This window comes from Ipomoea nil, unplaced genomic scaffold, assembly GCF_001879475.1.
Source record: "Ipomoea nil cultivar Tokyo-kokei standard unplaced genomic scaffold, Asagao_1.1 scaffold0480, whole genome shotgun sequence".
In the NCBI taxonomy this organism is placed as follows: domain Eukaryota; kingdom Viridiplantae; phylum Streptophyta; class Magnoliopsida; order Solanales; family Convolvulaceae; genus Ipomoea; species Ipomoea nil.
The window spans coordinates 2,475,881-2,547,969 of NW_017616908.1; the positions used below are offsets into that span (position 1 = coordinate 2,475,881).

The window sequence follows — 72,089 nt, forward strand, 5'->3', positions numbered from 1 at the left end:
TATTATCACACAAGATTTCATTAGAGTAACTGTTAATAGATAAACGAATAAGAGCCTGTTTGGTTACTCTAGCTTCTCCTGCATCAGTTAACAATTGCAAACGATAAGGATTCAGGTGATCAAGCAAATGTAACTGAACAAATTTAACCATAGCTGCACTAGCCACATTTGTGAAACTTCTAAAATCTATTACCATAGCACAAACTTTCCCTTTAATTGAACCTTTAGCAAAACATATATTTTCTCTTGGAGACTCATCTTCTTTTAAAGGGTGGACATTCAAAACCTCCTTAACAACAACAATATGACTAGACTCACTATCAGCATCTTTAGAATCAGAATCTAAAGGTATGAATGATTCCCCCTCAACATGTTCATTGGGGGTTTCAAAATGGTTACAAACCTCTTCCTCAGATTTATATTCAAGACAAGAAGTAAATTTTTCAAATTCTGTTGTTATCTTAACTACCCTCTTGATAGGGCAATCACGAGCTATGTGGCCTCTCCCATTACATCTATAACAAATCAATTCTCTATCATGTTGAGGCCTCATTGCCTCACTTACCTTTTCCTTACCTCTGTCTCGTGAATCATCTCTTGGAGGAGGATGTCCATCACGCCTTTGAGGGGTGGAACAAGTGTTGTTCCATCTTGATGCACCATTGTTGGACTTGTACATTTTCATCTCTTTTATTTTTGCCTCAGATTCACGTGCAGCATACAAGGCATCATAAAGGGTATCATATCTCTGAATACTCATTCCACATCGAATTTCTAAGTTCAATCCATGTACGAAACAAGCAACCGTTTTTGTCTCTTCTTCATGTATGTCTCCCTGTTTAAGCAAAATATTTATAGTTTGGTAGTACTCATCAACTGACTTTTTTCCTTGCACCGTTCCCTGCAATTTTCTTTCAAGATCATAGAAAAAAGATTTAGGACGAAAGGTTAGGCGCATATCTTCCCTCACTTGAACCCAAGATTCATAGGGAATAAAATTAGCAACTCTCTCTCTATTTCTTTTTCGCCACCAAGATAAAGCATACCCTTTAAAAGATGTAGCAACTAGCCTAATTTTTGTAAGATCAGAATAGTGCTTTAAATAGAAAAGACTTTCAATTGCATTCTCCCATTCTATGTATTCGGTAGGTCCTTTCTCACCAGTGAAGTTAGGAATTTCATGTTTAATGTTTCCTAACTCCGCATTATGTTGCTGAATCCTTTGAGATCTAGGATCCACTCTTCCTGATGGTGGCAGGTATCACTCATCATTGTGTGGTAGTTGGACTTGCTGTGGGTGTTGCTCCAAATTAGTCACTCGTTTGAGTAACCTGTCTATTTTTTGTTCTAATCTCTTTCGTGTCTTTGGAACCTCTTCAGCCATCTGTAGATGAGAAACAAAATCTAAAAACAAGAAGATATGTGAGTATTCATGTTAGTGAAACCAAAAAGTTGGCTCGCTCCCTCACTATTCTCAGCTCGCAGGTAAGAGGTGGATTATATGGCTCTGGGGTGCACTACACACTCTTACAAACACACACTCCACTCGTGTATCGCTCAAGGTGGCAGATACTGTCACAAGCCTTTTTCCAAAAAGGAAAATTCTAGTCCGGTACTCAAGTTGATATGGATTCAACCTCAAAGTTCAAGAAAACGTACCTTGGAAGACTTCACAAGCCTTTGAGAGTAAGGGTGTATCGCGAGATAGGTAATAAAATTGAGAGCAAGAAACAAAGAAAAAGGAACGAGCAAAGAAACTAAACAAGATTTGAAAGAAAAAGGAAACCAAAGAAGGAAGTATGACAGAAAGATATGCAAGACCAATATCAACAGATAGAGACAAATAGAATGTAAGAGGGGTTCAAGTGTACCACAACCAAATAGGAATCTATCAAGAACTCCTTCCAACCTTATACTTTTCCCCTTCCTTTTCCCTCCAAGATTCTCCTACCAACCTTATTCTTTCCCCAACCTTATTCTTCTTCTTCTTCTTTTGCATTCTCTTTTTTTTTTTTCAACTTTCATGATTTTTTTTTTGATTTTTTTTGATAAGTAACCTCCAAATAACTACTGTAAATATCTAAATAAAATTCGGACCAAGAAGATCCACACAACCCCTTCAAAACAGAATCAAGAATTTCAAGAATCACCCAGAAAAACAGAAACGCTGCCCTGACTTTAAAGATCAATATCTCACTAACCAGAAGGAATTAGACAGTGTATAATATATCAAAAGAACGCCCCAGAAGAGATCTACAACATATCCAAATTTCAGATAAAACTAACCAGTGAATCTCGATATATAGGTAATTCTTTGAAACTGGTCACTGCTCGCGGAAATCTGGACAGGGTGTGATTTAGACGTGATTTCGCGTAAATGCGCTTTGGATATAGGTAAGGGTGAGATGGGGTTGTTTTCTTGACAGAATATGTGGTAATATGGTGCTTAGGAGGTGTGAGGTCTCGTTGATATTAGACGGGAAAAAGGGAAAACACTTTCGGGATTGTTTTTCAAGAAACTGGAGAACATGTATCAAGATTCAAGAACACAATCAAGAATGCAAAAGAAAAATTTTTTGGGGTTTTTTTAAATGAAAGACACGAAAAAAAGTAGTATGCAAGATAAGAATGAAATAAACCTAGGCTCTGAATACCAAATTGATATGAATCTAGTCCAAGATTCAAATAAGATGAGTATTGTCCCAAGAATTGCTCTCAATGTAAAGATAGAGATGTATCGAAATACCTTAAACCTCACGAGAAACCCTTTGTCTCGAATCCTCAAAGACTTGGAAGAATCCCATGTAGCTTCAAGTACCACGATGTTGCAATCTTCAATCAACTAGAGTCGGATCTAGTTTCCTTCGATTCAAGAACGAGCCCACGAACCTAAATCTAAGGTTGAAGAAAGTAAGATTGATTCGAGTCCACGAATCAATTTGCTAGTCGAGTCCACGACTAACCACTAATTGAGTCCACAATTAGCCATAAGGTTTCTTACACAAGTGTAAAGAAAAACTTAAGAATTTTATTGAATTAAAGCCTCTTGAAACTGATATTGTTGTGCCCTATTTATAGGTATAGGGGTAGCATCCTAAATACAATAGGAAAAAGAGTCATAAACCTAATCTAGAAAACAAGTAAATAGAATCCTATTTAGAAAGGGGTTTAAGGAATCCTTTCTAAATACTAACTAGTGTTTTCTCTTTAATTCCAGACAATTTAAAATAATGATGACCACAAATAATAAAGCTGATTTGGGCCTTGGATCTTGTGAGTGGCCCAATTTGTACTCTTAATGGATCTTCATTATGTTGGGCCGCATCATTTTGACTTGGGCCTTGTGATTGGCCCAATTGGTACTCTTGATGGATCTTCATTATGTTGGGCTGCATCAGAGTCCGAGGGCTAGGACGGTCGATCGACTAGCGGTCGGACTAGGTGGAAAGCTTATTCCTTTAAAAGGAAACGCAGAGGGAACGCGTGTATAGCCCCCCAAGTCCGAGCGACTATGACGGTTGGTCGATTGTCGGTCGGACTTGGTAGAAAGCTGGTTCTTTTGAGAGGAAACACGAAGGAAATGCGTGTATAGCCCCCCGAGTCCGAGCGACTATGACGGTCAGTCGATTGTCGGTCGGAATAGGTAAAAAGCTGGTTCGTTTGAGAGGAAACGCATGTATAGCCCCCCGAGTCCGAGCGACTATGACGGTCGGTCGATTGTCAGTCGGACTTGGTAGAAAGTTGATTCCTTTTGAAAGGAAACGCGTGTATAGCCCCCCGAGTCTGAGCGACTATGACGGTTGGTCGATTGTCGGTCGGACTAGGTAGAAAGCTGGTTCCTTTGAGAGGAAACGCGTGTATAGCCCCCCGAGTCCGAGCGACTATGACGGTCAGTCGATTGTCAGTCGAACTAGGTAGAAAGCTGGTTCCTTTGAGAGGAAATGCCAAGGAAATGCGTGTATAGCCCCCCGAGTCTGAGCGACTATGACGGTCGGTCGATTGTCGGTCGGACTAGGTAAAAAGCTGGTTCCTTTGAGAGGAAACACGAAGGAAACGCATGTATAGGCCCCCGGGTCCGAGCGACTATGACGGTCAGTCGATTGTCGGTCGGACTAGGTAGAAAGCTGATTCCTCGGTCGATTAGCTGTAAGGCCGTAAGTTTAAGCGACATTGTGGTCGTTCGGGCAACAAGGCCATAAGTTTATGCGACATTGTGGTCGTTTGGGCAACAAGGCCATAAGTTTAAGAGACATTGTGGTCGTTTGGGCAACAAGGCCATAAGTTTAAGTGACATTGTGGTCGTTCGGGCAACAAGGCCATAAGTTTAAGCGACACTGTGGTCGTTCGGCCGTCCTGAGGCGATTATTCTTTATCGTGTCTGAGTGTAGTCTGTTGAGCGAGATCCTCTGATATGAATCTAGTCCAAGATTCAAATAAGATAGAGTATTGTCCCAAGATTACTCTCAATGTAAAGATAGAGATGGATCGAAATACCTTAAACCTCACGAGAAACCCTTTGTCTCGAATCCTCAAAGACTTGGAAGAATCCCATTGTAGCTTCAAGTACCTCGATGTTGCAATCTTCAATCAACTAGAGTCAGATCTAGTTTCCTTCGATTCAAGAACGAGTCCACGAACCTAAATCTAAGGTTGAAGAAAGTAAGATTGATTCGAGTCCACGAATCAATTTGCTAGTCGAGTCCACGACTAGCCACTAATTGAGTCCACAATTAGCCATAAGGTTTCTTACACAAGTGTAAAGAAAAACTTAAGAATTTTATTGAATTAAAGCCTCCTGAAAATTGATATGGATGTGCCCTATTTATAGGTATAGGGCAGCATTGTAATCTAAATACAATGGGAAAAAGAATCCTAAACCTAATCTAGAAAACAAGTAGATAGAGTTTTATTTAGAAAAGGATTTAAGGAATCCTTTCTAAATACAACTAGTGTTTTCTCTTTTATGCCAAACAATTTAAATTAATGATGACCAAAAATAATAGGGCTGATTTGGGCCTAATTTAATCACCAAAATCAGCACTTAAACAATTATAAAATGCCTTGAAATCTTCTTCATCTTTTGCAAATGGGCTTGACTTGGATTTCCACTATCTTTGAATATCACCAATGAAGAGTTGTCTTAATCGTTTGGACTTGGGCCTTGTGATTGGCCCAATTGGTAGTCTTGATGGATCTTCATTATGTTGGGCCGCATCATCCTCACCTTCTTGAAAATGATTCGACCTCGAATCTTGAAAGCATTGTCTTCGATCCATGATATCACTTGAAATGGGCCACTATAATACTTTCCTCTATCGAATGGAATTATTATTGGGCCTTCTTGTTTCTTCCACCAATGATTCTATAAGGATGTAGTTGTGGGCCTTGTGATGAGCCCACTATAGACCCTTATTGGATTCCATGTGTACTGGTTCTTATTATTAGATTCAAATAAGATGAGTATTGTCCCACGAATTGCTCTCAATGTAAAGATAGAGATGGATCGAAATACCTTAAACCTCACGAGAAACCCTTTGTCTCGAATCCTCAAAGACTTGGAAGAATCCCATTGTAGCTTCAAGTACCTCGATGTTGCAATCTTCAATCAACTAGAGTCAGATCTAGTTTCCTTCGATTCAAGAACGAGTCCACGAACCTAAATCTAAGGTTGAAGAAAGTAAGATTGATTCGAGTCCACGAATCAATTTGCTAGTCGAGTCCACGACTAGCCACTAATTGAGTCCACAATTAGCCATAAGGTTTCTTACACAAGTGTAAAGAAAAACTTAAGAATTTTATTGAATTAAAGCCTCCTGAAAATTGATATGGATGTGCCCTATTTATAGGTATAGGGCAGCATTGTAATCTAAATACAATGGGAAAAAGAATCCTAAACCTAATCTAGAAAACAAGTAGATAGAGTTTTATTTAGAAAAGGATTTAAGGAATCCTTTCTAAATACAACTAGTGTTTTCTCTTTTATGCCAAACAATTTAAATTAATGATGACCAAAAATAATAGGGCTGATTTGGGCCTAATTTAATCACCAAAATCAGCACTTAAACAATTATAAAATGCCTTGAAATCTTCTTCATCTTTTGCAAATGGGCTTGACTTGGATTTCCACTATCTTTGAATATCACCAATGAAGAGTTGTCTTAATCGTTTGGACTTGGGCCTTGTGATTGGCCCAATTGGTAGTCTTGATGGATCTTCATTATGTTGGGCCGCATCATCCTCACCTTCTTGAAAATGATTCGACCTCGAATCTTGTAAGCATTGTCTTCTATCCATGATATCACTTGAAATGGGCCACTATAATACTTTCCTCTATCGAATGGAATTATTATTGGGCCTTCTTGTTTCTTCCACCAATGATTCTATAAGGATGTAGTTGTGGGCCTTGTGATGAGCCCACTATAGACCCTTATTGGATTCCATGTGTACTGGTTCTTATTATTAGATTCAAATAAGATGAGTATTGTCCCACGAATTGCTCTCAATGTAAATATAGAGATGGATCGAAATACCTTAAACCTCACGAGAAACCCTTTGTCTCGAATCCTCAAAGACTTGGAAGAATCCCATTGTAGCTTCAAGTACCTCGATGTTGCAATCTTCAATCAACTAGAGTCAGATCTAGTTTCCTTCGATTCAAGAACGAGTCCACGAACCTAAATCTAAGGTTGAAGAAAGTAAGATTGATTCGAGTCCACGAATCAATTTGCTAGTCGAGTCCACGACTAGCCACTAATTGAGTCCACAATTAGACATAAGGTTTCTTACACAAGTGTAAAGAAAAACTTAAGAATTTTATTGAATTAAAGCCTCCTGAAAATTGATATGGATGTGCCCTATTTATAGGTATAGGGCAGCATTGTAATCTAAATACAATGGGAAAAAGAATCCTAAACCTAATCTAGAAAACAAGTAGATAGAGTTTTATTTAGAAAAGGATTTAAGGAATCCTTTCTAAATACAACTAGTGTTTTCTCTTTTATGCCAAACAATTTAAATTAATGATGACCAAAAATAATAGGGCTGATTTGGGCCTAATTTAATCACCAAAATCAGCACTTAAACAATTATAAAAAGCCTTGAAATCTTCTTCATCTTTTGCAAATGGGCTTGACTTGGATTTCCACTATCTTTGAATATCACCAATGAAGAGTTGTCTTAATCGTTTGGACTTGGGCCTTGTGATTGGCCCAATTGGTAGTCTTGATGGATCTTCATTATGTTGGGCCGCATCATCCTCACCTTCTTGAAAATGATTCGACCTCGAATCTTGTAAGCATTGTCTTCGATCCATGATATCACTTGAAATGGGCCACTATAATACTTTCCTCTATCGAATGGAATTATTATTGGGCCTTCTTGTTTCTTCCACCAATGATTCTTTAAGGATGTAGTTGTGGGCCTTGTGATGAGCCCACTATAGACCCTTATTGGATTCCATGTGTACTGGTTCTTATTATTAGATTCAAATAAGATGAGTATTGTCCCACGAATTGCTCTCAATGTAAAGATAGAGATGGATCGAAATACCTTAAACCTCACGAGAAACCCTTTGTCTCGAATCCTCAAAGACTTGGAAGAATCCCATTGTAGCTTCAAGTACCTCGATGTTGCAATCTTCAATCAACTAGAGTCAGATCTAGTTTCCTTCGATTCAAGAACGAGTCCACGAACCTAAATCTAAGGTTGAAGAAAGTAAGATTGATTCGAGTCCACGAATCAATTTGCTAGTCGAGTCCACGACTAGCCACTAATTGAGTCCACAATTAGCCATAAGGTTTCTTACACAAGTGTAAAGAAAAACTTAAGAATTTTATTGAATTAAAGCCTCCTGAAAATTGATATGGATGTGCCCTATTTATAGGTATAGGGCAGCATTGTAATCTAAATACAATGGGAAAAAGAATCCTAAACCTAATCTAGAAAACAAGTAGATAGAGTTTTATTTAGAAAAGGATTTAAGGAATCCTTTCTAAATACAACTAGTGTTTTCTCTTTTATGCCAAACAATTTAAATTAATGATGACCAAAAATAATAGGGCTGATTTGGGCCTAATTTAATCACCAAAATCAGCACTTAAACAATTATAAAAAGCCTTGAAATCTTCTTCATCTTTTGCAAATGGGCTTGACTTGGATTTCCACTATCTTTGAATATCACCAATGAAGAGTTGTCTTAATCGTTTGGACTTGGGCCTTGTGATTGGCCCAATTGGTAGTCTTGATGGATCTTCATTATGTTGGGCCGCATCATCTTCACTGTTATGGAAAGGAATTCCCATTTAAAACATAAATTTTACAAACTTACCGGTCGGGTACGTACAATGTCAAGGTAGAAAATTATGTCCCAATCGGTCACCATAACGCTAAATGAAAAGTACAACCAGAATAGACGTATGAAAAGAAAGAAAGGGGAAATTACAACTCTGCCGATTAACTCTACTATCGGAATAGTACCAAGTTCTCTGAGTTCTAATTCTAGTCGACCGGGCGTCTAGTGGTTGTTTCGAGCTTGTAGGTACCAAGGTGTATCACGGCCGACACCACGTAAGGGCCCTCCCAGTTTTGAGCTAATTTTCCCCCCTCTTGAGGTTGGCTGGCTTCGCGTCGTCTCAGAACATAGTCTCCGACTTGGAAGTAACGCGGGCGTACCCGAACGTCACGACTTGCCTTCACTTTTTTCTGGTACTCAGCGACTCTTCAGGCAACCAACTCTCTTTTTTTCTTCCACGCAGTCGAGGTCCAACGTTCGGGCTATGTCATTCTCTTCCTCTTGATATTCTTTTCTCTCGAGGTTGGGATCGAAGCTTCGATCGGTAACCGGGCTTCAACTCCGTAGGCCAAGGCGAAAGGCGTTTCATCCGTCGCTTCTTTGGGGATGGTTCGGTACGTCCACAAAACGAACGGGAGCTCGTCTGCCCATGATCGGCCTGTTGAATGGAGCTTTTTCTTGAGGCCGTCCAAGATGGTTCGGTTAGCGTTTTCGACCTGACCGTTCCTCTGGGGGTAGGCCACCGACGAGCGGATGGACTTTGTTCCGATCGTGGCCAGGAAGTCTTGAAAATAGCGCCCTTCGAATTGTTTCCCATTGTCCGTAATGAGTTTGACCGGTACCCTGAACCTTGATATTACATTTTGCCAAAGGAACCGGGCGCACTGCTGGGATGTGATTATTGCTAGGGGTTCTGCCTCCACCCACTTGGAGAAATAGTCTATGGCGACTATGATGAATTTTCGTCGGCCCGAGAGCTGAGGAAACGGTCCGATGATGTCCACTCCCCACCTTGTAAAGGGAATGGCTGTTTTAACCGGTTGGTAAAAGGTGGCCGGACGACCGGGCATTCTAGCGAATACTTGGCAGGTTTCGTATTATTCGTCGAGCGAGCTATCGTCCTCCCTGATGTGATGAACAAATTCCGAAGTGCAATTCGTCCATAACGATTTTTGCTTCGAAATCGAACAAGCATCACATGAGTGGTCCCCCGTACGACCGTCTGTACAGGCGGCCTTCTTTCATCTGGAACCTTGGGGCTCGGAGCTTTGCTTTTCGTGCTCCCATTTCGTCTTGCGGCAATCTGCTGTCCTCTAGGTATCCCATTATGTCGGTGATCCAGATCTCCTCGATTGGTTTGACCGGCATGACCCGATGGTGGTCGATGGATGGAAACGGTACGACGAGGACGCGGGCAACCTTGGAGATGTGCTCTGGTGCTTCCAAGCTTAGCTTTGAGAGGATGTCCGCGTCGGCATTATCCAGCCGGGAACATGTCTCACCGCCTACGCTCTGAAGGTACTCAGTCGTTCAAGTGCTAAATCCCGATAACGCCCTAGGCGTTCGCCGTTGACTTCAAATTCTCCCAAGACATTGTCCTACAACCAAGGACAAGTCTGTCCGCGCCAGGATATATTCCGCTCCCAGGTCCTTTGCGTATTCTAACCCTGCAACGAACACTTCATACTCCGCTTCATTATTGGTCGGGGAGAACTGATAGATTAAAGCATAGTACACCTTAAATCCCTCGGGGCTTGTGACCACGACTCCTCCACTCGAACCTTTCCTGCTGCTCGACCAGTCTGTAGCGACTTCCCACCATGACGCGTCTCTAACCGTTTGGTCCGCGATCGGGGATTCACTCAACAACGAAGTTTGCCAACTCTTGTCATTTAATAGTCGGTCGGGGCCTGTATTCGATTGCAAACTGTGTTATCATCATCGCCCATTTAATGAGGCGCCCGGAGGAGGAAGTTGTGCGGAGGACGGCTCTAATCGGCTGGTTTGTTAATACGCGGATAACCCGCCCCTGAAAATAAGGAGTAAGCTTCTGGGCCTTGGAGAGCTTGGCTAACATAATAGACCGATCGTTGCACGCCCTCCTGGTCTAGGTCCTCCCTTGGCTCGGGTTTGCAGAGGACGATCGGGGACATTAAATATTCTTTTAGCTCTTTGAATGCCGCTTGACAATCTTCGTCCCACGTGAATCCGTTGATCTTCTTTAAAGTTTTGAAGAAAGGCAATGCCTTTTCGGCCATCTTGGATAGGAATCGGCTGAGGGCCGCCAATCTTCCAGTGAGCTGTTGGACTTCCCAGACGGTGGCGGGCGGTTGCATCTCCAGGATGGCTTTCACCATGGCCAGGTTAGGCTCGATTCCCCGCTTTGTCATCATAAAACCTAAGAATTTCCCGGCTTGTACTGCGAACGTACACTTTGCTGGGTTTAGACATAGACGGTATGTGTGCATCACCTCAAAGCATGCTTGGAGATCATGGGTGTGGTCTGACCGGTCCGTACTTTTGACGAGCATGTCGTCAACATATGCTTCCATCGTCCAACCTAACTGTCCTTCGAACAGGGTGTTAATCATCCTCTGGTACGTCGCCCCGGCGTTCCGAAGTCTGAATGGCATGACGCGGTAACAGAAAATGCCATCTGGGGTGACAAAGGACATCTTGGTTTCGTCCTCTTCGGCCATCATGATCTGATAGTAACCTCTGAAGGCGTCCATGAAGCTCATGAGGTCGGCTCCCGCAGTGTCGTCGACCATCTAATGTATGCTCGGGAGAGGATATGGGTCCAACAGGCAGGCCTTATTTAGGTCTGTTTAATGGATGCACATTCGCCAGGTTGGCGGTTTGGGCACCAGGACCACGTTCGCGAGCTAGTCGGGGTATGTGACCGGGCAGATGTGTCCAATTCCGGCGAGGGTTTTGACCTCACTTTTGACGAATTCTCGACAGTCATTGGAGAGGTGTCTTGTTTTCTGTTTTACCGATCCAACTGTCGGACTAACGGCTAATCGGTGGCATATCACTGACCGGTGTATCCCCGGCATGTCTTCTGGGCCCCAGGCGAAGATATCCGAACACTCTCTCAAGACTGTCATGATAGCGTCCTTGAGTGTTGGGGCGAGCTTACAGCCGACTCTGACCATTCTATCCGGTCGACTGGCCTCTATTGGAATTTCCTCCACCTCATCTGAGGTTCCGGCTGCTCCTTCCTTTCAGCTTCTGCTCTCTTGGAGATAGAGTTCACTGGAGAGTTCCATGCTTCCTTTCGGTCCACTGCCTTGCGATAACACTTCCTTGCCGATCGGACGTCACCTCGAACCACACCAACTCCCTCTGGGGTTGGAAACTTCATGCACATGTGGGGCATGGAGATGAACCCTCCGATCGAGACGATCGCTGGCTGCCCTAAGATGGCGTTATGGACGCATTGTAAGTTGACGACGATGAACTCCTGTGACACCCCAAAAATCCATACTCCAATCCATGAATTAATTGAGTAATTAATTCTATTTCTTTTGAGGAATTGATTCCTAAAATCCTGAATTTTGATACTCAAGGACTAGTAATTGACTAGTCAATCTTTAAGTTGTGGTATACCTTGTGCTTTGAGAGGAGTTCCCTTGTTCCTTACACTTTCTAAGAGTTAGTAAGGGTATCCTTGTCTTTTCACCAAGAGCTAGTTTTGTAACCTAAACCTAGAAGACTTCTTCATTTCATCCCTTACATTTCCTAGAAAATATCTCTACCTTCTCTCTAGAATAGAACAGTAGCTTGTTCTTCAAGCCAAAAGAAGGCTTTGTCAAGATTCCAAGTTTTTCTTCCAAGATTAAATCTTTCATCTATTTTGGCATCTAGAAGGGTAAGATCTAAGCTTGTCTAGTCTTTTTGGTTCCATCTTAGTTGTCTTTTTCTTAAAGGTTGGATCTTTATGATCTTTTGGTTTGATCTTGAAGTGGGTTTGGCTAGTGAGCTTAGTGGAGAGCTTGTTGTGGTGTAAGAAGAGTCTTTTGGTCTTCAAGAGGTAACCCATGCTCTACAAAACCTATTTTGCTTACCTATATATGATTTCTTGGCTTCTACTTGCTTTTTGCTATGAAATGTGAGAGTTTATGCATTTATCTTGTGATATTGCATATCTAGAGCTTGTGTTTAGGATTCCTTTGTGCCATTGCTTGGCATGTTCCTTGGTTCAAGTCATTTTGTTGTGTTTGGTGATATTTGGCATGTTTTGGACTTCAATTTGTGTTTGGAGGAGAAAATCCCCGAAGGGATTTGTTGTGGTACAGGGACGTACCCGCGGGCGGAACGGCGGGCGGGGCACCACCCGCCGGCCTACCCGCGGGGAACGTGTCACCCTATGGGTAGTGTACCCGCGGGCGGGACCACGGGTGGGGCACTACCCGTGGGTCCACCCGCGGGGAACACGATGGTGTTGATATGGGATTTGTTCCCCGTGATTTGTTTGTCTTGGTATTTGATCTTTTGGCCTCCCGATGTTTTTTTGTGGAACTATTTGAGCGTCTTCTTGATGTTTCGTAGGTCTAGAGCTATATGATAGGTATCCATGTAAGATCTTTGGTGTTGTGTATCGTGTTAAGATCTTTGGTTCGTTGAACCGTGTGGTGTCTTGTGTGTTCCTCGGAACAATCTTGAGTTTCCCCGTTGTTGAGCTTGCTAGTTATTATCTTAATGATAGCGTCGTTGTTGTTGTTGGGTGGTGACCCTTCTCTTGATTGAGTGTGTTTCATACCTCTCTTGCAATCCGTTGATTGATTCGTGTAAGTGGTGGTGCGTGTGTGGCTCTACCTGGATTGCACAATTAGTGGTATGGGACACTAGTCACCAAGGTATTGCAGCTGTCCTCGTGGTGGCCGTGACGTGATTATGGAGTTGTGGCTGAGTCCCCGTGATTGGGGGATAACATTGTGTTATCCGGGCATGTGTTGCCGTTATTGGTGGGTTTTCGTTGGTAGTCTGTAGGTGGGGGACGACGGTCCCGGTGGAATAAGGTTGGACTTGGCTGTACAAGGGTTTTCCGGAGGTAATGGATGGCTTTGAAGGTACAAGGTTGGGGGTAGCCATAAGGTTGGAACAGGGCATAAGGAAGGCATATCAACTCGTGATGGGTGATGTCACGAGGGCTTGTGAAGCCGTTGTTGTGTGATCTTCTCTCGTGACGTGTGTAGTCATGGAGTCTTGTGGTGTTTTGGCATGTGTTGCCGTTGGGTGAGTCTTTATCCTTGTGTGTGGTTAACCTTTATGGTTGGGATGTGTTCCCGGTGTTATCCTTGTGAGTGGTGAGTCTTGTGTTGTCTTTCAATCTTGGCTTTTGACTTATATATACGTATTCCGTTTCGAAAATGGTTTTTATATTATATATCTACCTATTTATGATACTTAACGGTATTGGTGGGTTGCCAGCATTATTCGCTGACCGGGCGTCGCCCCGATGTTTATCTTTGTATCTTTCAGGTGATGCGTAGTCGAGCGCGATGTCTAGAGCCGGTAGCTTAGCACCTGTATCTTTAGACAGTGTTTTTGAGGCCTGTGTGCCAATGTCATTAGATTGTTCTAGTTTGTTGTTTTTGGGATAGTAGTTACACTTGCAGATTGTCGTCGTAGTGTATACCAAGTGTGGTATACGTGGCATAACACCCCGTTTTGGATTTCCTTTATCCAGTTATCCTTTTTATATTCCGCTGTGCTAGTTTTGTGCTTGATCTGCAGGTGTTAAGACTTGTTTTTAAGTCGTGTTTTTGGGGGGTGTTACAACTCCATCATGGTTTTTACAACCCGAGGGTGACTGCCAATCTCCACTGGTAGCGCTATCTTCCCCTCAGGATGAATGGTATCACCTATGAATCCGGACAAAGGGGTTCCAATCGGGATTAGCTCAATCGGGTCAAGTTTGAGTTTCTGGAAGACATCCATATAGAAGACGTTCACACTACTGCCCGTGTCTACCATGACCCTGTGCACGTCTGTTCCCATGATGTCAATGGTGACCACTAACGCCTCTGTGTTGCAATCCTCACCCTCGGGCATATCGTTCGGCGTAAACGTGATCGATTCCAACTTTTGCCTTTTATCTCCAGTTTCCGACCCTATGAGTCCAACCGGGAGGCGTTCTCTGCAACCCGGACCCTCGTCAGGACCGCCGAATATGACATGAATAACTTGCTTCCCGGTTGGCTGGCGGGAATCGGGACCCCGGTCGTGATCCTTATCCTTTTTACTCTTATTAGATTTCTTAAAGGGGTTCTTCCAAGAAGATTCTTTTCATCCTTCTTCGTAGTGAACTCGGTGAGTTTGCCTGACTGTAGTAACACTTCTATCATTTGTCTCAAAGTTGTGCAATCCTCCGTTTCATGTCCTTTGCTGCGATGGTACGCACAGTACTTCGTCTTGTCGAGACCTTTTATCTTAGGCTCCGGGAGTTGAACCATGTTGCAGGATTGTGCGAACCGGAGGACGTCGACCGCTAGTCTGTTCAAGGGCGTGAAATCTTGCAGCCTTCCTCGGCCTGTGCCGGATCTCTCACTCTGCCGACTACCTTCTTGACGGCCTTGCGGCTTTCTACTGCCCCTGGCTTCCTGCTGTCGTTTAGCTAAATTCACTACACCAGCGTGACCCGACGGATGGCCTCGTCATAGGTGGTCGGCGGGTGCAGAATGAATTCCTGGTATAGGGCTCCTGCTCGTAAGTTGGAGAGGAGTACATTGATCGCTGTTCGATCGTCCAACGGCTCAACTTCACCGATCGTGGCCTTCCACTTGACTAAGAAATCAGTCAGAGACTCGCCCTCCAGCTGCATAGCCTTCTCGAGGTACGTGAAGTGCTTTCGCACCTCTTTAGACGTTGAAAATTTGTGCACGAACTTCTTCGCTAACTCGGCGAAACAGGCGATCGATCCAGGTTCTAATATTTTAAACCAGTCGGTCGCCCTCCCGGTCAAGGTAGAATAAAAGGCCCGACAAATCACTGCGTCGGTCACTCCCATCATCAGCATGTTACCGTAGTAGGAGTTGATGTGGGCTTCCGGGTCGCTCTTCCGGTCGTAACCTTTGTTTCCTGGGATGTGTAAGTCATGGGGGTATGGCAGGCTCATGATATCAGCCGTAAATGGGTTGCACAGCAACGGTGCCTCGGGTTCAGACGATCGGTGGCCATGCTCTCGTTTCCACTTACTGAATTCTTCCCGGACCTGCTCGCCTCATTCTGCGCATCATCGCGGTCGGAAGCCCGTCTGGCCAGCCTCCTGGATTGGCAACTGCTAGCCTCGTCGGACCCCTCTATGTGGCTGGAAACAGGGGCGTTCACGGATTTTTTCGTCTCCTGTCGGGCTCCGACCCGCTGGTGTATGGATGGTTGAGGCGTAAAAAAACACTAGTTCTCGCAGGGACTTCTTCAGACCTCTGTTCTGGTGCTCCCCCTGGTCCGAGTCTTGAACGGGTGGGTCGGCGCTCGGATTGCGCGCGGCGGAGCTCAGGAGCCACCGCCGATGCTGATGCTACTGATTGGTCTTGTTCGGGCAGATTCGGCACATTTGGTACCGGCATCGGCATGTACGGCTGATAGATGCCTGGTGCTGGGGGGCACTGATATTGAGCTTCGAAGAAACGCTGGGGGCTTTGCCAATAAGGGTAAGCGGGATCGAGCATCCCAGTGTGTACATCGGGTACTGGAACGGCATTTGTCCTGCCATGGCCGGGAACGCTAACCCCGGTTGGATGAAGTTGACAAGATTCGGGGTCAGTCCTCTTCCCGGTGGTGTATTGAGCTCCACTCGTGGATTCATTTGTGAGCGGAGGTCGGAAGTGCTCTCTTCAGCTTCCGCATCATTGTTGAAATCCATGAATGGGAACATTTTAAGGGATCGGTTTCACTGTGCCGGGTGACTTTCAGTTCGATACCCACAGACGGTGCCAAAATGATACTATTTATACAGGGTAGTGTACGTATCCAGACGTGAGCAAGGTTCGGGTTCCCAGTGACGGGTCGGGAAGCTCTGGTCTTGCCTCGTGAGGTTTATGTGCTTAATGTGCGTGTGTTGTGTACTTTAAGTGCGTCAGATTAATGCTTAACGTGCGTCCACCCGCACAAACACACAGGAAGTCTCAAATGCACATGATCTCTTCCCTATATATATATATATATATATATATATATATATATATATATATATATATATATATATATATATATATATATAGGGTCAAGTTCTTGTGAGGTCAGGTCTTCTCTTGCGGTCAGTGCGGCATACACCATTAGGTATGCATAAATTCACCACAGAGTGTTCATAAATACACCATTCTGTGTGGTATATTTATTATTATTTTTGTGTGGTGTATTTTTTGGCATTTCATTCTGGTGTATTTTCGAACACTGTATGGTGCATTTATGTATACCTAATGGTCTATGCCGCACTGACCGCACAGGAAGACATGACCTCATAGGAACCAAAATCGGGGATCAGGTGTATTTGAGGCTTTCCGTGAGTTTGTGCGGGTGAACGCACGTTAAGCATTAATCTGACGCACTTAAAGAAAAGAACACATGCACATTAAGAACACAAACAAATCACCTTCAGAACACAATCTCATGCATGTTAAGCACAAGTCTCATGCATGTTAAGTACAAGTCTCACGCGTGTTAAGCACAAGTCTCACGCATGTTGAGCACAAGCCTAACGCATGTTAAGCACAAAAACACACGCACCTTAAGTTTTAAAAACAACTCACATTAAGTACACACTCACGCACATTAAGTACAAAACTCACGCACTTTAAGCACACAACTCACGCACATTAAGCACAAAACTCACGCGCCTTAAGCACACGACTCACGCACATTAAGCACAAAACCCACGCACATTAAGCATAAAACTCATGCACTTTAAAGTTTCAACAACAACTCACACAACAATTCACATTAAGTATACACTCATGCACATTAAGCACAAAACTCACGCAGAAGACTTACGCACATTAAGCACAAGACTCACTCATATTACGTACAAAACTCGTGCACATTAATCACCCGCACAACCGCACGAGAAACACTAAAATGCACCTGAACCTGAACATATATATATATATATATATATATATATATATATATATATATATATATATATAGAGAGAGAGAGAGAGAGAGAGAGAGAGAGAGAGAGAGAGAGAGAGAGGTGCTTATATATGGAGTTTAATTAATTTGGAATTTGGGCCTATTTCGTAGAGCAATTTGAGGGATCTAACCATTCTCCAAAATATTATTTGAAACACATACAATTTGAGCAATTAGACCACTCCATTTGCTAAATTTCAAAGGGAAGGATTAAGTCAAAATGGGACCGGTGTGATTAGAGTTTTAAATAATTTCGTGATTATTATTGTTTAATATTTTTTAAAATTTACTGTAGGATGAATAAGTCGATAATTTTTTTATTTTTTTTTTATATATGATGGATTTATTTAACTCGGGGTGGCCCGAATTATTAAACCCGGATGAGAACGCAATACGGGAAATATATAAACGGGACAAAACGATGTTGTAAGGCCGCAGGGACCGTAGGTCGTGAGGACCGTATATTATATCAAATGCCGTAAATAGGCTATTACAATGGTCTTGCTAGTACAAAGTACGTAAGTAAGATAGAATGTGTCTTGTTAGGACAGGCAGAGGGGGCTTTTATACAAGCTAAACCCCCAAACCGCCGCCCCTCAAAACGTAGGTAGTTGGATCTCACGTTGACCGTGCCCGGTCTCGCGACCGGGCCGCGCTGTGGTGGTCGGACCGAGCCTATCTGGGGCTCGGACCGAGCCCATCTGGAGGTCGGTCCGACCTCCAGTCGTTGCTCGCGCAGGGGCCACGTGCCGAAGCCTCGTGCCGGGGAGGGTACGCGGCACCACCTTGGGACCCGTTCTTGCTCCACGCCCTACGGTCCCTGTGGCCTTACGACATCGTTTTGTCCCGTTTATAAATTTCCCGTATTACGTTCTCATCCGGGTTTAATAATTTGGGTTACCCTGGGTTAATTAAATCCATCAATATATATAAATAAACAAATAATAAAACGGGATCTAAATTTAGAAAAAAAAAAAAAACAGTTCCAACAAAAACAGAAGAACGAAAAGGATGGAAAATTCAAGTAGTGGGTAACACACCCTTCTTAAAATCAATTCGCTAATTCCAGAGGGTGCTAGGAGCATTATTGTATGTAGTGTTAGTCTCTCAGAATAAAATAAATTACATTAATATAATTGAGTACTCAAGCTATATTACTCTCGGCAAACTAGAACACAATGAGAGAACTTTAAAATTTTATCGAAAGTTTCTGCCAACACCAAGATTTTTATAGGAGAGGGTGAAATAATTAGCAATTAACAATGACATTAATTAACATCTTAGTTATATAATATTTGCAACCCTCATAATTGGTCATTGAAATTGAAAATAACACATGTGGTTACATAGTTAATTCTCATAAAATAAATTAAAATTAAGTCCTAAACTAATAAGAATTAACAACTTTGACCTAGAGGTAAAATCACAAAATGTACCTGAAAGGTACATCCACCCGAAAAGTTAGAATGAAGGAAGAGAGTTTTTATATTATACGATTTAATTTATTTATAAAATGGATTTGTATCTAGTGCAAAATCACTTCCTATTCCAACGTGGGACACATGCGACTTCCAAGCCTTTCTCATCTCCATTTTCAATCAAATAGGTCTACTATAAGAATTAATTTCAATCTCATTCATCTATTATTCGTTTTGAGCGTATAATATATCAATTTATTCGTCTAACCTTAAAGAGCTCGAATTTACTTTGTCTCGACCAAAATTAGAAGTAGACATCACATATATTTATACCACAAAATACCACTTAAAATGTTATTTCTGTTAAAATTTACAACATTGCCCTCATTGACCCGTTACTAAAAGCAATCAAATAAACAAAGTAAATAAGTAATCTCTAAGTTTATTTAAATTTGTTAATCTCTACGAGATGGAGCATCTAATTAATAATTTTTCTACAAATGTCCATTTTTCGATGTTGACATTTGGAATACAAAATTGAATTAGGCAAGAGGGCATGATTTGTACATATTATGGGCTAGGCCAACTGGTAATTACTTAATTAGTGTCTTGTTAACTAAGATTAATTAAGAATGAAAACCCCCCATTTGCATATATATATATGGTCAAACATTGTACATGAAAACTAAAGGATTCGATCATGCTCCCTGTATTTTTATCAAATAACATTATAGTCAATTTCCACATGTTTGGTTGAAACAAAGTTTAAAGTCATTTCTCCCAATGCGACTTTGTCCCGGACAAAGTGATAGTCAATTTCCACATGTTTGGTTCTGGCGTGAAAAACAGGGTTGGCACAAAGATAAGTTGCCCCGAGTTTATCACACCACAGAGTCGATCGATGGCTCGCCATTATGAAGTCCCAGCTCACGGAGCAGCGACCACGTGACCTCGGCCGAGACATCTGCTAAAGCCTTGTATTCAGCTTCAGTGGAGGAGCGAGCTACAGTGCGTTGCTTCCTGGATAGCCATGAAATTAGATTTGCTCTGAGAAACACAGCATATCCGCTAGTACTCTTCCTGTCAATCGAGCAACCGGCGCAGTCAGAATCTGAAAAGGCGTGAATGGAAGACGAGGTGGAGACCGACAACCGGAGACCGTAGGTTAGCGTCCCCTTAATATACCTCAGCACTCACTTTAATAAACCTCAATGATCAACGGTAGGAGAGTGCATGAATTGACACAACCGGTTGACAGCGTAAGACAAGTCTGGCCGTGTAATTGTCAATTACTGAAGTGCCCCAACTATACGACGATATTGAGTTGGGTTGTCGAAGGACTCCTGAGTGGGCGAGACAGCCTGGGTGACTGCAGCGGGTGTAGCAAGTGACTTGCAGTCGGTCATGCCGACACGAGTCAGTATATCATTCATGTAACGACGTTGCGAGAGCATCATACCAGAGTCAAGCTTGACGGTCTCGATGCCAAGGAAGAACCCGGGGGTTCCAAGATCCCGAATTTTGAAGGTGTCTGATAAACGGCTAAGAAGGGTAGCAATCAACGGTGCGTCATTGCCCATCATGATAATATCATCTACATACACCAGTAGGTAGACCCGAGATGTGCCCGATGAGTAATGGAAAAGCGAGACATCTGTTTTAGACGGAAGAAAACCTGGAGAGAGTAAATAATCATGCAGCCTTTTGAACCACGCCATAGGGGCCTGTTTCAGGCCATATAAAGAGCGCTGAAGATGGCACACATGATCCAGATGTGTTGGATCTTCATAGCCTGGGGGCTGCTTCATGTAAACAGTCTTAGCTAAGTGCCCATTGAGAAAGGCATTATGGACATCCAGCTATCGCAATGTTCACTGATGAGAAACAGCAAGAGAAAATAACAAGCGCACAGTAGTCAGTTTGACTACCGGGCTAAAAGTGTCGAAAAAGTCCTTGCCGGCCACCTGATTAAAGCCTTTGGCCACGAGCCAGGCTTTATGGCATTCAACTGAACCATTCGCATTGCATTTGGTCCTGAACACCCATTTACACCCAATCACATTAATGTGAGGTTTAGCCGGTACTAACAACCAAGTGTTGTTGTGAAGAAGAGCATTGAACTCTTGATCCATGGCTTCACGCCACAGTGGGTGTCCAATGGCTTGTGAATAGCATGTCGGATCAGTGGTCGTGTGTAAGGCATGAAATTCTTCACCCGTGCCTCGAGTCATACGGCGCAGCCGCATTACATGATCTCGAGTCTGAGCCGGAGCTTTGTGAACCCTGACTGCTCGGGTCCTGACAGGCCCTTCAATAGCCAAGGGCGGTGGTGGTTCTTGAGCCAAGGGTACCGGACTGGCTGGTGACTCCAGGACCAGCGTGGTTGACACAGTCTGAGTTAAAACAGGACTGGTCGCCCATGGTAGTGCCGATGGTGATTCTGAGATGGTGGCCTGTTTCTCAATGTCTGCAAAAGGAAAAACGTGTTCATCAAAGCGCACATGGAAACAGATATAGACTTTTCCAAATGTTAAGTCAACGCATCTATAACCCCTATAGGACAACGGGTAACCTAAGAACACACAGGGTGCCGAACGATACTCTATCTTGTGCCGATTGTAAGGCCGTAGATAAGGGTAACAATGGCACCCGAATACTCGGAGAAATGTGTATGGGGGTGACACTTTATGTAGGAGACTGTATGGACTCTGAAACTGTAGAACAGAGGAGGGTAGATAATTTATTAAGCAAGTTGCAGTTTCAAACGCGTAGTCCCAGTATTGTAATGGGACTGAATCTTCAGCCAGTAGGGCTAATCCGGTTTCAACTATATGTCGATTTTTATGTTCTAGCCGTCCATTCTGTTCGTGCGTGTATGCACATGACTGTCGTTGATTAATACCGAGATTAACAAATGTATTATGAAGTTTGCGGTATTCCCCACCTAGATCCGATTGAATAGACCTTCTAAAATGCGAGAATTGGTGTTCTACCATGACTCGAAACAACTCAAATGTTTTATATATATCTGATTTGACCCGTAAGGGATAAAACCAACGGAAACGTGAGAAGTCATCTACAAAGATTACAAAATATCTAAAGCCACTAGAAGAAATTACAGGAGAAGGTCCCCAAATGTAGGTATATAACAAATCCAGCACATTATTACTACTAAAAGGAACCCTATCTAAAGGAAATCTAGAAGCTTTTCCCATATGACATGACTTGCACGATTCCAACGAATTGGCTTTATTTGACGCAACTGGACATATTTGCAAAACGCGGCTTTGAACATTGGCATGTGGATGGCCAAGTCTTCGATTCCACACATCAGGAGTTGTACGGGAAGTGAGATACGCGAAGTGATATTGTGACACCGGGAGTCTATATAGGCCACCCAGAGTAGGCCCCTTAAGCAGCACTGCCCGAGTTGTGGAATCCGTCAGAAAAAAACAGTTCTTGTAAAATTCAAAAAAGCAGTTATTTTCATTAGTAAACCGTTGTACCGAGAGTAAAGGAACGGACAATTTGGGAACAAACAAGACATTAGATAACTTTAATGATTTAGACGCAGACGGTACAGATGCGCCGTTGGAGCAGCCCCGAAACCTGCGTCTGAACCCGTCGGAAAGTCCTCCGCATGGATAAACTCCTGGGCCTGCAAGTAGTCCAAAATTTGGGAGATGGTCACCGGAGTTCCTGCCGCTGTGAGAGACGACGCCATGGCTCTATACTCCGGTCTCAGTCCTCTGAAGACGAACAGATTCTGTTCATCCAATGAAATTGGCCAGCCGACCAACGCAATGTTTTCCACCAACAACTGAGCACGACTGAGATACTCAGCGGCGGAGCTATTACCTTGGCGAAGCGAATGGAACTGGCCAAGGAGGCTTAGGCAGCGAGCTCGGGTGGAACTGCTGAGAGCCGTAGTGATCGACTCCCACACCTCTCGCGATGTAGTCCGTCCGACCGCTAGATGCATTACCTTATCCGAGAGGGATGAGATAAGAAAGGACAAGATCGACTGATCTTGTTTGATCCATGCCTTATACGCAGGGTTTGGAATCGGAGACGGGGTGGTGGTGGCAGACGTCGACTCGCCGGAGATGGGCGTAGCATCGATTATCGGCGGCGGGCATGGAGTCTCACCATCCACATAGCCTAATAGTTCCTGGCCACGGAGGAACGTCACCAATTGAGTCCTCCAAAATAAAAAAATTACGCATTGTCAGTTTTATAGAAACGAAGTGATGCGCACTCGCCAGGGGGTTGGGGGCGGCGGCCGGCGCAGCGGTGACGGTCCTCTCGGATGAATTGGTGGACATTTTGGTGAGGGACGGCGGGGTACGGTGCTGGTGGAGGTTCAGAGACGGAGAGAGAATCGTTCCTGGTTGTCTGATACCAGATGAGAATAATGATCGTTCATTCAGTTGGAAAAGGATTACAACTGTAATACTAAAGCAGATGAATTAACATAAACTAGTCCTATAAATAGGCTAGCCACTACACTACCTTATTGACTTATTCTACTATAACAGGAAATAACAATATTAATAATAATATTAATAACATGACTAACAACAACTAATAGCTATTTACCAAACACCTCATTCTGATTATAAAATTAGTCAAATCTAAAAAAAGGTTTAGTGAGTTTTGTTGATGTTTCTTAAACGGAGAGAGTCCACATTCAACACCTACTCATTTATCAAGCAAATATTACTATAGTGTACGGAGGAGTTATCTGTCCTTTTCCCAAATCAAGCTTCATCTTAGTGCCAATCCGAAATAAGAATCCTGCAAGAAGCTTTCCAACTGTGTTGAAATGGGCAGATGGAAGCCAGTTGTGCAGAGCCAGACTGAGGTTGATTAGTAGAAGAATCAGTGTCGTCAATAGGATGACCCTCAGGTGTGACACTGCGTCCTCTTGAACGCGTGGATGGCTTCCCCCTTTTTACAGAAGGGGCTGGTACAGAGGCAGATGGTACAGCAGTAGTCCCTTTGGGCTTAACCGATGATCGTAGAGTCTTAAACACCTGTTGAATTGGCGGATCACCTTCAGGCTTAGCAGATTCACTCCGCTTTCTCTTCTTTGTAGGTTGGTCAACATAAGCAGTATCAGCACTAGTTTCAACAACCACTTTTGTCGGGACATTCTACCTTTTGGTTCTTCTAGTTTCTTTGGTCGGAGATGGAATCGGAGTCACCGAGTGGCTTGAATCGGACACATTTGCAGACAGACTGCCCACAACATTCACAATCTCTCGAATCTTGAATTTTGTGGTATCTGGGTGAGCGGTATCCTCAACAGTTGGAGCAGCAGATGAAGGTGCTTGGGATCCATACACCTCGGCTAGAATCTTATCATCTTCACTGGAGGAGTCTGAAGGATGAATGACTCGGTAAGGTTGAGGGATTGAAGAAGTTGGTAACCCAACAAAATATCGTGCATGTTCCAGGTTTTCTTCCATAGTTCTTGCAGCATAAACAGGGATTCCACCTGTTTTCCCAGACTTTTTGGGACTTGGTAGAGTATCAGTCTCAACAGTAGGCAAGGTAGGTGGATCAACGGCAGAGCAGGGTTCTTTAGGGACATTGTCAGTCTCAGACGAAGGCAGAGCAGATTTCTCAGAATCATAAACAACAAGACTTAGAGGATTTGGCTCTTCAGAGGTCGTTGTTTTCTCAACATTCACATGAAACACCTCATATTTTTAACCAGAAATATCAGTCAAAGGTAAAGATGGGGGATCAACATTCACATGGGATTTCATAGAATCCAAAGTCGATAAATTTTTAGGTAAAATAGATACAGAAGATGGAATAGAGAGATCAACAGGTCTATCAGGAGAAATCTCAATAGGGGTTTCAGAGTCATTTACCCGTTGTCGAAGAATTTCCTGTCTATGTGTAGCTTCTCTTTGAGCGGCCTCGAGATACAGAGCTTGGGACTCTTCTCGTCGACGAGCAGCTTCATCGGATTCTAGGGCACGCTGAGCAAAGTATTGCAGGAATGCCACGGCCCGATTTCCATCATCCGGTTCTGGAATAAATACTGGTGAGACCTCATCATTGGCTTCAGCAACCATCACAAGGAGTTCAGTTACGTCGTCTGCCGACCAGTCAGCATAGAACTCTGGGTAGTTAGACATGACAGTCACAAGAATCTCATCTCGCAATAGAGGATCAAGCTTAAGCTTCTTCTTCATAGCGAACTGCATAAGTGTCTGAATATGTTTCAGGGCGGTAGCCGGAGAATGTACCTTCCTTCCGAGTCTGATGATAATATTCCTCACAGGGTCCGCCATGGAAGATTATTTGACGAGAGAAGATTAACTCTTTGAGGGCAGATATGCAAGAGAGAGAGGAGATGAGAGTATGAATGATTTCTTTCTTCTTGACCCGGTAACACACAGCCTTATGAATAATAAGCCCTAGTCAAAGCGGCTTGTCAAATAGCATGCAGAAGTGATTGATTGATGCAATGGTAAAGCTTCTTTTTAGGAACGAAACAAATCCCAAGGAAATTTGAAATTTAAAAAGCCAATAAGATCGTTTAAGATATCTTCGGAGAGGACTAAGCATAAATATACTTCTTAACTTAAACAGAGAGGGGACTTCAAGGAAAGTCAACGTCATAACACTGACCCGTAGTAAACCAACTCCTCTCTGATGGACCTACTGCTTTAGTCAGTCAATCCTGCAAATTCCCAGAGCGGATCTGAGAATTTCAAACCTATTTGCATCCAGTGGCTTAGTTAGAATGTCCGCTAGTTGTTTGTCAGTCTGAATGTATTCCAACTCAATTTCCTTGGATTCAACCAGGTCTCTGATGTAGTGATGCCTGATGTCAATATGCTTCGTTCTGGAATGTTGAACAGGATTCTTGGAGATGTTAATAGCACTGACATTGTCACAAAAGAGTGTTATTGTTCCCTGTGTAAGACCATAGTCCAGAAACATCTGCTGCTATGTATTCTGCCTCTGCAGTGCTTAGGGATATTGAATTATGTTTCTTGTTGAGCCATGACACTAGATTTTTACCAACAAAGAAACATCCCCCAGAAGTACTTTTTCGATCATCAATATTTCCTGCCCAGTCAGCATCACAGTATGCTACCAGATTCAGTTCACTGTCTTTAGAGTACCAGAGACCATACTGTATAGTTCCTTTAACATATTTCAGAATACGCTTTGCAGCTATCAAATGAGATTCCTTTGGATCAGATTCATACCTTGCACAGATTCCAACACTAAACATTATATCTAGTCGACTGGCTTTTAGATACAGCAGACTGCCTATCAGACTGCGATAGACTGTGTTATCCACTGATGCACCAGATTCATCTTTTGAAACTTTTGTAGAGGTGGAAATAGGTGTTCTGGAATATTTGCATGATTCCAGATCAAATTTTTTGACAAGATTCTTAGCGTACTTCTCCTGAGAAATAAAGTATCCTTCCGAACTTTTCCTAACCTGTAGACCTAGGAAGTAAGTCAGTTGACCAACCATGGACATTTCAAACTCCTCTTCCATCACCTTTACCAGCTCATCTGTACATTTTTGCAAGGTTGAACCAAACACAATGTCATCCACATATATTTGGGCTATGGTTACATGACTTCCATTAGTTTTTACAAACAGAGTTTTATCAACATTTCCCCGCTTGTATCCATGTTGGAGCAGATACTGTGTCAGACGCTCATACCATGTCCGTGGGGCTTGTTTAAGACCATAGAGTGCTTTTCGAAGTTTATAAACATACGAAGGATGTTCTGGATCTTTGAAGCCTTTAGGTTGAGCCACATATATGTCTTCGTGGAGATATCCATTCAGAAAGGCTGTCTTGACATCCATCTGAAATAAAGTGAACCCCAGAATACATGCGACAGCCAGCAATATCCTGATTGACTCGAGTCTAGCTACAGGAGCAAAAGTCTCATCATAGTCAATTCCTTCAATCTGAGTATAACCCTGAGCCACTAATCGAGCTTTGTTTCTGGCGATATTTCCAGCTTCATCAGTTTTGTTTTTAAAGATCCACTTCGTTCCAATAACATTGACACCATCAGGTCTTGGGACTAGATTCCAAACATGATTATGCTCAAACTGATGTAGCTCCTCCTGCATTGCCTTAATCCACAGATCATCCTGCAAAGCTTCTTTGACATTTTTGGGTTCTATTTTCGAGGTATAACAGGCAGATCCAGACACCTCTGTCAGATTATTTCTTATTCTGCTCCTGGTCTTCATCCCATCTGATGGATCTCCAATAATGTTATCTGTTGGATGATTCTTCTGAGTCCTGGTAGGTTTATCTTTACCAACATCAATTTTGGGATCTGTCTCCTGTTCTGAGCTTTCTTCATCTTCATCTGACTTTTCTTGTGGCTTGGACTGACTGTTGATATTACTTTCATCTGGATCTTTTGGAGAGGACTCTATAGCTATTGAATCAACTGATTCTTCTGGATTGTCATCAATAACCACATTTACTGACTCCATGACAGACTGATTCTTCTTGTTGTAGACTCTGTAGGCTCGACTGTTTGGAGAGTATCCAAGAAAAATGCTTTCACCGCTCTTGGGTTCGAACTTCCCTCTTTGTTGTATGTCAGCTAACACATAACACTTTGTGCCGAACACATGAAAGTATTTCAGATTTGGTTTCTTTCCATTCCAGATCTCATATGGTGTTTTGTTCGTTCCTGGTCTTAGATAGACCCTATTTATGGTATGGCACGCTGTGTGAACTGCTTCTGCCCAGAACCGTTGTGGTAGATGTGAGGCATGTAGCATCACTCTAGCCATTTCCTGTAAGGTTCAATTCTTTCTTTCCACTACTCCATTCTGTTGAGCTGTTCTGGGAGCTGAAAACTCATGTGATATACCATGCTCGGAGCAGAAGTCTGAATACAGTCAGTTTTCAAATTCCTTTCCATGATCACTCCTTAATCTCTGAACTTTTATGATGGACTCATTCTTTTCCTTCTGAATCCTTATGCACAAAGTCTTGAACGCCTTGAAAGCTTCAGTCTTTGCTCTCAGGAAGTACACCCAGCTGTATCGAGAGAAGTCATCTACACACACAAATATATATTTCTTTCCTCCAATGCTCTATGTCTGTGTTGGTCCCATGAGGTCTATATGGATAAGGTCTAGAGACTTCTTAGTGGTGATACCTCTTACTACATTGTGAGCAGTTCTGATATATTTTCCAATAGCACATGCACCACAGATTTTTTCTGGATCAATTTTGATCTTAGGTACACCTTTTACAGCTTCCAGTTTTATCAGTTTATCCATATCTCTGAAATTTATGTGACCCAGTCATCTATACCAGAGTTTTGATTCATCAGATTTGGATAGATGACAGGCAACTTCATTAGTCAAAACGTAATAGTTGTCTGAGGACCGTGTTCCTTCCATGACCAGTCGTTTCCCTTTATCACTGACTCTGCAGCAGTTACGGTCGAAACATACATTCCAGTTTTGATCACACAGCTGACTGATGCTGATCAAATTTGCTTTCAACCCACTGACTAGCAGGACTTCTTTCAACAAGGGTAAGCCAGGTACATTTAGGGTACCTTTCCCAACAATCTTACCTTTTTGCCCATCTCCATATGTTACAGCTTCACTGCTAGGTTGAACAGTCATCAGACACTTGATGTTTCCTGTCATGTGTCTTGAGCACCAACTGTCGAAGTACCATCTAGCATCAGTTGTTGAAGCAGTCAGAACAATGGTGGGGTAGCAAATGACTTCTGACTTCCTTACCCAGACCTGTCTTGTGAAAGGTGTAATAGTCTTGTTTTGAAATTTTTCCTTCCTTTGATCTCTGTAGAAGAAATAACACTCAGGTCGAGTATGACCTTTTGTTTGACAGTAGTGACAGGTAGGAGTATAGTATTTAACTCTGACCAATTTATTCTTGAACCTCGAATAATGAGACTGATGAGTTGTTCTTCCTGGGTCAGCATTAGTGTTCTGACCATATCTTATTTCCGGGTTTTGTACTGACTGAGATGACTGACCTCGTTCATACCTGTGATTATCTGTGGTCTTAGTCATTCCCTCTTTGATGAACTTTGGTGCATTATTCGAAGATTCTCCTCGTTCAAATCCCAGACCCTTTTTATTGTTAGGATTTCTGCCAGAGTCTAAAATTTTATCCAAGGTAGATGTAGTATCCATCATTTGAATATTTTTCTTCAAGTTCTCCAATTCTTTGATCAATTTTCCCTCTCTGGATCGTATCTGTGTGATGAGATCTTCTTTTATGACCAATTCTACCTTCAAATCCTTTAGACGATCATCTCTTTGTTTCAGTTCGTCATTCAGATTCTTATTCACTTTTACAAGTTGTTCCCAGCTAGCAACAAGTTTTGCAAATTCTGTCTCAAGTTGAGTGTGTCTCTCTTCAAAATCATCAGTCGATATGTATGTGTTAGGAATAATTGTAATAGATTTTGATATGCCAAAATTGTATTTTAGAATCCCCAATTTTATTTGTTAAGTCTAGGCGTGTCATAGACCACAAAAGGAAAATTAACAAATATGAAGAAAGGGAAAAATACAAAGAAGAAGATGTATGCGTATGATATGTATGCAAAATAGCCCACACGCCCAACTCAAGATGAAAGTCATATTGATGAATCTCATATGGAAGAAAACGAGAAGCAACCGCAAATTTCATGAAGTTATCTTGAAGCTCAAGCATCTATGGAAAGAAAGAAGTACATCAAGAGGAATGCAATATTTACCAATAATCCGTACAGCTGAGATGGATGGAAGCTTGATGTAGAAACCGTAAGGTCTCAAGTTCGAAACTCACTCCTTACAATTTTATAAAGAAGCCTTAAATCTCTTCCAAGGAGAGAAGTTTGGAAATCAATTAAATAATAGAAGTGAGAGATGCGGTAAGAGCATAGGTTGGAGCTGAGGTTTCAAGATCGGTTTCGAAACTAAATAAGAGCATAGGTAATAATCAATTAAATAATTGGAGATGAAGTCTTAATCAATTAAATAATTGGAGATGAAGTCTTAATCAATTAAATAATTGGAGATGAAGTCTTCATAAGTCACTTCAATATGAAGTAAGAGAAGAGGTTGGAGCTAAGGTTCCAAAGCCATAAATAGTAAGAGCTAAGGTTCCAAAGCCATAAATAGCCAGAGCTGAAGTTGGAGCTGAGGTTTCAAAAGCTATAAATAGTAAGAGCTGAAGTTGGAGATTAAGTTTCAATTAAGGATTGAAATCTCACCATCAAAATGAGACCCAGACATCTCAGTGGCTGAAATAGCCAACTTACAGAGAAAAATAAAATACACAGAGGTTGGAGCTAAGGTTCCAAAGCCATAAATAGTAAGAGCTAAGGTTCCAAAGCCATAAATAGCAAGAGTTGAAGTTGGAGCTGAGGTTTCAAAAGCTATAAATAGTAAGAGCTGAAGTTGGAGATTAAGTTTCAATCAAGGATTGAAATCTCACCATCAAAATGAGACCCAGACATCTCAGTGGCCGAAATACTTCATCAGTAGCCAACTTACAGAGAAAAATAAAATACACAGAAGATGGAAGTTCAAGAAGGCAAGATCTACATTAGATTATTTTAAAGAGCCTTCACGTGAAGATAAGATCTGCATCAGAAATATTTTAAGTCTCTTCACATGGACTACATACAGAGCAACGGCCGAAATATTAGAGAGATATTATTTTTAATATGATCCTTTGAAAAAGCTACAGATCTTCTGCAAAAGGCTACAAGAATTCAGATCTGAGATTTGGAATTCAAATTTGAAAGATCTACAATTTAAAATTGAGATTGTCTTTTTCCAACGGACAACTTCTCAAAACCAGCTATAAAAGGATGAAGAATGAAGCAGATGAAGAGCACTTCCAATACTACGAACAAGAAGATCATACGAATCCAATCTGCTTGAATAAGCTTACAAGTGAGAATATATTCAAAGTGAAAAAAACACTCAGAGAGCTCAAAGAGAAAATATTCAAGAGTGTTTAATTCTTCATCATTGAGAGACTTGCTGCACATTGAAGATCTATTCAAGAAGTCTCAAAAGTTGGAAGCCAGTGAAACTTGTTTTTCTACAAACAAGTGAGATAGCAGTGTTGGATAACACTGGGCTTGATTAGTGCGGGCTTTGTGATCAAAGCACTAGATCAAGGAAGACGTCGTAGACGGGGGGAAAGTAGCACGGAGTTGTGAAATCCTGGATTGTCACACGGAGCTGTGAGATCCGAAACAGCAGTGTTGGAGAACACTGGGCGTGATTGGTGTGGGCTTGGTGATCAAAGCACCAGATCACGGGATACGTCGACCGGATCGTGGAAGACGGGGGGAAAGTAGCACGGAGCTGTGAAATCCTGGAAAGTAGCACGGAGCTGTGAAATCCGAAGCAGTAGTGTCGGAGGCACTGGGCGTGATTAGTGTGGATCAAAGCACTAGATCACGGAAATTCATTGTATCTTGGAACCAAGAAGTGGTGGATATAGTGAATTAGCTCTTGGAGAAAAGAGCAAGTGGAGTAGGAGGATTACATCACCTCGCGAACCACTATAAATTGCCTTGTGTCATTTACTGCTTTATTTACTTACTGCTTATCACGTTGATATACTTGACACAATCATCACACACACTTTAATTATTCCGCTGCGTACAAGACTCTAACAATCTAGTTAAGAGTTTTGATATCTCTGTCGACTTAGCAATTGTTGCATTCGCGAAAAGTTTAAAAGTCTATTCACCCCCCCCCCCCCCCCCTTTAGACTTTTACCACACCCCTTTTGGGACCAACAATTGGTATCAGAGCAAGTTGTCTATTTGGGTCAACCTTGCTTTTGACTGCTAGACAGATCCATTTTACAATGTGTGATTGGATTATATTATTCTTTTCCCACGTGAAAATGAATAAAGATTTAGCTCAAAATTTATTATTCTCACTTGATAAATTTGATGATTGGAAAGTTCGTATGCAGGTTCATTTATCGGCCTTACACGATGAAATGTGGGAAGTCATTTCTAATGGACCGATAGAAATATTGAAAGTCAACACGGCATTTCTTCTATCATCCGATGCTCAACAATATGTACCAAAGCCAAAACCGGAATGGTCATCAGACGATAGAAAAAGAAATAATCTTGACAACATTGCCAAAGATATTCTATTCAAAACCGTTGATGATACAATATTCCCAAAAATTCGAAAATGCACAACCGCGAAGGAAATTTGGGATACACTCATCAAGATCGGTGAAGGCGATGAACAAGAAAAGGACAACAAGCTGACAATAGCCATGAAGAAGTTTGAAGATTTTAAAATGTTATCAAGTGAAAGCATTGTTGATATGGAAGCAAGAATGATCAAGATTCTTGGAGAGATTAATGATCTTGGCAAAGAGATTAGCCAAAAAGAAATTAATCTCAAAATTCTACGAGGCTTACCATCCGCATGGGACATGAAGGTTACGGCTATGCGAGATCATCGAGATCTAAGAACGTTGTCAACTGACAAATTGTTTAGTGATCTTAAAGCATATGAATTCGAAATGAAGGCCAAAAATGATGAAGATTATGAAGTTCGAAATCCAGCTTTATTGGCCGAACAACCGTCAACCTCCAGGTCAGTAGAAAATAATGATTTTATGACTGATGAACAGTTTGCCTTCTTTGTTAAGAAATTCAGGAAATTCATGCGAAAAGGAGACAACAAGTATTCATCATGAAGAAATCAAAATTTCTCTCGTGGAAATCAAAATGCCGCATGGAAGCCGAATGAAGAAAAAGATGATGAAATGAACGATCTATGCTACAACTGCCGAAAACCCGGACATTTTAAAATAAATTGTCCGCATCCAATCGTTAGCAAATATCAAGGCAAAAACGTTGAATCTACACCGAATAAATTCGATAACAAAGATCGAAGATTCAAACGTGACAAAAGAAAGGCGCTACTAAGCAATGAGCCGAATGAAGATGATGAATCCGATGAATCGTCAAGCGACGAAAGCTCAAGCTCAGATAACGATACGGCGCTAGTATGCAAATCAAATGAGTTGAGTGAAGATTGTCTAATGGCCCTTGGAGCAGAGGAAGAAGAGGTAACATCTAGTTCTTTTACTTCAGTTAGTTCTTCCTTTTCTCGTGAATCTATTGACAATCTAATGTGAGATTGGCAAGAGATCTTAGCCACTCATTCTCAACTCAAGGAGCGCAATAAAATTCTAATTCTTGAAAAAGAAGAGGTGAATAAAAAATTGCAAGATGCTTTACTTGAAGTGAGTAACTTGAAGAGTAAAAATATTTGTCTTCAAGAAGAGTGTAAAGCTAGAGAGGTTAGAGAACATAATCTAAGAGCTACCATAGCCACGTTTACTAATTCGTCCAAAATAATGGATAAAATGGTAAACATGCAAAAGCCATCAGGAGATAAGACCGGAATTGGTTATGACTCCACATGTTCTCAAACCCCTCCAAAACTAACTAATCTTACTGCTACTTTAAATAATAAAGTGCAAGTAGTAAAATTTGTGAAAAGTCAGGATAGCACAATGAAACGAGGACTTGGCTATCAATCAAATGGAAAAATGAATATTGCTAGGCCGAACCACGTTAATATCACGGCTAAGCAACAAAGATTCAATAAGTACAAAAGATATGCCAATGAGTTAAGTGCAAAAAGATTTCATAGAAAAGAGGGAAGCTTTTCTAGAAATAAAGCTGGGAGATTATATCCCACTGAGCAAGATTGGTTGTGTGATTATAAACCATGGACCAAGTCCAGGTTTAATGCTTTTCATAGGCTAAAACAACAATCTACTTCCCAGGTGCCAAAGCATAAAAATAGTTTTCAAAATCGGGCACCAAAAATATTTTCTAGAATTAATTATGATTATCAAGTCTCAAATGGTTACAAACCACCTTATCTTAATTCAATAAGATCTAAGTGGGTTTGGTTACCAAAAATCACTAACAACAAAGGACCCAAACAAGAATGGGTACCTAAAAATAATTAATCTTTTTTGTAGGATGTTTGGTACATCGATAGTGGTTGCTCCCGCCACATGACGAGAAATAAATCATATCTAGTAAATTTGAAGAAAATCGATGGACCAAAAGTGATTTTTGGAGGAAATCAAAATTATGGAATTACAAAAGGAGTTGGTACGATTGAAAGAAATGGAATAAGAATTGAAGATGTATCGTACGTAGAAGGATTGAAGTTCAACTTGCTGAGTACTAGTCAATTTTGTGATAAAGGTTATCTTGTGGAATTTTCCAAAGATAAATGCCTAATCAAAAATGAAGAAACAAAGGAAGTAGTACTCACTGGAGCAAGGAAGAAAAATATGTACGTTGTTGATTGGAGCTCAAGCAAAGAGTCAGTATGCTTAATGGCCAGAAATTCGAATGAAGAAAATTGGGAATGGCACAGGAAGCTCAACCATCTAAACTTCAAGACAATCAATCAACTAGCAAAGAAAAATCTTGTTGAAGGTTTACCAAATATTGTCTTCAAGAAGGACCAAGTGTGCGACGCATGCCAACGTGGAAAACAAATTAAATCGTCGTTCAAATCAAAGACGCAAGAGTCAACATCAAGACCGCTAAGCTAACTACACATGGACTTGTTTGGACCGGTCGATCCAATAAGTGTGAGTGGTAAGAAATATACTCTTGTTGTTGTTGATGATTTTTCCAGGTACACTTGGATCGTGTTTATCAAGAAGAAAAGTGAAGTTGAGCAAGTGCTACCAAAGCTGTTGAAGCAATTACAAAATGAGAAGGATATGAAAATATCAAGAAACCGAACCGATCGTGGAACCGAGTTAGTGAATAGCATGATTCAATCATTTTGCGATGTACAAGGAATTTCTCATAAATTATCTGCTGCAAGGACGCCGCAACAGAATGGCGTAGCCGAAAGAAGAAACCGGACGCTTAAAGAAGCCGCACGAGTGATGATTAGTGCATCCGGTCTCCCGAAAAGATATTGGGCGGAAGCTATCAACACTGCTTGCTACACACAAAATAGAAGCATGATTCACAAGCAGTACAAGAAGACGCCATACGAATTATACAAAGGGAGAAAACCAAATATTAATTATTTTCATATTTTTGGATGTAAATGTTTTATTCATATTAATGATAAATTGCATCTAAAAGCTTTTGATGAGCGTGCAGATGAAGGAATTTTTCTAGGATATTCGACTACCAGCAAAGCATTCAGAATATTAAACAAAAGAACAATGGTGGTTGAAGAATCTATACACGTGGTGTTTGATGAAAAATCACATGTCAATAATGTGACACTGGACGTGGATGACATGCAAAATGGTAACAAGTGTCAAATTGATTTTGGTGATATTAATGATACGTGTGAAGATGTTTTGCAGGGTTTAGATGAGCTGGAAACCAATTCTCTAGAAAATCCCATCTCTCATCCAGAAAGTGAAAGTGGCACAATTAATTATAATATTAATAGAGACGAGGATGGAGATCCAATTAGAGAAGAGGTTGGAGATCCAGTTGGAGAGCCAATTAGAGATGAGGTTGAAAATCAAGTTGGAGATCAAGGAATTAATACTGAAATTCGAACAGTGCACTCCAATTCTCAACCAGCGAACCCATCCAGTATCATGCACCCATTTGAACCAGATTTGAGATGGCTTAAAAATCACCCTCCAGATTTAGTCATTGGAAATGTACGCGATGGCATGAAGACAAGATCCTCAACCATGGAAGCATTGTTCACGTGCTATTTATCTCAAATTGAACCGAAAGAAGTGGACGAAGCTTTAAGTGATCCAAGTTGGATTGACGCCATGCAAGAAGAACTTGATCAATTCAAAAGGAATGACGTTTGGGAACTTGTTCCAAGACCATGTGATCATAATGTTGTAGGAACAAAATGGGTCTTCCGGAACAAAGCCAACGAAGACGGCGTAATTGTTAGGAATAAAGCAAGGCTCGTTGCAAAGGGATATTCGCAAGAAGAAGGAATAGATTTTGATGAAACCTTTGCACCCGTAGCAAGACTTGAAGCAATAAGAATTTTCCTAGCTTATGCTGCACACAAGGACTTCACCGTCTACCAAATGGACGTCAAGAGCGCATTCTTGAATGGATTACTTGAAGAAGAAGTTTATGTCGAACAACCCCCAGGTTTTGAGGTAAAAGGCGAAGGTGACAAAGTCTACAAGCTTAAAAAGGCATTGTATCGGTTAAAGCAAGCACCAAGAGCTTGGTATGATACCTTGTCAATGTTCTTGATAAGCTGTGGATTCACCAAAGGCCAAGTTGACAAAACTTTATTTAGAATTCAAGATGGTGAACATATTTTATTAGTGCAAATATATGTTGATGATATTATATTTGGAAGCACTAACAATTCTTTGTGTGAGAAATTTTCTAAGCTTATGCAGAAAAGATTTGAAATGAGTATGATGGGTGAACTAAATTACTTCTTGGACTTACAAGTCAAACAAATGAAAGAAGGAATTTTCATCAATCAAGCCAAGTACACCCATGACTTGATCAAGAAGTTTAGCCTTGACGGGAAATCATCGATCAAAATTCCTATGAGTACGTCATTGATGCTAGACAAGGACGAAGAAGGAAAAGATGTCGATCAAACAAAATATAGAGGAATGATTGGTTCACTTCTATATCTCACTGCAAGCCGGCCAGACATATCTTATGCTGTGGGAGTGTGTGCGAGATTCCAAGCAAATCCAAAAGAAAGTCACCTCACCGCAACAAAGAAGATCATAAGATATCTAAAAGGAACGATCAATGTAGGATTATGGTATCCTAAAGGTACAGATTTTACTCTAACGGGTTTCTCAGATGCGGATTTTGCAGGTTGTAAAATAGACAGAAAAAGCACCTCCGGGACATGCCAATTCTTGGGAGGAAGGCTTGTTTCTTGGTTTAGCAAAAAGCAAAATTCCATCGCAACTAGTACCGCCGAGGCCGAATACATTGCTGCAGGGAGTTGTTGTGCTCAAATATTGTGGATGAAGCAACAATTGAAGGATTATGGAGTAAATTGTGACGACGTTAGTATTTATTGTGATAATACTAGTGCAATTGCAATTACTCACAATCCGGTGCTTCACTCAAGAACCAAACACATCGACATTCGACATCACTTCATAAGGGATCGTGTTGAAAAGAAAGATCTAAAAATCGAGTATATCCCTACGGAGAACCAAGTTGCAAACATTCTCACGAAGCCTTTATGCGAAACGAGATATGCTACGTTAAGGCACGAATTGGGAATGATCGAAATGAGCTAAGTATCACTGAACTTAATTTCCATAGTTTAAGTTGATACGCATGCTCAATTTAATTTATTTAGTATTGTATGTTCATGTTTTTATTTGAATTTTTACGTGAATAATGTTGTAATATGTCTTATCTATTTGTCTGTATATTTGCATGTGATATTTTACGTGTGTTTATGTGCCATGCAAAATTGTTTGCTAAATATGCAATTTTCGATATTTTTGAGGTTAATCGCATGTTAGTTTAATTTGTTACTTGGAATGCAAGTGAATCTTTCGTACAGGTGTGGTCTTTGTGAATAATTTATTTACATGCCTGTTTGATCTTAAGTTGTTTAAATTATTTTGTGGCATGATAAATAATTGTTACGGTAATTGCATGTGCCATATATGTTTAATTGTTATTTGTGTTGTTTTAGAAATTGCCATACGAAAAAGGTTTTTCAAAAATTGGTATCAAGTTATTTTTGGTTTCTAAAATTTGTTTTTGGGAAAAAGTTACAAAATTAATTATTTTCCAAAATTTGTGTTGTCTATATATGTATTACCGTGTACGTGTATATATATATATATATATATATATATATATATATATATATATATATATATATATATATATATATATATAAAAGTATAAATGTGTTAGTTTCCTAATTATTTTTGGTAACTAAATCCTAAAAGGCATTTGATAACACCAAAGCGTTTTAATTTAATCGTGTGGTTGTTGTTTATTTTAAAGAAAATTCAATTTCTGAAAGATGGAGATATTTGTGATATTATTTATTATTTTGTGAGAAAGCTAACCAGTTTGTTCGAGAATCCTCTTCCTAAACCGATTCTCCAACCTGATCTCCTACCTAATCTCCTTTCAAAATCAAATCCTAAACCTCCTCTCCTACTCAATCTCCACCTTATGTGTCTATTCAGAAATCTCTTACGTGCTTAAAGGATTTCTAAAAACTTGTGAGCATTAAATGCTGCTGTCTAAGCAATGATTGCTTTTTCTCTCTCATAACCCACCCTCACTTAAAAGACACATCGATCCTTAAAGAATCACTTTTTGAACCCTTACACAAAGGACTTAATCGTCCATACCCTCTCTCTCTCTCGAAAAACCTTCTAAAACCCTCCCACATACAAAACTATTCATCTTCTCTACCAAAAGAAAAATCTAAGATCACTCAGAAAGCCTAAATCTCTCTCCCAACCGACTCAATCTGTCCGAATCAATCACAATGACGCAAACAGAACAATCCAAGGATTTGACTGTGCTTGTGAAACAACTCACGGTAGAAATGGTTCTCAATGAAGAATACTTCTTGAATTGAGCACAAGACAAAGTTCTAGCCGGAAAAATCATACAAGCCCTGAAGGACTGTGGACTATACGATTTTCTCTCTTACAAGTATTCTGGAGCATTCGAAGAAGATGTAGTAGAATTCTATCTCCATGCAAACGTGAACAATGGCCGAATTCTATCTACTGTTGGCAGCACGCGAGTTGAAATTTCAGAAGAAGACAGCAGAAGCTGTTTCAACCTTACAAATTCCCAAACTCTTGTGGATACTCATCATTATGATCTTCAAAATTTCTGGGATGAAATCCGAGGCCCAAAAGCACCAGAAATACCAGATTTATGCGATGAGAAGAATCTCTTGAAGCTTTATATGAGATGCTGTTGGACGTGATTTACAAAGCTTTGGACAATAAATTGGGAACGTTGAATAAATTCTCTGCTCCGTATATTTGCTTGATGAACGGAATCATGAGTGGAATTAAGTTCAATTGGGCGAACTACATTTTCACAAAAATCATAGGATTTATTCTCGCCGCAAAGCCAACCGGAAGTTCACTCAAAGGAGATCAATTCCTTCAAGGTGTAGGCTATGGACTTGTCATTGGAGAAATTCTAAGGAAGAAGAAAATACCTTTGAGAAAACACAAGAGTGTTGGAATCTATAGGTATTTGTTCTGGAAATATTCAGCAGATTATGGGAAGAAAAGTCAGAAGAGAAAGGCATCCAAAGGAGGAACTTGTGCAAGCACAAAAACACCTCAATCAAGAGGATCCCAAATCAGAAGCAACAGAGCCGCATCAACTGCAAGTAATTTTATGGGGTCCAATAATCCGAGCATCAGAGAACAAGAAGCCACAAGCACTGCTATGGTAGTTATACCTTTTCAAGGGTTGATCGAGAATGAAGCTCAAAATGTATGTCATCCAGGATTGCCAACCGAACCGATTGATGACACAACACGGATGGAACTAGCAGGAGTTGAAGTGCGAGTTTCCAACGAGCTGCAAAGAAGAATTTCAAGTCAATCTACAGGAGAAGCAAGTGCCGGACCGGTAGTGTTCAACACCATCCGAGATGATCCAGATTTGTTGAATGAGAAGTACAGAGTCCAAGAATGGATAAATTGGAGAACTGAAAAATATCATTCATTCATCCAAAAGACCACTTCGGAATTGATAGGAAGTGAAGAATTTGCTTTGGAATGGTACGGAACAGATTCAATACTTGAGGCACTCAGAATGAACATTGATCAAGTTTACAGATTAAAACTTGATGAAAAAAATGCACGAGGCAAATCTGTTGCAGCTGTGGCCGAAGAAAATGTGACACAAATCTCGCCGGCTCAATTGGAAAAGATAAATGAAGCTCAATTACAGATTGCGCTGCAAAGATCAATTAAGGATACTCATCACAATCCAGGTGAACCTTCTCTTAATATTGCTGATAATCTGCTTGATGCATTAAGAGAAAGGAATGAAGTGGATATTATATCTGTGTGTGCACCCGTGTCTACTGCTGTGATTGGTGAATTAAATTTGGTCAATGTTGATGTCACTGAAGCCGAAAGACAAACTGATAATGACCAAATTTTGAGTAATGTTGAGGGTCCACAAGCTGAATTGAATGACTCTGCCAGAGATGATGTTGACGTAGTAAGAGAAGAAGTTAGAGCAGATGATGGAGATGAGAATAGAGAAGAGATGGGAGAACCAGTAAGAGAAGAAGTTCAGACTGAAAATAGAGAATTAATTGGGGGGAACAATTAATTGAAGTGGCAGTACAAAATGTCTCTGTCAAAGCTACTACAGTCTTCCAATCCCCACTAGAAGACAGGCCATTGTCTGAGCAACCAATTCTTTCAAATCCTAGCTTCTCACAAGACATTGATAATTATCAAGGAGAAGAGGAAGTCAATACTGAAACAGAAGAAGAAACCAGTTGTCGAGAAAATACCATCATGGCCGAATCATCTGAAGGGAGAAGCCTACAAACTCCAGTTCTAGCAGATTCAAGGAGGAAGTTTCTCAGATCTTTACATAATCTGAACTGGACAGCACATCATCGACCTGAAGAAGATGAAGATGATCTTTTGACAACCTTATTTGCCAAAGTATCCGAATCTGGTGATACGATATGCCATAAGATCGGAACCACTTTGAGAGATCAAGGACACTTAGCAATGCAAGAACTTGACAACACAAGGTCAAATTTCACACAGATGTTCGAAAAGCATGTGTCTTTGGAATCCAAGATTGAAAGAACTGAAGATCGTTTGAAGGCTAATATCACTGCAAGTTTGGTTGAAATAATCAAAAACTTGAAGAAAGAGAAGGAAGAAGCCGAGAAGATCAACTATGAAAGACATATCAGGCAACTGAAGGCCATTCAAGAACAAGAACGAAGAATCAACCAGCTTGAAGTTGAGCTATCATCTATGACTCAGAAGTTGGAAACTTTGCAGAATACTTCTGACGTGGCAAATGATGGAATCAAGCATGTGATGGCCAACCAATACCGAGATACCCGTACTCTCAATTTTCTTGTTGATAAAGCCAAAAGGGGGGAAGAATATCTCAGTCATATGGCAGCTCAACAACATGAGTATTTTATTGGGCAAACACAATCTACACCACCAAGTGGCCGAGGCCGAGGCCGTGGACGCCAAACATCTCCAAGTGTGTTAGGTTTTGCTCAATTTTCTAACTCTGGTTTAGGTGCAGGTTCATCCAAAGGAAAATCTGATGATTGGTTCAATTGCTCAAAAACCGATATACCATCTATCGTGTGGACCAAAGAGAACGCACCTTCCATGATTAAGAAGCAATCCCCAGCTGAAGTAGCTCACTGGGTAAGTGAAAAGAATAAAGAAGAACAGAGAAAGAGAAAGAAGATGGATATGTGGTTTGAGTTACAAAAACTCACTAGAACCACAGGAAATTCTCTTGGTCACGGTAGAAGCTTCAATGAGTGCATTGAATGGATTGAAGCTGGAGTCATACCGGGATCAACTCTGAAAGAAGCATATGAGAATTACCTCGCCGGACAATTCAACAAGGAATTCTTCTGTGAACGTATTAAGAATGATGTGTACAAGATGAGGGAACACATCAAAGATGTTTTGAAGAACGGAAGAAGTGATAAGACGCAGAAGAGGTAATCTGATCTTATTCTTTCGAAACTCTCTGTAAAACATGTTTCGAAATTTTTGAAGTATTTTCCCTGATTATGATCGTGCAAGTTAAGTTAATTTCCTAAAGTGGTCTATATCTGTTTTTAATTTCTTAACTTGCAACTAGTATGTGAATTAAAAGATAAGCATGTAAAACGCATAACATAAGAGAAAAATGACTAGAACTAAAAAATGCAATATGCGTATTAGGACCTTGTCTAAAATTAATTCATGAGTAAAATTTAATTTTCCTAGAATATATTTTGTTAAACTCATCATGGCTTTGTCAAATAAAATTGAGCAAAAATATTTTTGAAAAGACTTAAAGCCAATGACTGAGTATAGGATTTTGGCATTATCAAAAGGGGGGAAATTGTTAGGAATAATTGTAATAGATTTTGATATGCCAAAATTGTATTTTAGAATCCCCAATTTTATTTGTTAAGTCTAGGCGTGTCATAGACCACAAAAGGAAAATTAACAAATATGAAGAAAGGGAAAATACAAAGAAGAAGATGTATGCGTATGATATGTATGCAAAATAGCCCACACGCCCAACTCAAGATGAAAGTCATATTGATGAATCTCATATGGAAGAAAACGAGAAGCAACCACAAATTTCATGAAGTTATCTTGAAGCTCAAGCATCTATGGAAAGAAAGAAGTACATCAAGAGGAATGCAATATTTACTAATAATCTGTACAGCTGAGATGGATGGAAGCTTGATGTAGAAATCGTAAGGTCTCAGGTTTGAAACTCACTCCTTACAATTTTATAAAGAAGCCTTAAATCTCTTCCAAAGAGATGAAGTAGGAGCTGAGGTTTGCAAAGAAGTTCGAAACTAAAAGGAGAGAAGTTTGAAAATCAATTAAATAATAAAAGTGAGAGATGCGCTAAGAGCATAGGTTGGAGCTGAGGTTTCAAAAGAGGTTTCGAAACTAGTTAAGAGTAGAGGTTGGAGCAGAGGTTCCAAAATCAGTTTCGAAATGAAGTTTCGAAATAATCAATTAAATAATTGGAGATGAAGTAAGAGATGCGGTTTGCAAAGTCTTCATAAGTCAAGTCAATATGAAGTAAATCAGTTTCGAAATAATCAATTAAATAATTGGAGATGAAGTAAGAGATGCGGTTTGCAAATGAAGTAAGAGATGCGGTTTGCAAAGTCTTCATAAGTCAAGTCAATATGAAGTAAGAGCAGATGTTGGAGCTAAGGTTCCAAAGCCATAAATAGCAAGAGCTGAAGTTGGAGCTGAGGTTTCAAAAGCTATAAATAGTAAGTGCTGAAGTTGGAGATTAAGTTTCAATCAAGGATTAAAATCTCACCATCAAAATGAGACCCAGACATCTCAGTGGCCGAAATACTTCATCAGTAGCCAACTTACAGAGAAAAATAAAATACACAGAAGATGGAAGTTCAAGAAGGCAAGATCTACATTAGATTATTTTAAAGAGCCTTCACGTGAAGATAAGATCTGCATCAGAAATATTTTAAGTATCTTCACATGGACTACATACAGAGCAACGGCCGAAATATTAGAGAGATATTATTTTTAATATGATCCTCTGAAAAAGCTACAGATCTTCTGCAAAAGGCTACAAGAATTCAGATCTGAGATTTGGAATTCAAATTTGAAAGATCTACAATTTAAAATTGAGATTGTCTTTTTCCAACGGACAACTTCTCAAAACCAGTTATAAAAGGATGAAGAATGAAGCAGATGAAGAGCACTTCCAATACTACGAACAAGAAGATCATACGAATCCAATCTGCTTGAATAAGCTTACAAGTGAGAATATATTCAAAGTGAAAAAAACACTCAGAGAGCTCAAAGAGAAAATATTCAAGAGTGTTTAATTCTTCATCATTGAGAGACTTGCTGCACATTGAAGATCTATTCAAGAAGTCTCAAAAGTTGGAAGCAGTGAAACTTGTTTTTCTACAAACAAGTGAGATAGCAGTGTTGGATAACACTGGGCTTGATTAGTGCGGGCTTTGTGATCAAAGCACTAGATCAAGGAAGACGTCGTAGACGGGGGGAAAGTAGCACGGAGTTGTGAAATCCTGGATTGTCACACGGAGCTGTGAGATCCGAAACAGCAGTGTTGGAGAACACTGGGTGTGATTGGTGTGGGCTTGGTGATCAAAGCACCAGATCACGGGATACGTCGACCGGATCGTGGAAGACGGGGGAAAGTAGCACGGAGCTGTGAAATCCTGGAAAGTAGCACGGAGCTGTGAAATCCGAAGCAGCAGTGTCGGAGGCACTGGGCGTGATTAGTGTGGATCAAAGCACTAGATCACGGAAATTCATTGTATCTTGGAACCAAGAAGTGGTGGATATAGTGAATTAGCTCTTGGAGAAAAGAGCAAGTGGAGTAGGAGGATTACATCACCTCGCGAACCACTATAAATTGCCTTGTGTCATTTACTGCTTTATTTACTTACTGCTTATCACGTTGATATACTTGACACAATCATCACACACACTTTAATTATTCCGCTGCGTACAAGACTCTAACAATCTGGTTAAGAGTTTTGATATCTCTGTCGACTTAGCAATTGTTGCATTCGCAAAAAGTTTAAAAGTCTATTCACCCCCCCCCCCTCTAGACTTTTACCACACCCCTTTTGGGACCACCAGTATGATTCTTCATCCGATGGTTCTTCGTCTGACTGATGATCTGTAGCAGTGAAGAAGGCTACAAAGTTTCCCACATTCTCCTCTGATTGATCATTTGATGATTCCTCCTCATCATCACTAAGAGTAGCCACAGACATAGCCTTTTTCCGTTTTAGATATGTCGCACATGCAGCCTGTATGTGACCATACCCTTCACATTCTCTGCACTTTATTGATCGATTGAGAGGTTTTCCTATTTCTGTGGTACTGTTTCTGTTCTGTCTTGTTCGCCCAGTTTGAGTGTGACTGTTTTGTGAGAAAGGAACTGTCTCACCCTTTTGATATGAGGTATTGTTGCCTTTATATTGGGTTCTGGTAGCTTGACCTTGACCTTTTCTGTTGAAACCTTTTAAGATCTTCTTGAAGTTTTTTGTGAGAAGAACTAAGGTTTCATCATCTATATCATCTGTATCAGATTCTCGATCAGCCTCAGCAACAAAAACTACTGACTTTCCTTTCCGGTTGCTACCAATATCATCATCAGCCAGAACTTCCAGTTCATATGTGTGTAAGCTTCCCATGAGTTCTCCAACAGTCTTCTTTTCCCAACCAGTGTGTTCCTGAATAGCAGTTACTTTCATTCGAAATCTTTTAGGTAAAGATCTAAGGATCTTTTTGACTACTCTCTCATCAGTGAATGGTTCCCCAAGAACTGAGGCATGATTCATCAAGTTCTGAACTCTACTGTGGAAGGTCGAAATGGTTTCGTCTTCGATCATCCTGAGTGCTTCGAATTCTGACAACACCATTTGTAACTTTGACTGCTTGACATCACTTGTACCTTCAAACCTGGTTTCAAGAATTTCCCATACTCGTTTAGCATCTTTCACTCATGTTACAAGTGTGAACACAGATTCATGAAGAGATCCAACAATTGAGTTTAATGCTTTGTTGTTTAGATCAGAGGCATTCATTTCTTCGTCAGTCCACGTCTCCATAGGTTTTAATTCTTCGACTCCTTCAGCATTTCGAATAGTAGGGGGACTCCACCTAGTTAGAACAGTGCGATAGACCTTGGTACCTTGAGCTTGAAGATATATCTCCATACGAGCCTTCCAGAAAGAGTAGTTGTGATTATCTAGTTCTGGTGGTTTCATACTCGCGTCCATCCTGAATACCACAACCAGCCAACAGACAAACAGACAGACTTGCACAAAAAGAGAGAATGCAAAACTATAAACAACCCTTTGGATCAAGTCACTATGTAGACTTAAAAGCTCTGATACCACATGTAATTTTGCAATTCCTCATTTTAGATAATCCGATAGAATTAGATGACAGACATATATTACTGATTGATCCAATTAGGTTAATTAGTAAATATGTAATGGGGGAGGAAAATAGCCACACACAAAATCAAAGACACATAGTGTTTTTTACCCAGTTCGATACGGTGTGTATCTACGTCTGGGGGACGATCACATAGGCGTCCAATCCACTAACTCATAATCCAATGTACAAAGGTAGATATACAATAATCTTACCCAAGTGCCCCACACAAGGTACAAACCCAGTCTACAAAGGTTTAGTGGATTGTTGAAGATGGAGAGCCATGCATACAAAAGTCCAATGAAATCCCTTCACTTGGAGAGCCAACTCTGATGCAGTCCACTTCAATGACGCTCTATAAAGTTGTTACCACAACAGTGTGATCTTTACGTCCTTCCGTTTAAGTAGAAGTAGTTCTTCTCAAGTTCATCATCTTAATCACCTTGAACATTCTGATTTGAGAAGATGCATGCCAATCAAATATCTATTCTCATATAGCCGATATGGAGTGTTTCTTCGTATATTCGTCGTAACCATAGTTCTCTCAAAGAACTGGTACTTATAGATCCTTCAATAAACACTCTCCATAGATGTCTTTGATTGTAGAAGGTAGGACTGTAAAAGAGGAATGTAATCTTAGCAGATTAGGTCCATTACCTTCTTTGAAGATACGCTGATCTTCTTTCCATACTGGTTTGATCTTCTTTGAAGTACCGCGTGTGCCTCTTAAGGAAACAACTTTCTTAAATCAGATCTTCAGTGTCAGTCCTTCTGTTGTTGTTTCTGATTGATCAGTCATCTGTAAAACCAGCCAGACAAAACCCTAAACCTATCTTAGAATGCCATAATAATATTGCCAATTATAGTGTGGGGTTTTTGAACATAAACACTAACAATACTCATATTCATATGCAATCTCGTGCAATAATATAATCATACTTTTATGCAATCTAGTGTAATAATATAATCATACTCTTATGCAATCTAGTGCAACAATATACTCATATTCATATGCAATCTAGTGTAATAATACACTCGTACTCTTATGCAATCTAGTGGAACAATATACTTATATTCATATGCAATCTCGTGCAATAATATAATCATACTGATATGCAATCTAGTGCAAAAATATAATCATACACTCATATAGTCTCTCTTGACTCTCTTTCTTTCAATCGAGTCTATATTGACTCTCACAATCGAGTCTCTGTTGACTCTCTTTCTTGAGTCTCTGTTGACTCTTTTTCTTGAGTCTCTGTTGACTCTATTTCTTTCTCTTATACTCGTAGACGGCTTAGGGTTTCACAGAAGTGTGACCTACCCCATCGGGAACGGCAAGATTCCGACCCAATATCTCCTATTGTCTACGAAACCAATCTCGTGGTTCAAACTCTTTGGAATCAGGTATCGAACTATTAGTGTGCACGCCCCCTAACAAGGATTCCAAGCCCGACGGGAAGTTTCCAACCTCGTAACGTGGGAATATGTAGCGTTACATACTCTAGGACCGCAATTTCCATAAATATCTCCCGAGATGAACATAGACCAAACGGTATCCTCCAAAGCCTCACCGATATTGATCATACATAATTATATCTCTCATGCATCAATCTCATGCATGCAACAATTATAGTACTTCTCAATGCATCAAAGAATGATATACCATATGTTTATGGTTTTTTAAAGTATTCTTGGACTCACGTCCTTTATACATTTTTGAAATATGACTCATGTGAAATGTCAAAATGCTCTATAACATGCTTCTAAATCATGTATACATTAACATGAAGTATTCAAGGATATATCATCACGCTCGGTTTGCAAAATAGCAATTTCTATACATTTCACTCAACAAGTATGCTTCTATTCTCATGGAACAAATAATACAATTTAATCACGCTTTCATAATAAATCCTATTCTCAAAGAATCATGCTTCTTTACTCAATAAAAACATCATTTGATTATACAATCAACAATTTCTCAAACACAGAGAATTTAGCAAAATATACACTGTGTAACATTTCTCCACAAAATCCTTCTTAACATACTTGTTTTTAATCCAAATTCAACGAAATCAAAGTCAAAACGTGCGTCAAGATGATCCCGAATAGTCGAGCCACAAGGGCCCATAACACTCGGTCCGAAACGACACGTAGCTGAGCCACAAGGGCCCGCTCGCTGCACAAAAATAATCTCATCAGATCAATACTCAGGGACCTGGGCGGGACTCTTCATGATCCGCCCCTGGAGTCCCGTTACTACGCCGGGACTAGGCTACGGCCCTCTTCTAGGGCCATACCCTAGTCCCGTAGTGGTACGGCTCTAGCCGGCGACCCTTCTGATGGGCCGCGGCTAGGGCTGCCACTCTGGTCTGGTGCACACTGTGTTGTGCACTGGATAGCTTTTCACCTGCAAAAACTTGTCCAAACATGTCCAAAGCAATCTCAACAACTCATAAACATATACCAAAGCATTTCTAAGCATAAACACATCAAAAGCTCATAGTTTCTACTCATTTCTACTCAAAACTAGGCTTCACAGAGCCAAATCTAAAGAGGAATCCATGGGGTTATACCTCTTGTAGTCTAGACTTCTTGCTTAGATCTCTTCTTCCTCTTGGTCTAGCTTGAGCCTCCTTCACCACTAGGTCGATTTTCTCTCCTTTGGTGTTGGTAGACAAATGTGAGGAAGAGGCAATGCAAATGAGATCCTGAAAATGTGATGGAAGGAAGGATTTATATATGGTTCAAAACCCTAGGATGATTCACAATGATTGATTGGTTGAGCTAAAAGATGAATTTATAAGGGTTTTTTGGATGTCTTGTGGTCCACCATGTATTATGAACCATAGGCTAGAAATGATATTTCTTTATTACTTTGGGGTGGAAAATGAATTTTTCCAAAATATATATGGATGATCACATGTTCAAAATTCCCTTTTTAATTCACCCTGTCTCACTCGGGTAAAATTCTCGATTTAAATCGTGGTACGCGAAGTACCCGAAAACTTTGGAATTTTCGAATGAAATTCATTTCTTCGGTGTCGAATTAATTTTTAAAATGGAACAAAATTATTTTATTCAAACACCGGTTGCTCGCAAAAATTTTTAATGGAATGAAAAATCTACTTTGGAATTTCTTAATACTGGATTTATAAAATAAAATTTTGGGTTGTTACACTATTGGTGTTTCTAATAATCGACATGAAGGAAGAATTGCTGGGAATGGTACTCGAGGAGTCAAAGTGAAGACTATGCCTCGTGAAGATGTTGAGGAGGCACACTTGTATATCTTGCATAATACAAGTGAAGTCGAACCGTATTTAGATGAACACAAGGAATTGCTTAGAGAGCAAAATCACAGAAGGACATACATGTGGATTCGTTGGTTCAAAAATAAAGTTATTGAAGAGAATAATGTTTCTGAAACTGTTTCATGGTTAGCACATGGTCCTGGTTTGGATGTCATATGGTATAATGGATATGACATTAATGAGTTTTTTTTTTTTTTTTTTATATACAAAAGCTCAAGATGAAAAGAGCACTATGCAAAACAGTGGAGTTACTTTGGTTGCAAATTCAATGCATTTCAGTAGTTCGAAAGATACAAATCCTGTGTTTGCAGAGTTTTCATATTATGGTGTGATTGAAGGAATATGGGAAGTTGATTATGTTTTCTTTAGGGTGTCGGTGTTCCGATGTAGATGGGTAGATAATAAACATGGTGTAAAAGTTGATGAGTTAGGATTTACACTTGTAGATTTTAATCGTGAAGGGCACAAAAATGAGCAGTTCATAATGGCATCCCAAGCAAAACAAGTATTTTATATTAGTGATCCTTGTGACAAAAAATGGTCAATTGTTCTTCATGGAAAGAGACAAATTACTAGAGATGAGAATGAAGATGTTAGTTTTGATATTGAGGAAATACCACCATTTTCTTCATGGAGCCTATCTACGGGCCAGAAGGCAGTGCATTTAAAAGTTATGTTGCATAAGTGGGACGAATCCATACTCCTATCACAATAGATGAATGGTCGAATGTCCCAGCAACTATTAAGAGTACTATTTGGAAACAAATCCTGGTAACTTTTAATTTTTTTAAGATTTTGATTTAATCATAAAGTTTCTATAATTACATTTCTAACTAATAAATAATTTTGTTTTGCAGAATACTTATGATATTCCCGACACAATTGATATGAGGAAATAATGAATAAAATATGTGAGTGATCGGTGGAAAGATTTTAAAGCGAAATTGGTGAACAAGTTTATATACGGTCGCTTTGCAGGTATGAACCCTTGTAACCAATACGACTTCATTGAACAAGTGACATGGGATGAGTTTGTAAAGTCGCATACAAGTCCAGAATATGAGGTATCAATATTATTCTATTAATATTTCGAACATAAACTCTATCAATATGGAAAGAGTTTGATTAATATTTTGTATTTATATAGGCAAAAATAAAAAAATATCAAGACATACAAGCTAAGAATATTCATCCACATCTTTTAGCTCGAGGAGATTATAAAAGGTTGGAGAAGATGATGATGGACGAGAAGTTGAAAGAAAAACAAGCATGTGCTGATGCAGATCCGTCGTATACAATGAGTCCTCTAAGTCCTCCACGTAGAGCCGAAAAGTTGAAGAAAGCAAGAATTGACAAGTCAGGAAATTATCGCACTGAATCAACAAGATTGGTGGTGGAAAAAATTGTAAGTAAATATGTTTTCATTTACTAAAGTAATAGTAATTATTATTGAATAATTTTTATATATTTTATGATGCTCTTGAGTTCCAAATTTCTCAAGGAGAATTTGTTGAGGATGGAAGACAAGATTCATTGACTGTTGCATTGGGTACTGATGAGCATTCTAGACGTGTTAGAGACATGAGAAGAGGACATGGCATCAAAAGTGTATTTGGCCATGCAAAACGTCGCCAAAAGACTCCTGAAGATGTTCAACGATTGGTTGAAGATGTTCTCCTGAAGACAACTAAGAAAAATATTGCTCAGCATGAGGAATTGAGTCAATGATTAATTGATCAATTTGAGGCATGCATGGCTCAGATGATGCTACAATTTAGTTGTCTGCAGACTCTTGTTCACCAATCTGTACAATCAAAGCAGGGGAATGACGTGGATGCTGAGCTACCATCTCGAAGTGACAAAGCTAGTTCCCCGGACCCTTTTAGTAATTTACCGGCTGTAAGTATTCGTTTATAGTTAATCTTATTATTATTTTTCAATAAAATTTTATATGAATGTTAATTAAAAATTAATGCAGATAGGGGCACGATGTCAATTGTTCTTAGAAGATCCAATTAGACAGCCAGTGGCATATGGGATAGCTTACAGTGGTGGACAGGTTCATGTGGTTGTACTGGATATAAATCATGTGAAGGTGAGCGTAAATGAAGTTAGTGATCCAAGTGTACATGTACCAATCCCCACCAGTGAGGTTCAGCTTGTAGGTGATGCAATTCAACACTTTATTGCTTAGCCAAAGAAGCTGCTAGAGTTATGTACTGAAGCTGATGCGGTATGTACACTGAAAATATTTCTATTTTAAAATAGTAAGTAATTTACTTTTTAAAATAATAATTCTTACTTGTATTATAATTCACAGTCAAAAGAAAAGATCATATTGACTTTTCAATCGGGTGTGCAATCCGTACATCAACAATTCACTATAGCTGATCCAGATTCTTTGACTGATGGATGCAAAAAGGCCTTTTCAATAGCTCACTGTTTTGAACACCATCTTGTGGTCCATGTGGCTCGTGGTATTATGGGCAACATTGACTATGACTTGTACCTTACAAGTGATGAGATAATGCCTTTTCTTAAAAATGGAGACCATCGATGTTTCTCTAGTTCAGTTCTTTATGAGGTAATAAGTTCTTTAGTATTATTTATTCACAATGGTTTTATATTTATATAGTTGGTAATCTATATGTAATTGGTTGTGTTTGTGAATAGGGGTATTTACATTAGTTTTGAGTTGGCATCAAAAGATATGTATGGCTTCCTAGATCCATATTAGATTCAACCACAAATGAATAATATGGAGGACAGGAAATCGTATATAAATGCCACGATGCAGTCTGGGAAGAAATTTGTATACTTAGCCCCATATGTTCTCAAGTAAGTATTAATTACGTTTTAAATAAAAATACTTATATATAATATATTTTTATTATATATTATATTCACTTAAAACTAATAAATATTTATTTGTAGTGAGCATTGGATGTTGATGGCGATTTGTCCTCGACTAAATGAAATTTTTTGGTTTGATTCACTTGGTCATGAGCCGCGTGAAGACATTAAACATATCATGGAAACATATGTAAATTTATATAATTAATTAATAGTTATCATTAAACTAGTGATGTCAAGTATATATATATATATATATATATATATATATATATATATATATATATATATATATATATATATATATATATATTGTCTTATATTAATAGGTGTATGACTGCAACAAACATGATGAGTGGAAAGAAACAAAATCGTTCACCAAAATGGACTATATGTTCGGTAAGTACTTCATTCACTTTGTAAAACATGCAAACTTATTGCTTTTATTAATTTATTTTAATTTTATTGTAATTCAATTATAGTGTGCTATACAAAAATGAACCACCGAATGTGGTTATTATGTGATGAAGTTCATGTTGGAAATTGTTTCCAACAACCTAAGCAAAGGAATAGATAATGCAAGTAATTTAATAATATATTTTTTTTCATCAAATGTTTAAAAATACTTGCTTATTTATTATTTTTATTTCTTTTGAACTTTGTAGGCTTTGGAAAGACAAGGAAGATTGCCCTATAACAAACAAGAGATTGATGAAGTTACAGACAAATTGTCTAAGTTTCTTATTGATGAATGAGTTAATAAAACGCTTCTTAGTTGATACTTTACGTTTAAAATTAGTTTCTGTTAATTGGCTTGATGTTTAGTAGTTTTGTTGAATTGTGTTACTTATATTAGTTTTATGTTTAGTAGCTTGAATTAGTTAATGAATTGTGTTCTTTATATTAGTTTCATGTTTAATAGTTTGAATTAGTTGATGTTGAATGTTAAATTGCTAGCTACGCAGGATCTGAAAATTGATACAGGTTAGGGTAGAAATCATAAAACAATTATAATATTAAAAGAAATGTATATATACGACATCTGATATTTACTAAATATCTGACGTCGTATTATTTAAAAAAATAATAATAACATACGACGTCGGCTTTTAGGGTAAAACCGACGTCGTATAGTTTTTAAAAATTAAATTAATTAACATACGACGGACGTCGTATGTTAATTATTTAAAAATAAATAAATAAATAAATACTATACGACGTCGGCTGTAACCTAAAAGCCTACGTCGTATGTTAATTATTTTAAAAAATAAATAAATAAATACTATACGACGTCGGCTTTACCCTAAAAGCTGACGTCGTAAGTTAACTAATTTAATTTTAGAAAAATATACGATGTCGGTTGTTTAACCGACGTCGTATCATTTACTTACTACGTCTCTAAAGTCGACGTCGAAAGATAACCGACGTTAAATGGGGTATTTTAATCGATGTTAAAGTCGTTTTCTATAGTAGTGTGCCATCCCACCATTTTGCCAAATTTTTTATCTCCAATGTGCAACCTCAAAATGCCATCTCGCCATTTGTTTTGGCGATAATGAACTGTGTCGTATCATATATGGCGCAACACTGTTCATCTGCGGCAAATATAAAAGGGAGGGGAAAGTTACAATTTTGCCCTGGCTTTTTTTGATAATTCCAAATATATCATTTATTTGTTTTATATGTAATTTTTTGTTTTGTAATGCTTATATTTAAAGTTTGTATTATTAAATATAAATTATACCATTTGAAAGATCTCATTGAGACAATCAAAACAAGACTAATATTGAATATATATTACTTTAAATTTCAAATACATTAAACATAACTAAAACATAATAATAAAAATTAAATTTCAAGTACAAAACGACATCATCGTTTTGCACCAGGACGCACAATGCAATGTGCGCCCTGGTGCATGATATAGCGGCACCGTCACGTTTAGTGTTAAACTTTCAATTTATCTACCCTTAGTTCTTCAACTTTCAAATTTATATATTGAATGTTCACAATTTACATATTGAATGTTTATAATTTTATATACTAAATGTTCACAATTTACATACTGAACGTTCACAATTTTATATACTAAATGTTTACAATTTACATATTGAATGTTCACAATTTTATGTATTAAATGTTCACAATTTACATATTAAATGTTCACAATTTTAAGAAATTATTCAAAGTGGAGTTAAGCACAAGCTAAAACTACCCTTTTAAAAGCTAGGCTAATCATTTATAGGTTAGGTTAATATGATGCACTTAAGCAAATAGCAAATTAGAGAATTGAAGTAAAACAAAGGACCAGGACTTAACTAGTATCGAGTGCATGCCAACAAAGAACCGACTACATTGGATATAACTCACACTCTACAACTTGTTAGGACTTAATCATGCGTCATTGCCTACCGTCCACGCCATCTATGCCTTTAATTATTTTCGCTATGCATATTGCTGCTATATACGTCAAAGAAACACTTCCTTGAATTTTAAATGGGAATATACTTATATTATTACTAATTTTTTTACGCGGTTTGCACGAATAGGATAATGCCTACTGATTATTTTTAAATAAATATTTCAAAGTATATCAATGCAATATTATATAGAAGATGTTCGTGCATAGGTAAATAAATGTTGTATTTGTTTATTTAAATCGGTAATTTAAAGCATATACATGCAAGATAATATATGAGAGATTGATTATATATAACTGTCACAAAAACAAATATTTGCAACTTTATAATAACGCTAGTCTAAGTATTTAGTCTAAAAGCGATAGTCTAAATAAATACTAATTTTGGTTTAAATTTCTCTAATTCTCTTTTGGGTAGCATTAATGTTATTGTCTTCATCTTCAGTACATTTCTGATGCATTGTTATTCATTCAATCATTCAAATGTTTTATATTATTTATTTAGGAAATAGGAATATATAATATTAAAAATAAGACTATGGCTAAAGTGTCATCCCACACCATGAACTATAACGCATTATTCATGCCGCACTATGACCTTTCATAACGTATACTGTGATTCACAAACTATTTTTTTTTTTCGCTTAGAATTTTTTACAAGTTCCCCCGTTTCCCTGATGACATGGTGCTGATATTAATCTGACGCGGACATTACTTGTTATATTATAAAAGGCATATGCTAGTCCAGACGAAAGCTAAATCCCTAATCCTCTAAATCGACAATCACGAATGAAGAAAAACGAAGAAGAAAGCTTTGAAGACAACGATTGCGAGTGAAGCGAGGGAGTGGAAGGCGGATGTAGATGTTAGTGGAGAAGAATGGGGGAGGTATATATATATATATATATATATATATATATATATATATATATATATATATTTTGTGTGTAAATCACAATGTGATCTGGGTATTTCTCTGTCCCTTTAACGCTCTAGGTCCACCCGGTTCGCTCGGAGAGGCACAAAAGCTGGCCCAAAGGGAATCGTCACTTGTGGGAATCGAACTTGGATTATCCTGAAATTCGAGGAGCAGTTGCGGACCCCGAAAATCATCTGAGTGGGGGCGAATATTAAATGATGTTAAAAATGTCAATAACAAAATATCAAACAACCATAATAAGGTTAAAATACAAAATACATTATAAATTACAATATATTTATATTTATGAGAAAATATGAAACATAATCAATTAGATAAAATAATTTGAATAACAATATATTCATAAATACTTTTGAATTTTAATTTCTTTTAGTTAGATCGATTTTGCTAAATTAATTCGAATACAATAAAGTATATTATAAACTTGTATACAACATTAATTAAATGACTTATAAAAACTAGACTAAAAGAGCATTTAATTTGTTAATTAAATGATTCATAAAAAATGGACTAAAAATATTTAATTTATCTTGTGAAGAAATAAAAGACAGAAGATAATTAAAAGTGGTGCTAATACCGGTGGCCTGTGGTCCACTGGTATCGGATTGCTCCCCTATGTGGGAGGTCTAGGTTTCGAGCCTCAGTGTAGGCATAGGTTGTATGGGTATCCCCCTTCCTTTGTAATAAAAAGTGGTGCTAATGAGATTTGAACCCATGACAAGCATTTAACATAAAATTTAGAGTTCAACCAACTAAGCTACTCAAACTATTAACATTTTCAACATAAATATTGATTTTATATAATATTTCATGCTATATATGTGTACATATACATACATATATATAAAGGGGTGGGGTGGGGGAGTGGGGGCAACTGCCCCACACTGGGTCCGCCACTATCGGGGAGGTAGAAGTTAGTGCGTTGTTTTTTTTTTTTGTTTTGTTTTTTTTTTTTAAATAAACATTTTTACCCCTCAACTGCACAAGTTTGTAATTCACTTTGAGTTAATTACCACTCTATCACCGCCTCTAGCAGATGAGATTGACAACTAAGACCAGATCTTGACCATAGGTAGGATGGATGAATGAAATTAGTGCGCATTTTCACCTGGAAACACCTATGTGAGAATTTGGTCCTAGCTAGTGGAGGCAAATAATATGATGTGCCAATCTAGGTCATATCTTTGATTTTTGTCCATTTTTTATGAGCTAATAAATGTATACATTTTATTTGACAAAATTATCCATTATGCATTTTTGTTAAACAAAACTATCCTTACACCGTTATAACACTGTTATTATTATTTTATGGAAGAATGGCCATCACAATCATTGATAACAGAACCACTGAGAAGCCTATAGCACACTGATGCATTAGTTCTGGATAGGAGAGAAACAGATTATAAGCAACAATCAGTGCTATAAGAAGATGGATCACAGCATTGCTTGTTGCCAACAGAACTACTATGTAGAAAAGGCGGATTGATCCCATAATGCGCTCTAACTCAGATCCCAATGGAACAAAAGCTAACATATTGAACAGAACATGCACTAGAGAGCCATGGAAAATAATAGATGTAAAAATCCTGTAGTGTCAATTACTTTTCAACCTCATTTCAAAGTCATACACAATATTTCTGGCAAAAGAAAAACAAAAAGAAGAAAAACAAACTTCATTTCTTCATTTTCTTGGACTTTGTGGTTCTTTTGAACACGAATTCAAAACCCTTCCCCAGGATTCTCTCTAACTTCTCCTTGATGCTAGTTGTCACTGATGGATTGACATGCACGGTTTTCTCTATAGCACGATTGTCCAACATCGCAACACCTATCACACCTTGCATAGTGGACTCACCTTTTATGGCTTCTAGAATCGCATCACCTCCCACATCATAGAGTCCGGCATCACGTTTAACCATACTCACCTTGACATCATTTTGCACCTCATGTATGTCAACATCACCCTCCACAGCTTCAACAAGAACATTACCTACTGCAGTATCTACTGAAACATTACCTGCAACATAACCCAGTTTAATATTACCCATGACATGTTTGACTGTAACATCTCCATTAACACATTTGATAGTGATATCCCCAACCACACCATCAATATAGACCTCCCCCTTCACAGCTTCAATCGATATGTCCCCATTTACATTGGACACATCGACTGAGCCCTTCACAGCAACCACAGAAACTTGACCTAACAAAGATGTCACGGTGACATCCCCGGTAACCCCCTCCAAATCGACGTCGGCACAAAAGTATCCCGGAATAACATCATCAGCGTGTAACACTCCCACAGAAACGTCACCTTCCACACCTCGACGTTCAATGTTCTCCTTCACTGCAATTTAAAGCATTAATTCAGAAATAAAGCAATGAATTACTGTCAAAATATCATTTGAAGGCATACCATCTCTAAATAAAGCAATGAATTACTGTCAAAATATCATTCGAAGGCATACCATCTCTACTGGAGCCAACTGCTGTCTTTTTGATACCCTCATTTAGGCGAAAAACAAATTAGGCAATTTGATACAAATCAGGCAGGAAAGGAAAGTTATCAAATCATTCTAGTGACAGAATTCAAGGAAGCATAGAATAAGGGTTTGACTGATTTTATGGAGAGTATAATTAGGGATTGAATAATTATGTAATCAGTAATTGATGCTCCTACCTTATTTTACATATGGTAATAGATTATAAATAGGGACTATCTCTTAGAAGAGGGGGCATCCAATAGAATTGGAACAATTAGCTCTCAGTAGCTGTGGGCAAGAGTTTATTCTTGTTGGAGGGACATTCTTTGAATTCCCTTGTATTTCTTTCATTTGGTTTTACACTTTTACTTTCTAATATCATAATCTCCTAGATTTCTTGATCCTGTCTCTTTACTCTTATCAATTGGTCCGACCTGCCGGATAACATGACACAATTGGACTCGAGAGTTGACGCACAAGATAAGAGTTGGGGAACAGGACAATCTGAATTGTGTCAAGGACTCACCAAGTTGGAGGAATCTGTCGCTAAACTAACCAAGGTGGTTACCTTGTGGCTGCAAAGTAATGGGCATGACGTATCCAGTCTTGTCACCAAGCCTGGCTCCAAGATTGAATCCCCGATAGAAAAATCCCACACCACCAAACCATCTCTCTACCCAGTCACCACAACTGGCCCTCCACTCATTACCATGAGGATTCAAGTTCCTAACTTCAATGGGGTTGATCCTAGTGACTACCTTGCTCAAGAAGAGCATTCCTTTGCTATAAAACAGACTCATGAAGAATTGAAGGGCACAACAGCCTTTGTTAGTAAGGAAGGATCAACATTCCAAGTGTCACAACAACAAACCCCAACACTGAACTTTAAAGTGGATCTCATGGACAAATTCAATAGTGATCTCTCCACCCCTCTGGTTGAATTGTTCTTCATCAAGTCAGCACTATGGATGAATTTGCTAATGACTACCAAGCACATGTCTATGTCATCCATTCACCGAAGCAGCAACACTGGTTCAATCTAGATCACGCTCAACATCGTAGGGACAAGACAGCCCAAGCCAAAAGGTGTGACTTAGTGTTTGCTAAGGGTAATAGTGTGCTGCTTAAGCTCTAGCATCACTGCCACTCTACAGTCCAACGTCGTATTAATGCAATGCTAGCTCCATGGTATTATGGGCCTTTTAGAATTTTGCAAAAATTAAGTGCACTTGCTAACAAACGTGTGCTACCACCCACATTTAGAGCACACCATGTTTTTCATCGGTCACAACTCGGGCATGTTAAACAACACCATGCTTTGCACTCCAGCCTTGAGGACAAGACTGTTTCATTAGCGGTCGGTAATGATACAAATCGGCAGGAAAGGAAAGTTATCAATTCATTCTAGTGACAGAATTTAAGGAAGCATAGAATAAGGGATTGACTGATTTTATGGAGAGTATAATTAGGGATTGAATAATTATGTAACCAGTAATTGATGCACCTACCTTATTTTACATATGGTAATAGATTATAAATAGGGACTCTCTCGGGCATCCAATAGAATTGGAACAATTAGCTCTCTGTAGCGGTGGGCAAGAGTTTATTCTTGTTGGAAGGATATTCTTTGAATTCCCTTGTTTTTCATTCATTTGGTTTTACACCTTTACTTTCTAATATCATAATTTCCTAGATTTCTTGATCCTGTCTCTTTACTCTTATCACAATTTATATAAAGAATTAGGAAAAAAAAAAACCGCATTCAAAAAAGGAAAAAAAAAAACCATAAAGAATGCAAAGAAATGGTACCATTCCAGTTCTGGAATATCATGCAAGTCTACACCTTCCAGGTTCTTCTCCGTAAATTATCAAATGCAACAATTAGTAAGAGTTACTGCCAAACTGTCATGATTCTAGAAGATGAAGCCCAATTGGTGAAGAGTAATAGCAAGGAAAAAGATCAGGAAGGGAAGCAGTTTGCAGAAGAAAGCTCTAATTCAAAAGTCAAGGACCAAAACGATGTCGTTTTGGGTTAGTTTGAATAAACAGGTCACTTATCAAAACGACGGCGTATGAAAGGTTCGTTGAGAGCCGTTGCGGAGAGGAGCTAAACGGTGTCGTTTGAAGCTAGCCGTTGGAAGCAGTTGAGAACCTCCAAAACGACGCCGTTTGGTTACAAACACAGTACAAAATGCTCAGTGAGAAAAGACGAGTTGGTTAGGATATTTTTGAATTGTTTTGCTTGTTTTTGATATTTATTGTAAGTTTTGGATTTTTGGAGATTATTATGCTTTTGGACAATTTCTATCTCAATGAGATAAACCCTAGTTCTTCCTCTTCACCCCGTTTCTTCTACATCTTTACCTCCTTCTTTCCTTTACCCCAATCTCTATTCTGTGTTTTCTGGAACTGATTTGCAGGGTTGTAACAACTGGTATCAGAGCCCGTCATGGTCACCACAGCCTCAGCAGCCATGGAGGAAAGAATATCTAGGTTAGAAGCTATGCTCTTGGAGAACAGCAGTAGCCTCACTGAAACCAGGCAGGAAATGAGAGATAGCAATCAAGAACTTAAGGAGCAAATGCAAACCTGGAAGGATGAGATAGTGGAGCTCCTTAGGCTCAATAGACCACCCCCACCCACTGAACCTTCATCTGTCCATGGTCAAGCTCAGACAACTCATGACAGCCCAGGAGAAGAGGGATCTGGTCTTGGCAGGAGGCCTGGCAAAGAACCTGCAATGGATGGCCTTTCTGAACCACAGGAGCTGACTGATGATGAAGAAGGACTGGGAGAAAATCAGTTTGGGCCGCACATGCCTCCTTTAAGAGCGGAAAGACCTTGGATGCCAAGGAGAGTTCATTTCAATCCCAGACATGGCCTGAACAACCAACAGGGTGAACAAACAGTGAGGTATAAGCATGAATTTCCTGTTTTTGATTATGATAACCCAAGGTTATGGGTGGTGAAGTGTGAGAGGTTTTTTATGCTAGCTATGTAAGACCCCAGATTTTTCACGACTTTTAAAACTTATAATAAAGATAGAATCTTATTAAATCCCAAGATATAAATACAAGCGTACGGGGTGCTATGCCACACCTGGGCTAGAGAACCCAAGTGCACAGGCTAACTAACTAATATCCTCAAAACGTAATTGCATAAACGTGGCACGCAGGCCAAAAGGAAACTATCTACTTCTATACTCCAAGTTCTAGCGTGCTCCAGTGACTTAATCTTCTGTGCCTGAAAGCCAAATATATCTGTTCAGCGAGAGATGCTGGTAACCCACTCCAACGCGTTGAAATACAATACATATAGAGATAAATATAGATATACGAAAACCATTTTGAGCATGAAGATATATCCTACGAACTCTAGCTTTAAAACCGGGAATGACTCGACAGATAAGGCTGGACACGAGTAACAGTTAGAACAGGCATAAGCAGTTCACAACAGATAAGGCAGATAAAGCATAAACAATAATCGTAACCCAACATAAATCCCATAGTCACAACCCCAAGATACTCACAATCATAACTCATCTATATCTCAACACATAACACACTTTGTTGGCGCCACAGGACCAATCGCATGCCCATACATGAGGGTCAGCGCATATAGCTCTGACACGGCCCCGCAGCACCCTGCCCCGTATCGCAACACGGAGGGGTCGATCGCAACCGACCGATGAACCGCAGCTCATCATAGTGTTTGATCGCAACCAAACAGTGGACCACAGCCCAAGAGAATGTCATCTGACCGCAGCCAGGAAAGAGGACGAACCGCAGCTCGTACAGAAACGTTTGATCGCAACCAAACGGTGGACCGCAGCCCAAGAGTATCAATCTGACCGCAGCCAGCTTCTGAACCGCAGCTCAGGATAACCAATCCGATCGCAACCGAATTGGGGTAACACACACACATAACACATAGCAAGCACATACATCCCACATTACACATTGGGAAGGGGGATAAAACGTATAACAAAACCTATGCGTGATTCGACACATACTAGGAATAGTCCTAAGGGGTTCATACTCTTTCCACCTAGGTCAACGGGATACTAATTCAACTAGCATGCAATATAATAAACTCATAAACCTACGAACGGTACCCGAAACATCAAACTAGACATAGATACGATAAACGGAGTCCGTTGGGACACCACGGGGAATGGGGAAACATCAAACGGGGAAGCCCGGGTCCCGGGTGGGACAAATTTCCAGCGAGTAGTCGGTGGGTGCGGGGCCACCCGCCAGCTGCCCGCCGGAATTTACTGTTCCGGGCAGCGGGTCGCCGGCGGGCAGCTGCCCGCCCGCCGACCACCCGCTGTCGGGCGGTGTTTCACGGCCCCGGGTAGGTGGCGGGTCCCCTACCCCCCACTGACTCTTTTTCATTAATTGCGCCCCGGGAACCGTTGTGGAACCCGAAACCATGCTTAGACACTTTACAACGCAATTAACGACAACACGTAGACAATTAACGGATCAAATACGAGAAACGGACGGCACATAACCTATCATGCTTTTCTAAACATAATCATCACCCAAACATGCGATTTCCCCACCCGATAATCCAAGAATCATAGCACCCGATACAACCTAGGGTTCTAAGCATTTTTATATCAACAAGAATATGATTCGCCTTCTAATTGCAAGATTCGGTAATAATAACACATAAGCATCAAGAACATCACACAATTATCAAGAACAACACATAATTATCAAAAATCCCAAATAATCATCAAGAACATCATAATTATCAAGAAACTCCCAATATCAAGATTATCAAGATCCCTCATGGGATCATCACATCAACATCAAAATTCATCCTCAATCTCGCCAATCACAATAACATGGGGGTAAACCCTAAGGGGGAATCATAACTATAAAAATAGGTTTTGTTGAGACATGGGTTACCTCTTAGCCTTAATTGATTCCTTGGCTATGAAGGATCTTTCTTTAAGCTTTCCTGATTTCTTGATTTCTCCTAGGGGAATTCTTGGAGCTCTTTGGGTGGTGAGAGATTATTGTGGTGGGGATTCTAGATGCCTTCTAAGTTCCTTATTTATATGTTATGGGGTCTAATTCTCCTAGGATTAGGTATTGGGCTTAGGGATGGGGGGCCCATGGACCATGGTGGACTTAATGCTAATTAATCATTGTGATTTATTTCTTTTCTTTTTGGGTAGATGATTAATTAGTTAATTGGTTTTAGGACTCGTAACACGGGGTGTTACACTCTCCCCCCCTTAACTGGAAGCTTCGTCCCCGAAGCTTGGCCCTTGGTGAAAGGTTTTCCCTTAGTTACCTGGTGTGAAAAGCTCGGGATACCGCTCCTTCATCGCGTCCTTGAGCTCCCATGTTGCTTCCTCGGTCCCGTGGTTGGTCCAGAGGACCTTCACCATTTCTACCGCTCGGTTCCGGGTGTTTCTCGTCTTGGTGTCCAGGATTCTTACGGGTTTCTCTTCGTATATCAGTGACTCGTCGAGATTCACGACCTCGGGTTGGAGTACGTGGCTTGGGTCGTGTATGTATTTCTTTACCTGTGACACGTGGAACACGTTGTGTACTCGTTCTAGTTCGATGGGTAAAGCGAGGCGGTAGGCCAAGTCCCCGATTTTCTCTATGATTTCGTAAGGGCCGATGAATCGGGGGCTGAGTTTCCCCTTCCTTCCGAACCTCATTACTCCTCGTGTGGGTGAGATTCTTAGCCAGACCTTGTCCCCGTAGTTGAATTCGGCTTGTTTCCTCTTTAGGTCGGCGTAAGACTTCTGGCGGTCTTGGGCGTCCTTCATCCTTTCCTGGATGTGTTTGACCTTAGCTATGGTGTCTTGTAGGTATTGGGGGCCAGTGTTACCGGGTTGACCATTTCTTCCCAACGTAAGGGGGTTCTACATTTCTGACCGTATAATGCTTCGTAGGGTGCCATGCGAATGCTCGCGTGGTAGCTGTTGTTGTATGAGAACTCGATGAGGTCTAGGTGTTCTTCCCATGTCCCTCGAAAGTCTAGCGTGCAGGCTCTTAGCATGTCCTCAAGGGTTTGGATGGTTCTCTCGGTTTGGCCGTCTGTGGTGGGGTGAAAGGCTGTGCTTAGTTTTAGTTGCATACCCAATGCCGATTGTAGCGATTTCCAGAATTGCGAGAGGAACCTGGAATCTCTGTCGGACACGATGTTTCGGGGGACTCCGTGGTATTTCACTACTCGGTTTATGTAGGCTTGGGCTAGTTGCGTCATCGTCCATGTTTCCTTCATGGCAATGAATCGCGCTGTTTTGGTCAGCCGATCCACTATGACCCAGATTTTGTCCTTGCCGGTTTTTGTTGGGGGTAACCCTCCGACGAAGTCCATGGATATGGAATCCCATTTTCCTTGGGGTATTTCAAGGGGTTGCGCGAGCCCCTTGGGCTTGCATCGTTCGGCCTTTACTCTTTGGCAATTCAGGCATTTGGCCACGAAATCTGCGATTTCCTTCTTCATGTTTGGCCACCAAAACGATTTCCTTACGTCTTGGTATAATTTGTCACCGCCTGGGTGAACTGAGTACGGGGAGTTGTGCCCTTCCTCCAAGATCTGTTGTTTCAAGTGGGGGTGCGTTGAGGGTACACACCACCTCCCTTTGTAACGGAGGCTGCCGTCCCGGTGTGCTTCGAAGGGGCCTTCCTTCCCTTGGGTTAGGTCATGGCGGATCTTATCTAGTTCCGGGTCCTGTTGTTGTCCTGTCTTGATTTCTTCGAAGAGGGCGGGTATGGCTTGCGTGTTGAGTAGGTAGGCATTGGGGCGGGTTTGTCCTTGCTCTATTATTTCTAAGTGTAGTTTTTGGAAGTCCCTGTATAGTTGGTCCGGTAGGACCCATGTGTTGTTGAGGGAATGGTTCGTCTTTCGGCTTAGGGCGTCCGCCACTACGTTAGCTTTTCCCTCGTGGTATTGGATGTCTAGGTCGTAGTCTTTTATGAGTTCTAGCCACCTTCGTTGTCTCATGTTTAGGTCCTTTTGGGTAAAGATGTACTTTAGGCTCTTATGGTCGGTGTAGATTTTGCGTTGTACCCCATACAGGTAGTGCCTCCAGATTTTCAGTGCGAACACGATAGCGGCTAGCTCGAGGTCATGGGTGGGGTAATTCTCTTCGTGGGTTTTGAGTTGTCTGGATGCGTATGCTATTACCTTTCCCTTTTGCATCAGTACGCATCCCAACCCTTTCTTGAATGCGTCGCTGTAGACTTCGAATCCTTCCGTCCCGGAGGGTATGGCCAGCACGGGTGCCGTGGTTAGCTTGTCCTTTAATTCTTGGAAGGCCGAGATGCAGTCGTTGTCCCAACGGAAGGGGGTTTCCTTTTTCATGAGCTTAATGAGGGGTTGGGCTATCTTGGTGAAGTCGGGTACAAACCTCCTGTAGTAGCCAGCCAGACCCAGGAAGCTTCGGACTTCCGAGAGTGAGCTCGGCGTGGTCCATTCTCTAACGGCACGAACCTTAGCGGGGTCTACCCTAATCCCCTCTTTGGTTATCACGTGGCCCAAGACGGCTACGCTGTCTTGCCAGAATTTGCACTTGGAGAATTTAGCGTAAAGTTGGTTTTCTCTGAGGGTTTGCAATGATATGCGAAGGTGCTTTTCATGTTCTTCTTCATTTCGGGAGTAGACTAGGATATCGTCAATGAACACAATGACGAAGTCATCCAGGTGGGGTCGGAATACTCGATTCATGAGGTCCATGAATATGGCGGGCGCGTTAGTGAGGCCGAAGGGCATTACGGTAAACTCGTAGTGGCCGTGTCGTGTCCGGAAGGCCGTCTTCTGGATGTCCGGTTTGGCCACTTGGATTTGATGATACCCGGATCTTAGGTCAATCTTTGAGAATACCCCTGCCCCTTTAAGTTGGTCGAATAGGTCGTCTATTCGGGGAAGGGGGTACCTATTCTTTATTGTAACTTGATTGAGTTCTCTGTAGTCGATGCACAGGCGCATGCTCCCATCCTTTTTCTTAACGAATAGTACCGGTTCTCTCCATGGGGAGGTGCTGGGTCGGATGTACCCCTTGTCTAGTAGTTCTTGGAGTTGCGTTTTTAGTTCCTTCATTTCCTTTGGTGCTAGTCTGTAGGGTGGTTTAGAGATCGGGGCGGCGCCCGGTATGAGGTCTATGGTGAACTCGACCTCTCTGGCCGGGGGTGCCCCGGGAATTTCGTCTGGGAAGACGTCGGCGAACTCGTTTACCACTGAGATGGCTCGTGGTTCGAGTACTTTGGCGTTGAGGTCTTCGACTGAGCATAAGAAGGCCTCGTTTCCTTGGCCCAGGTACTTCTTAATTTTCATCATGTTCACCAGCTTGATCCCCGGATCCTGGCGGTTACCGTGGTATGACACCCTCTTACCGTTTGGTCCTCGTAGGACCACTTTCTGCTCCCCGCACAGGATTTGTGCTTGGAATTTCCCTAACCAGTCCATGCCCAAGATTTCTTGCATCCCATCTAGTTGGAACTGAATTAGGTTGCTGGGAAATTCCACTCCTTGAATGGTGATCATTACATGCTCGTACATGCGATCAAATTTTATGATCTCGCCCGAGGCTACCTGGACTTGGAGCCGGACCTTGGTGCTGGCGTTAAGGCCGAGTTGGGCAGCGAACTCGGTTGCGATAAACGAGTTGGTAGCCCTCGAGTCAAATAGTACGGTGGCTGGGGTGGCGTGCACTAGGAAGGTTCCGGAGACTATGTTGCTATCTCCGATCCTGGCTTTGCTTAGGGTAAGGATCCTTCCCCGGGCAGTCGGCGTGATGGCCTGGTCAAGTGGGGCGGTTTTGGGGTTCTTAGGTTCCTTGGTGGGAATTGGATGACTTCTTTCGGGCTTCCTTTTATACCCCAGTTGCGTCCCTTGGGGCGGGTTCGTTACCTGTTGTAGTTGACATGCCTTGGCATAGGCTTCCCCGAGGGTCTTTGTTTCTTGGGTGGCCAAGGCCCTCTGGTGTTCGGGGTTAAGGCCTGCTAGGAATTTCCTGACTTTGATCCCTTCGGTGGATACTAGTTCGGGGGTGAGGCGAGCCAGTCGGCAGAATTGTTGGTAGTATTCTGAGACCGGGGTTGTCCCTTGTCTTAGATTGAGAAATTCCTCGCATGTGGCGGCTTTCAGGTGGTTGGGGTAGAACTGTTCTCGTAACCGTGTTTTTAAGCCTTCCCAGTTGAATCCGGGGTCTTGTTCGTACATAGGTCCCTCGCGAGCCCACCAGATGTCGGCCTCGTGTCTGAAGTAGAAGGAGGCTATCCCGACCTGGTGGCGTTCGGGGCATTGGGTTGCCCTGAATACTTTGTCGAATGTCTCAATCCATTCCTCGAGGGTCGTGGGGTCTTCGTCTCCCGAGAGGGTGGGTGGTTGGTGTGCCGAGACTTGGTGGTGGATTTCCAAGTTCTCGTTTGTTGGTAAAGGTTGGGGAATGACAGTACTTAGTGCCTGGACAATTTGGGTCAGGCGTTGTAGAGTCTGAGTCAAGACTTCTTGAGAAGGGCGTCTCGGTGTTCCTGTCTGTTTCTTCTTGGGTGCCATCCTGGTGGTTAAAGGTTGATATTATTTTGTGTTTCACCTTGATGTAATAAGTGAGGGAGAGTTTCTTAATATTAGAGAGGGATGAAGTGAGGGGGGGGGGGGGGTGACGTGTAGGTTTCACAATCTCACCGCGCGTCCTAAGATTCCTAAGGCCTATGTTCCTAAGTACCTAGAGTTCAAGCCTAATGTCCTAAAGTCTGGTCTTAAGAGTCTTTTCCTAGGGTCAAACTTAGGCTCTGATACCAACTGTAAGACCCCCGATTTTTCACGACTTTTAAAACTTATAATAATGATAGAATCTTATTAAATCCCAAGATATAAATACAAGCGTACGGGGTGCTATGCCACACATGGGCTAGAAAACCCAAGTGCACAAGCTAACTAACTAATATCCTCAAAACGTAATTGCATAAACGTGGCACGCAGGCCAAAAGGAAACTATCTACTTCTATACTCCAAGTTCTAGCGCGCTCCAGTGACTTAATCTTCTGTGCCTGAAAGCCAAATATATCTGTTCAGCGAGAGATGTTGGTAACCCACTCCAACGCATTGAAATACAATACATATAGAGATAAATATAGATATACGAAAACCATTTTGAGCATGAAGATATATCCTACGAACTCTAGCTTTAAAACCGGGAATGACTCGACAGATAAGGCTGGACACGAGTAACAGTTATAACAGGCATAAGCAGTTCACAACAGATAAGGCAGATAAAGCATAAACAATAATCGTAACCCAACATAAATCCCATAGTCACAACCCCAAGATACTCATAATCATAACTCATCCATATCTCCACACATAACACACTAAGTTGGCGCCACAGGAAAGAGGACGAACCGCAGCTCGTATAGAAACGTTTGATCGCAACCAAACAGTGGACCGCAGCCCAAGAGTATCAATATGACCGCAGCCAGCTTCTGAACCGCAGTTCAGGATAACCAATCCGATCGCAACCGAATTGGGGTAACACACACACATAACACATAGCAAGCACATACATCCCACATTACACATTGGGAGGGGGGATAAAACGTATAACAAAACCTATGCGTGATCCGTCACATACTAGGAATAGTCCTAAGGGGTTCATACTCCTTCCACCTAGGTCAACGGGATACCAATTCAACTAGCGTGCAATATAATAGACTCATAAACCTACGAACGGTACCCGAAACATCAAACTAGACATAAGCACGATAAACGGAGTCTGTTGGGACACAACGGGGAACGGGAAAACATCAAACGGGGAAGCCGGGGTCCCGGGTGGAACAAATTTCCAGCGGGTAGCCGGTGGGTGGGGGGCCACCCGCCGGCTTCCCACCGGAATTTACTGTTCCGGGCAGCGGGTCGCCAGCGGGCAGCTGCCCCCCCGCCGGCCACCCGCTGCCGGGCGGTGTTTCACGGCACCGGGTAGGTGGCGGGTCCCCTACCCCCCCACTGACTCTTTTTCATTAATTGCGCCACAGGAACCGTTGTGGAACTCGAAACCATGCTTAGACACTTTACAACGCAATTAACGACAACACGTAGACAATTAACGGATCAAATACGAGAAACGGACGGCACATAACCTATCATGCTTTTCTAAACATAATCATCACCCAAACATGCGATTTCCCCACCCGATAATCCAAGAATCATAACACACGATACAACCTAGGGTTCTAAGCATTTTTATATCAACAAGAATACGATTCGCCTTCTAATTGCAAGATTCGGTAAGAATAACACATAAGCATCAAGAACATCACACAATTATCAAGAACAACACATAATTATCAAGAATCCCAAATAATCATCAAGAACATCATAATTATCAAGAAACTCCCAATATCAAGATTATCAAGATCCCTCATGGGATCATCACATCAACATCAAAATTCATCCTCAATCTCGCCAATCACAATAACATGGGGGTAAACCGTAAGGGGGAATCATAACTATAAAAATAGGTTTTGTTGAGACATGGGTTACCTCTTAGCCTTAATTGATTCCTTGGCTATGAAGGATCTTTCTTTAAGCTTTCTTGATTTCTTGATTTCTCCTAGGGGAATTCTTGGAGCTCTTTGGGTGGTGAGAGATTATTGTGGTGGGGATTCTAGATGCCTTCTAAGTTCCTTATTTATATGGGATTAGGTATTGGGCTTAGGGATGGGGGGCCCATGGACCATGGTGGACTTAATGCTAATTAATCATTGTGATTTATTTCTTTTCTTTTTGGGTAGATGATTAATTAGTTAATTGGTTTTAGGACTCGTAACACAGGGTGTTACAAGCTAGGATACCCAGGGATGAAGTGATGCATGTTTTGTGTGTTAACTTAACTGGAAAGGCCGCTATGTGGTATGAAACTTATTTAAACAGTCTAAGAGGAGGGTTCCAATGGACTTTATTTGCTAGGGCTATTTGCAAAAGATTTTGTGATAATCATGCAGATGTAATGGAAGAGTTCTCCAACTTCAAACAATGGGGTAGTGTGGTGGAGTTTTCTGACAAGTATGAGGAGTTTAAGGGACTTCTATTGCAAAGCTATCCCACCTTGAGTGAAAAATATTTTTTGGATAGTTTTGTGGTGAGATTGAAACAGCAGCTTAGATGTTTTGTTAGAACTTCTAGGCCTGCAAACTTGGAGGATGCAATATGGCTTGCAAGACAGTTTGAAAAGGGACTGAGGTTAAGTGAACAATCTAAAAATACCACCACTAACCCCACTAGATCACCCTACAAACAAAAAACACCATACACTAACCAGAGATCCCAATCTAACCCCAGATCATAATCACCAAACCAAATAAGCCAAACAGATCCTATACACCACAAACACCAGCCAAAACCACATCTTCTAACACCCTGCAGTCCAATGCCAGATCCCCTGAGATCAATAGGTTCAGAGACCAACTGAGAGAACAAAACAGATGTTATAGGTGCTTTGATCCTTGGAGCCCTGGACATAAGTGCAAGAGCCCTACTTTTAATATTTTAGAAGGGGTTGAAAGTCAAGAAACAGAAGAAGACAGTATGGGGGATCAATTGGAGGAGAAGGAAACTGAGGATGTACTTGATAGTGAGGAGGTGGAAGTGACCCTAAATGCAGTGATAGGAAGAGAAGGCATGAATACTATTAAGTTGCTTGGTTTAATTGGCAAACAGAATGTGGTGGTTTTGGTGGATAGTGGGAGTACCCACAGTTTTGTGGACCCCAAGGTATTAAATCAGTTGGGAATCATTGCTGAGAAGGTTGATAACCTTAAGGTCACAGTGGCCAATGGTGAGATCATGGAATGTGATTCAATTTGTAAAGGCTTGGAATGGCATGTGCAGAATGAGCAATTCAAGAAGGACTTGAGGGTTTTGAAATTAGGAGGGTGTGACATTGTACTTGGTATGGACTGGATAGACACATATGCGCCTATTCAATTTCACACAAGACCCCTTGGAATTTCTTTCCATAAGGAAGGTAAAAGAATACTATTGAAGGGTCTAACTAAGAAGATTATGTTGCAGCAGGCTTCTAAAAAAGAGTTGAGGAAATGGAAGAAGGAAGGGGTGCAAGGATATCTTCTGCAAGGCATGATTTATGGCCTTAATCCTTCTGAACCCACAGAACAGGAACACCCTGAGCTTACTATTATATTACAAGAATTTCAGGAGGTCTTTGAAGAGCCTAAAAACCTTCCCCCTGCAAGACTTTTGGATCATGGCATTCCTTTAATTCCAGGAGCTAAACCAGTGCATTCTAAACCCTATAAATACTCACATCTTTAGAAGAATGCAATAGAAAAGATGGTGGATGAAATGATGACTGCTGGTATCATTTCCCATAGTACCTCTTCTTTTGCCTCACCAGTTCTATTAGTTCCTAAGAAGGACAACACATGGAGATTTTGTGTAGATTACAGGGCTCTGAATGAAATAACCACTAAGAATAAGTTTCCTATTCCACTGATAGAGGACTTATTCTCAGAACTGGCCAATGCAAGAATTTTTACCAAGTTGGACTTAAGATTTGGATATCATCAAGTGAGAATGAAGAGGGGTGATGAATACAAGACTGTTTTTAGAACACACCAGGGCTTATATGAGTTTAATGTTATGCCTTTTGGGCTAACTAATGCCCCTGCAACCTTACAGGCCCTTATGAATTTGGTGTTCAAGCCTTTGATTAGGAAGACAGTGTTGGTCTTCTTTGATGATATTTTGATTTATAGTCCTTCCTTAGTTAAACACTGGGAACATCTAAGGGAAGTGTTACAGTTAATGAAGGAGAACCAGTTATTGGCCAAGCTCAGTAAGTGTTTCTTTGCCAAGAAAGAGGTTGAATACTTAGGGCACATTATTTCAGAGAAAGGGTTGCAGACTGATCTAAGAAAACTCTCTGCTGTGTCTGCTTGGCCAAAACCAGTTTCAATCAAGGAGTTAAGGGGTTTCTTGGGACTCACAGGATACTATAGGAGATTCATCAAATCCTATGGTACCATTAGTAGACCCCTCACTGATATGTTGAAGAAGAATGCTTTCAAGTGGAGTCCAGATTCTGAAATGGCTTTTGAACAGCTCAAGAAGGCCCTTTGTTCAGCACATGTACTTGCCCTACCTGACTTTAATAAAGACTTTGTTGTGGAGGCTGATGCATGTTACAAAGGAATGGGAGCAGTCCTAATGCAAGATGGAAAGCCAATAGCCTATTATAGTAAGGGATTTGGGCCTAAACACCTTGGGTTGTCTATTTATGAAAATGAGTATTTATCCATTATCAATGCCATAGATAAATGGAGACCTTACTTGTGTGGAAGACACTTTGTTATTAAGACTGATTACCAGAGTCTTAAATTCTTGTTGGAACAAAAAATTACTACTGCTATGCAACAAAAAGGCCTCACAAAATTGCTAGGACTGAGCTATGACATTCAATATAAAAAGGGTACTGAGAACTGTGTTGCAGATGCACTATCCAGAAGGGGA

The 72,089-nt window shown here is 40.5% G+C and overlaps 1 long non-coding RNA gene across 1 annotated transcript; it reads right to left on the reverse strand.

The window, feature by feature from the left end:
- Positions 1-18,493: 18,493 nt before the first annotated feature.
- Positions 18,494-40,447, reverse strand: LOC109173389. The gene is made up of 3 exons (XR_002052894.1): positions 40,438-40,447; positions 25,669-25,675; positions 18,494-18,615 (listed from the first exon to the last, which is right to left on the reverse strand). It is a non-coding gene; the product is annotated as an uncharacterized LOC109173389 (long non-coding RNA).
- Positions 40,448-72,089: the final 31,642 nt, after the last annotated feature.